General features: G+C 39.3%; 1 protein-coding gene across 1 annotated transcript; it reads left to right on the top strand.

Annotated features, from left to right (window-relative positions):
* Nucleotides 1-22,597: 22,597 nt before the first annotated feature.
* Nucleotides 22,598-50,354, top strand: LOC146622552 (uncharacterized). Its single transcript, XM_085364884.1, has 16 exons — nucleotides 22,598-22,668; nucleotides 28,734-29,030; nucleotides 29,268-29,413; nucleotides 29,518-29,800; nucleotides 30,039-30,172; nucleotides 35,625-35,636; nucleotides 46,705-46,987; nucleotides 47,091-47,236; nucleotides 47,341-47,623; nucleotides 47,861-48,031; nucleotides 48,070-48,393; nucleotides 48,632-48,781; nucleotides 48,823-49,164; nucleotides 49,403-49,548; nucleotides 49,653-49,935; nucleotides 50,174-50,354. Exons 1-16 carry the CDS (start codon nucleotides 22,598-22,600, stop codon nucleotides 50,352-50,354), a joined length of 3,252 nt encoding a protein of 1,083 aa, XP_085221010.1.
* The last annotated feature ends 21,735 nt before the right edge of the window (nucleotides 50,355-72,089 follow it).

The following is a 72,089-nucleotide window of genomic DNA, read 5'->3' as shown; positions in this document are numbered from 1 at the left end:
TTGTGAGACTGGTAAACTTATGATACGTACGATGGTCTTTACTTTCTACACGGTGCATTTCAAGGTCCTGCACCCATCCGTCGGTAAACTGTACCTGGGCTTGTTGCAGTGACCAGAAGTTACTAAACTTCATGAGTGTATGCACTCACTCCAAGAAGCGTATAATTATAAATATGCATATAAATATGCTACGATGAGATAGCTGACTTCATCTAACTAGCAAATGTTTTCCAGGCTACGTTGGTGATGCAGTTTTTTTTTTAAATGATATTTAAAAAAAAAATCATTTATTTATGTATGATATTTTTGTCATGCGATTTTAAAGCCAGTCCTACAACCGCATCCAAGAATAACATGCAGCTTATCTCAGAACTGTCGGTGAAAATTATTCTTGGAGCTAGGTTTAATTGAGCTGCATTTTAAAGAGGTGCAATTTCACAATTTGTGTATATTTTCTAAGTTCACTATTTTGTCATGTGTTGAGAAAAACACAGATTTAAAAATTACATGGTCTAATATTTACATTTAGCATATAACTGCAACATGCTTTTTTTCGTTTTTTTTTTAAAGACTCGAAAGGACTTGAAATTCAAAATTTCAGACTTGTGACTTTACTTGGACTTTTACACCAGTGACTTGAGACTCGACTCTGACTTGCCTGACATTACTTGAGACTTGACTTGAGACTTGAGGATAAAGACTTGAGACTTACTTGAGACTTGCAAAACAATGACTTGGTCCCACCTCTGGCATATTCTGACTGAGAGATTTCTGAAAAAATTTTAACGTGCATCTCTGTTATCACTTCCAACATAAATGAAGACAGAAAACTAAACAGCAGTGACGTTTGAAGGATTACTGAAGTTGGGCTAGCTGGTATATAATGATGTGCTACGTGATCGCTAGCGACACAGCTATATTAGCATAGCATAAACAGTGAAGCTCAAGGATGAACGGTAACACTTTTCCACTTGATAATTAGTTAACGTGAAGGTTCCTGATGGTTAGAGACAAATGCAATCACATGGCAGGATGCTGTAAACTGACCAAACTTCAGTCAGGAGAACAAATGAGATAATCCATCCACAATGCGAGGTTCGTCATTAATATACTGCAACAACATGGGAATAGAGCAGCTGTGACAGAATACAGCATTAATGAATCAATGGTACAGAAGTGGAGGAAGCAAGAAGAATGAGTTTAATAAAGTTTGATTTATTTGACTGCTTTGTTTCGCTTAATGTGCCTTATAATCCCAGGCACCTTATGATCTGAAAAATAAGTATTTGACTTTTTTATTTGGGACACTGTAGTTTAATGTTGCAAAGGACCTCTTTTTAACTTTAGTCGATATTATACAAGGTATAAGATTTTAGCTAATTTCAGATGACTTGAATGGCAGTAAGCTGAAAGGCTATTATGAACTGTTTGTCCAGTGATGCTAAAACATTGTTGCTTTCCCTGGGTTTAGTGTCCTTCTGAAGAGCACACATAAATATAATGTAGCCATGGGGATTTGGGCTAGAATTGAGCCAGCGTATGTGTATATGAGTGCGTGACTCTGTATGTGTTAGCTTAGTCTATGTGCATTTTTGACCCCGGGGAGCCTGGTTCAGACCAAATTACCTGTCAGGGGTTGACATCACCTACCCCCCAACCAATCATACACAGAGGACAACTGGGCTCTGCTCCAAGGCTTCAGAGATCTGTCACCTCAACTAGCTTTGCATTCTCTCCCCATCTTTCTTTCTTTCTTTCTTTCTTTCTTTCTTTCTTTCTTTCTTTCTTTCCTTCTTTCTTTCTTTCTTTCTTTCTTATACTCCTATCTCCAGCTCCTACACAAAATTAAAAATGAATATGGTATCCATATCCAATCTGGAATCAAATCACAGGCAGAATGTACCAAATCTGCATTTGGGATGCTACTTTTGAACTCCCTGATTATATTATTGCTTTGCCAAATTAGGTACAACTCATTATTTATGGCTAACTGTTATTTATTCTCTTCACATGTGAGTTGTTTTTGTAAGATTCTGATATTGAAGTTTTCTGCATTTTCACTCCCAGGGTGCCGTTATAGCAACATTGTTTAACTACAGCTAATACAGTGCTTCTTTAGCAAGAGACAGTAAACGAAGGTCAGCAACTTAGAAATGAAATTTCAAACTGAAGCAGATAAGCAGATAATTTCTATACACAGTAAATACACGGTGCTCACCAGAGAGTGAGAGCATAATAGTCTGAACTAACCTGTCAGATTGGGCTGCAGTTGTCAAAATAGCAGTTGGAGGCATTGGAATGAAGGTCACTGATTTCGAAGTAGACTTCCTACAGGGATTGACCTGACTGACTACTGACTGCACAAAGAAAATGTGATGTGTATAATGTATTTTTAACACCATGGACCAAAGCTAGACATAACTAGTACTGATTATTATAGTGAAAAAAAAGTTTTGCTTAAATGTAACTATCAGGCAATGTTTAGATAATCGATTTTCTGTTTATAATAGCCAATATTTAGAAATGACTCTGTGTAATATATGCCCAAGACTCCAGAGCAAATATTTATTAGTAAAAAAAAAAAATCTAACAATTATTACACCAAGCAGTACTATCAGAAAGGGATTTGTGTCATCCCAAATGAATTCTTCAAACAGCTGCAACCACACAGAACTGCTGTCATAAATATTTACTCTTGTATGGCCCATCTCCTCAACTGACATTAATCAGTCAGTCTGGAATTACAGGGAGAGACAGAAACTAGGCTAAACTTGAAAAATAACTAGCTATATAACAATGTTTTAATCATTCTGCCACGTACCATGAAAGAACAGATCAATGTAAAAGTGGGATTACTAAGAGTGTAATTATTATTATTATTATTATTATTATTGTTGTTGTTGTTGTTGTTGTTGTTGTTGTTGTTATATTGATTGATTGATTGATTGATCATACTTTATTCATACTTTATATCATTATTATTATTATTATTATTATTATTATTATTATTATTATTATTATTATTATTATTATATTACTGATTTTATATTGTATTTATTCAACCATTTATTCATTAATGTGATACAAGTTAAATAGTAGGCAGAAACTTGCATAGCTTTCAAAAGAAGTGTTTCTGTTGGTGTCCCCACAACTGGAAAACAATTCAAGAATCCACCCTGGAAACCTGACCTGAGCTGTATCCCACATTTAAACGATATTAAAATAAAGCTGGAGCCTTCATAACATAAAACAGACTATATCTTTGCCCTTGATGCAAGAGCACAATAACATATTTAATCTTATATCAGCTTGTTATTATTAAACAAGTTTCCATTTAGTCATGTTTGTTTGAGTCAGAATGTCAATGAAATATGCAATAGTTTGTAGACATAAGAAGCTCCACTTCAATGAAAACAGCATCCCCAAAAAACCTTAATGAAGTCCAAAATGTATAAAACGAGTTCAAAAATTGTAAAAGGTTCAAACTTTGAACTTTTCTTTGCATCACTACTGATACTGTTTGATAAATCAACTCCTACATGTACACAGAAACATATCATCTGCTTTATTAAACTGCTTTTTCGTGTGTAATGAAACTCCTGTTCCATGCTAAAGAGCTTCTTTCAGGACCTGCAAACTACAGCCAGTTTTGCAATACATCAAATTTTCTACTGTTTTACACTCTAGCCATGCACCACAGGCCCAACAACATGTAAATCTTTCCTTATGTAACTGATTTTTGACTGCTGACGAGGCCTAAAATAAGTTATCTCAGTGGAGCATTTAAGGCTATGATGACCTGATTGTCTACTGATCATCTGGGTGTTTTGACTCAAGATACAATAGATGACAAGGACAACCTAGCTGCTGAACATTTTTTCTGAACAGCAGCAAACTAATCATAGCTTTTTGCTCTAGAGAGCGCATTTCCAATAAGTCAACAGGAGGTAAGTGCAAAACTATTTAGTTTTTGTATGTTTTTGATTTTTTGCAGTCTTAAAGAGCCTGTGTTATTTTTATTATCATGTAGTTTTATTATTTATTTTATTAATTGTATTTTTTGTCAACATGTAAGTCCTGGAAAAGAACTCAAAAGGGAAAAGGAAAATGCTCATCCACCAAAGGATTCATTACATTGTCAACTCAAACCCAATTTGCAAGGAAGTACAGCAGGTTTTAAAGTTATTTAGTGATGCTGTCAGGCAATTTATTCCGACTTTGTCCGATATACATGAAGATTTCTCTGTCTTGAGCTCCATAGGATTTGTTGTAAAGAACATATGTGGGAAGATATGGGAAGATCCACCCTTTCAAGCAGAGTAGAATGTAAGCACTGTCTAAGATTGACTAGCTGTCACCAGACATTGATTTCCTCTCGCCTACTTACTTGCTTCATAGAAATAAACTAAGGGTAAATCCCATGGTACCACATACTTCCTGCATGGTCAGATTGATGCACTTATGCAGTATATTTTTCTTTTTTCATCTTGAGATGTAAAAACCATGTTTCACTAAGTAACTTTGGAACATACGCCCAATGTGTGTGTGTGTGTTTAGGAGGGTTCTCACTAGTATAAACAAACAGCTGCACGGCAGGTAATAAGAGAACAGTTAAAAGTTTAATATTAAAATGTCGTCAAGACAAGGTACACGCTTCTGAATTAAGGTGTTGTGGTATTTATGGGCTGATTGGTGATCATTATTGTTATGATTGCAGCAGTTAATCGGCTCTCTAAAAGAATAATGAGATGATGCTTGTTAGCAAACCAAACACCTGCAAGGGCAGACGTTGTGCATGTGTGTGTAGGTGTGATGTGTGTATGATTGGATATGGTCCAAATGGAGTACTAATAGCTGCACTTGTTGCCACCTTAATAAGAGAACCTGGCATACACAACTCTCCATTCATCACTCTCAACACAGAGTTGAAAAACATTTCTGTGTTGTAGTCACTGCTTCTCCAGTGTGTTTTCTGGCTTTATTTTTTCTGTAATTTGCAGTTTGTCCCTTTTGCAATACTCACTGTACCCCCCCCCCCCCCCCCCCCCCCCCCCACACACACACACACACACGCACACACAAGACCGTTCAACTATCTTAGTGAGGACCTTCTTTGACATAATTGTCTCTCTAGCCCCTTACCCTAACCCTAACCATTGAAAATGACTCCCTAAATAACCCTTACCCTAAACCTAACCATAACCCAATTGTAACCCTGACACTAAAACCACATTTTGAGCCTCAAAAAGGCCTTCAAATTTGCGAGGACCGGTTGGTTCTCACAAGTATAGTACAATGCAGATATCGGTCCTCACAAAGATAGCTAAACAGGAACACATACACACACACATCACCTTTTTTTCTTCATTCTTCATTAAGTCCAAGAGTCTAGTAAACAAAACTACATGATTAGACAAACAGGCAAACAAACAAAGGCCCTATCAAATTCTGAGTTTCTTTTACAACCCTGCAAATAATTAATTTAAGAGTTGTAAAATGAAAATCATATCTAGCCAGTCTTTCCAGTTTTCTATCAAGTCAGACTTTTAAATAAATGTTGTTAAAGATTAATTAAATTGGCACTATTGTTGTGCCCTTGTGCATTAACATATATAAGACTGAGGAAATATGAGTAGTACCTTTAGGCTTATGTTAACACAAACTTTGAAAGTGCGTAGAATGACAAAGTGTAATGTAGGAAGAGGAAGACAGAAACAGTAGATAAAGAGGAGAAGTGCAACAGAGTTTTCACTGTTGTTACAACTCAGCAGGGGAGCAATATTTTTTCCTGCTAGTGTGAATCCAGATAACGAATAACTATTACATAAAGTAGTCTGGGTTTTTGTATGTGTGTGTGTGTGTTTTCAGAATATGTGCATGTGCAATAAGGGTGATTTGTGGGTTTTGGTGAAGACATATTCATGCATTTAGAATCACAATGTCACATCAAATAGAAATCTATCATTCTCAGGATTTTAGCTGCAGATCCTCTGTCTTTGGACACATTACATTGTGTCCAATATATCCTGATACACATAGGCCATTCTAGTTATTCTCAACTTATAGACAAAACCTATAACAAATCCAAGCTTTGTCAGAAAAAAAAATCTAAGAAACATAATCAGGTATTAAATATGGAATCAGTGTGAGAAGGCTGCACAGTCAAATTGTTTTTGTGCAGGGAAAAAAAAAACGAAACAAAAAATAAAATCTTTTCTTTAATTTGGCGCTTCGCTAGTTCTGCAATAAACACCCAGTTTTTGTCTTACCTTACAAAAAATTTATAAAGATTTCTAGGAAGTATGGAATATATGAACAAGCCTGTCTTTAAAATATTAAAAGCTGTTTGTATGACAAACTTTGCAGAAATAGCAAAATGCCAAAGTTTAAAGAAAAGATTTTGTTTTGTTTTGTTTCATTCAGTGGTGGCATCTTTAGGTCCTTGGCACTTGGTGCCTGACACCTCACTTTCCCTGATAGTTTGGACTTTCACATCACACTTCGCCCTAGCTAATCCTGTCTGCCTGCCTGTGTCTCATACTTGTATTGACAGAAGTAGCTCTAGGCTTTTACAAACAATAATGTTGGCAATGAAAGCACTTCCACTGTAGTTTCTTGTGAAATAGTGCAGGTTTTGCTATCCAACTAAGTATCCAGTTTTAGGTGGTTTCCCTCATTCACTAAAAGACAAACCATTTCAATATAATCAGGTTACATTATCTGTAAGATGCTGGGTAGCTTTAAATCATCTGAATATCTTTTTAAGATATACACTAAGATGAACTATAATGCCCTGCCATTTGATTGGACTATTGCTGGCACATAGTTTCCTAAGGAAAGCCCCATGTCCACATTGCTTCCTAGTAAACATCAAACTAGATTAGGGGCAATGCAGAGGGACAGTGGAGGATGAATGGTTGGTTAGATATGCATCATGGGTTGAGGGAGGCAGACCCCTGCTGGTTGGCCTTGGCTGCCGTAACCTTTAATTACAGCTACACTGACAGGATTCCAGATGTCTCAACTAAAGATACACAATCTCATACTGGATTTTTCTTGCACTAAACTGATTTAAGGATGCTTTGGTTATATGGCATTTGCAATTTAATTGGCCATGTATTAAATGCTTTCTTTTAATACCTGATATTCATCTAGCTATTAGAAGATCTTATTTAAAGATTCAAAGTCAATACAAACTGAACCCATTTACTCGGTGTGATAAATTAAGACAAAACATGTTCTTGTAGTGATTTTAAAAGTTAGGTTGTACTGTGGGTTTTTTTGTCATCGTCCTGGGTCGTGTGACCCAGTGTTTTGAGTTTCCTTGTATTTTTATATAGTTTATTTTTAAGTTCATCTTGTCATGTTAAGCTCCTCCCATATGGAAAAGAAATAGAAAAAAAATTGCATAAGATGTGGCCTACTTCATATAGTGAATCATATAAGGCTTATATGATTTACTCATGAAAGTGGCCACTTTCTCATTACTTTCATATATTGTTTTAGTAAGTATCCAAAACATACAACTTTCATTTATATAGATATAAGGGATCTTATATCCGTTTTCACTCTTGTATGCTTTTCATACAAGTTTCACACAAGACAGATACAAACCTTATAAGATTTATACATATCTTTTCCATATGGGCTAGGCTGCTCAGTTGTAGTTTTTTGTTTATTAGATCCCTTTGTGTTATCACCCCCTGTGTTTAAGTCTCTCTTGTTGGTTCGTGTGTCTAAACCTGTCATGTTTCATGTTTGCGCGTTTCATTTTGTCAAGCTTGTGTCATGTCGGCGTCTCGTTATGTTTTCTGTTTTGTTTTGAAAGTCATGATGTTCATTTGGGTCAGCTGTTTCCTCATGTGCTTCCACTTCCCCTGATCACCTCCTGTGTGTATTTAGTCTGCCATGTTCATAGTGTGTTCATAGTATTCATAGCAAAGTGTTCTTAGTGTTCTTAGTCCTTGTCTTCCTAGTTATCACAGTTGAGTCACAGTTTTCTTAGTGTTCAGTTTTTCCAGTTTTCCCAGTTTAGGTTCTAGTTTAATTTCGCCACTGTCCTTGCTGCTTTGTTTTTGTCTCCGTCTATTAGCCATAATAACAGCTCACCATTTGTTTCAAGTTCAATACCGTCTCCTCGCCTGTGTCTGTTCCTGGGTCCTCATCAGTTACCGAACATGGTTGCAAACTGTGACAGTTTTTGAATCCCATAATTTTCTTGTTGTACATATAAAACATTTCTCTAACCTTCTCTAATGAAGTTAGAAAAGGTTAGCTAGCTTTTTCTTAATTTGATTGTTTTCAAATTTGCACATTTTTTTGGACAAGGTAATGTGTTTAGCAACAATATCTAAGATGCATAAGTTTTAAGCTAAAATTAATCGTAACATATACGTTTTTGATCTTTTGCCCTGTGGAATTTTTCCCCCTCTGCAGGATTAATACAAAAACCTGGAACCTCTAAAAGCCCCTAATTTATATAAACATTTATGTTGCTTTTACATCAGCGGAATGTTCTAAGAAAAAGCTCAGAGTAATTGATGTTATTACCATGCATCTCCTGTCATTGCCTCACTAAATGCACAGGGACAGAGACTCACCTAAATGGCAGAGAGGAGCAGTGACCTCAGGAATGGTGGAAGTAAACACTGGAGCGTACTTTGCTAACGGTATGCATTTGAGTCAAATACAAATGTGAATAGGCACAGAGAAGGAATGCAGTAAAGAAGTGGGGAAAAAGGAACTAAGAGAAAGGCACAGGGGAGAAATAGAGAGGAAACGCTAATGAGATAAAAGAGAGCAATCATTTCTTCAAGTGATTGCATAGATGAGGGATAATTTATTATAAATGTGGGCTTAACTTCCTTTGACTTGGATGCATTAGCTTTGCCCCACAAGTGTTTCTCAATAGATCGCTAGAATTGCAATTTAGTCCCCCAGTATTATGCAAATGGAACTGCTGGCCAGCTCCTAATTCATAGATTGCACTCAATGGCCCCTCACCAAACCATTGTCCCATAATTAATGACTCATTCTCAGTTTTTCCCTCTATGGTTCTTGCTATTTACAGCTTAAACCTCAGAAAAAACCTAAGTAGAAAAAGAGTAAAGACAAAAACAAAATGGATTTACAGGAATCAAACTATCAAAATGAATAACCACTTTTAAATGTATAAATGGCACATAAAATGTATTAAATGATAAATGATAATGGACATAACATAAAATGTACTGATTGCTATAGAAATTAATAGTGTTAAAATGTCACTTATTTAAATGCAATGAACATCCCTGTTTATTAAACAAAACAATAATTTAGCACAAATTAAGTTTAATAAGTAAGCTAAGCAAAAGTAATTACACCATCTGTGGTTTATATGGTTAGAATGCTCAAGGGACAGTGAAGATTGTTATTTGACATGTAGTCATTATGGTGGTATTGCTTTCTATTTGTAATGGTATCTTAAATTACAAAAATCACACACACATAAAAATTATTTGGCATATTTTTAAAGCATGTATAAGGGTGACATACCGATATCCATTTTATAATAATACATGTAAAAGGGGATAAGGATGTCAGTCTTACCACAGGTTTTTACAGTTACCTTATTCCTAAAATGCCACCTTTCTACCTAAATACTTTACATTCATCAAGCCTGTGACAAAATTCAGGGATGTCTCCCATTCTTTGCGGATTGTCATGTTATATATATCTCATATACAGGTACTATATTGTTGAAGTAACAAATGGTCCAAGCAGTAATCAATTCTTCCCCTCTATGATAAGAAAATACCATATTGGACACATAGGCATACAAAAATAAAGGCTGTGTCTTTATTTACGCACACTTGACAGGAATGCAGATGGAAAGCCACGTCTAAAAGCACATCCACCCATCCACATATCTGCCAATTCATTTTTCAGTCCACCAATCTGCCCCATCCATATATCTATTCCAGTCTTTCTCGAAGTGTGGTACGTGTACCACTAGTGGCACGCGGGAAAGCTCCAATTTTTTTTAAATACCAGAAAAAACCAGAAAACGTGTCCCCAAGTGTGAGTCCTTTAAAAAGAGTAGCCTTTCCTTATCGCCAGCGGTCGCTGCCACTACGAAGTGCTAGTGGGCTTGTTTCCCTGCAAAGGCGGCACAGCGCTGTCACGCTGATGGTAAAAACACGGCCCTTTTCCGTCGTGCCACCATCCCAGCCACCATTGATGAGTTGGAGGCCCCAGGGAGGATTGGTAGGGGTGCGGGAGGCGGTGAATAGGGAACTATCCCCTGGATGGCGAAGCTCCTGGTAGCCAGGAGAATGCAATCCGCTTCTTCTGCAAGTGAGTGGTAATCCTTCGCGGCCAGCAGTGGGGAGTTGGCGACGCCAGCTCGTACCAGCAACTGTTGGAAGAAGACGTGAGTGAAGAGGAATCTGCCGTCATCCGTTCCTAGCAAGGACAGCATGCTCTCCATGAGCTCGAGTGCAGTACCATCACCCAGGCCCGAGAGGGAGAGGAATTTCTTGGCCATTCTGTGTCAGAGAGGGAGTAGCGCGACAGCAGCAGCACCTTGAGAGCGGTGTATTTCCCTTGGGTGGGAGGGTCCTGGAGGAGGGTCATCACATGCCGGGTGGAAAGTGTATCCAGCAAGGCCACCACATGATGGTATTTCGTGTTGTCAGCTGAAACGCCACGAAGGGCAAACTGAGTTTCGACGTGCACGAACCATGAAGGAGGGTCATGAAGCCAAAAATCCTACAGCTTAACCGCCACAGCAAAAATTTAAACGTACAGCTCTGCTATCACTTCCAACATAAATGAAGACAGAAAACTAAACAGCAGTGACATTTGTAGGGTTACTGAAGTTGGGCGAGCTGATCTGTAATGATGTGCTGTGTGGTGGCTAGCTACACAGCTATGGTTAGCATAATATAAACACTGAAGCTGGAAGATGAACAAATGTAACTGCATGGCAAGATGCTGTTAACGGACCAAACTTCAGTCAGGAGAACAACTGCAGTCATTAATATACTGCTTCATGGCTGTAGTTACATTGTAAGGTTTTAAAAACTGAGCTTTAAAATGTATAGTGATGATAAAAACCGAGAGAAGCCAACAGGGATCACTGACTTTTTTAGGGGCTTGTTCTGAGTAAATACAACAAAATATAAAGCATTAAAACATGTTAAAAATACAACAGGAGTAGTTTGGACCCAGAAGCAGGTTTCATCAGGTCATCACTTAAAGATTGGATATCCCAACTGTTGTGAATGTTTTAATGCAGTACAGTTGTTATTATTATCACATCTTGTTTATGACAGTTAAGATAAATAACATTCATATAAGAAATAAAATTGTCTCGTGTAAACTGTATGTGGTGTTAAATAGGCCTATACTGCTGTACTTTAATGTCGGTCATAAGGGTGGCACTTCAAGAGCCATATATTTTATGAGGTGGTACTCATTGAGAAAAGTTTGAGGATTGAACAGATCAGTGGTTCTCAATCAAAGTTACTTTTGAATTAGGGTCAAAGACCAGAGATCCAACCTAGTCAGTCCTGATCATGTAAAAGGTCCCTGAAACGAAAGTATCTTTTACACCCAACAATACTTGCAATACACTGAATCTACTTCAAAACAAGGTAGAAAAACTGAGATGTCAAATTGACTGTACCTTAAAAACACACCAGCAAACAGAAAAATGCTGCAAGAAGAGCATTTTTAAGTTTAGTCCAGTTTGGGTTGTCTGGTTTGTTATTAGGTCCCTTTTCATGCCCTGGTCTTCTCTCTGTGTCCTTTTTGTCTGGTTCTTGCCACTGTGTGTCCTCCCCAGCATCACCTCCTATGGGTGCCTTCCTGTGAAGAGCACACACAGGAACACTTGTCTTCATGTTGCCTAGTTGTCTGTTTCTCCATTTAATTCTCTGTGTGCTCTCTCATCCCGCTGTTTATGTTCTTTGGCTGTTTTAGTTTTCTTATCTATTCTGTAGGTTTCTGTTGTCTTGCATTTTGTATACTTCTTGTTTTACCTTGACAGTCACTTGTTCGGTTTGTACTATATTTCGCTGTGCTTCCCCTGTCTCTTCAGTTGATTGTGTTCAGCCGTGTACCCCAGGTGTTTCCTCTCTGCCCTGAATCCATCTGGTTTGGTGTTGTTCCTCATTCTTGGCTGTGTATTCTGTTTGTGAGTTTACTTCCTAGTTTTTCCCAGTTGTATTCATTCCTTCCAGTTAAGTTCTGCCTGCCCGAGTCTGCATTTTGGGTCCAATCTCTTTCCCTCTTTACGACAAAGTTAACAGTTTTGAATAGATAGATTTGAATAGTGGGGATAGGTTAATTGGATAATCCAAATTTCCACTAGGTCTGAATGTGCGAGTGAACGTGAGTGCGAATGGTTGTCTGTCCCTGTGTGTTGGCCCTGCGACAGACTGGCGACCTGTCCAGGGTGTACCCTGCCTCTCGCCCTATGACAGCTGGGATAGGCTCCAGCGCCCCCCGCGACCCTGAAAAGGATAAGCGGAAGCGAATGGATGGATGGAGGGAGATTTGAATAGATTAGTCAGAGATTTAGTCTGAGATTTCAGATTACACAATAGATATAAAATCAGTTTGTGTCTAGAGTAACACATTTTTCGATCTTCATAACTGAGATAACAAGTGACAGAACAACACCATACCCCCAAGTTTTATACCTAGTTGCTCATTTTCTGAAGCACTAATTCCTGAAGTCAATTCAACATTTTGGTTAAACCCTTGAAAGTCAGCAGTTTGATCACATCTCAATTGTTTGAACACCACTTTACTGTGGTGATGTTCATAGGCAAAATTAGAAAAACTTTGTTGTTCTTCAAATAACTATGTTACTGTCTATATATTTGTGTATATTTGTTTAGGGTAACCAGCAATCTTTCCATGAATAAGGTTGTGAAAGGAGCCTTTAGAAAAATGCAAGTAAGTTTTTTGGGTCTGCTAGTTTTCTTCTCCAGAAAATCTAGAGAAGGTGGTCAAGAATTCAGAAACGGGTCAAATCAGCTTTAAATCTCTTTGCAACACAGGGTAACACCTGGTGGGGAGTCTTTGATCCAATTGTGTAAAAGGCACTTCTGAGCAATTGAAATAAACTTCTGAAGATGTTTGTAGTCTCATGCAGGGATATACAATTCCCTTGAGAGAATGCCCAAGAGGAAATCAGCAAGTTCTTTTTCTTACATTTCGTCCTAAATATTCCCCCAATTTCCTTTGAATTAACTACTTTAAAAATAGATTGCACCCCAAAAAGTAGTGGAAATATTTTCCACTATCAGTGTGGCATTTAGGAGCGAGGAAATGTTACCATTTGTGCATAGTAAGATGGGATAATATATTTGAACATTTTATATAGATAATCGCACGCATCACAATCGCAAATACATATGCACAAGAATTAACCTATCAACAGTCAGTGTCAGAGGGCTGCAATATAGATGAGCATATCTGATCAAACTAGGAAAGGTTATGCAAATAGGATCACTGTAATTAAACCAAATTCATGCATAAAACATTGAGCTACCTTACTCTCTCTCTGTCTCTGTGTGTGTGTGTGTGTGTGTTTGCAGAAAGTCTGCCTCCCTGCTGCTTCATATCCTTGGGACAAAAAAATGGGTGGGGCCATTATTCCTGACACTGCATATAATATTGAGATGTTAGATAAAGCATACAATGCTTTATCTAACATCTAAAAAAAAAAAACCCTCAAAACACACAGGATGTGTACACATACTTGTTTAAATACTATCTAAAGGGAAAAGAGTTTCTATTTTTTTTCTCTTCTAAACCAACATTGACGATAAAAGCAGAGCTCAAGCACTTTCATGTAGATAAGTGACTCAGCAGCATGATTATTCTTCTGAAACATAAAAAAGGCTTGGAAGCAAAAGTAAATGCAAATATATTTAGACAGATAGATAGATAATTAAATAGATAATCTTAGACTACAGATCATCAAATTTCATACAAAAAATAAAACAGATTATTATTGTATGGCTGGGGCACTTGCTTACAGACTTCACTATTCTCTGGCTGTCTATGTGACTCACTGTAATTATGCTTATCCTCTGTTGGGGTGACGCCCACCCACAAAACTCCATTTGGCCCTGAAATCTTTCTGGATCCTGATTCAGTTGTCATGGAAACAAGGAGAACGCCAGGCACGTGGTTGTGCCTTTAAATCCAATTAATATGCAGTCTGACTTATCTGTTTTTCTTAGAATGGGGTGTATGTCTTGGGTGACAGGGTGAATGGGGTCTGGTAGTTGGTGTAAAAAGAAAAGTTGGACAGGGGAGATTAATTATTCTTTATTCTGATTTTGGGGTGTGAAAGTGAGAATGTGTGCTTAAATGGTGTAAGGACAACTGGAGGATCAATTCATGTTATTGTGAGTGATGGGTAAAGATATGAGAATGAAGGGACACAAGATAATTCACAGAGCTCTCACAATTTTCTATGATATATGTCTATCAACTAGCACTACACATTATCCTTTCTTATTAGACACAATGTAAGGGTCCTTCAGGTGCAAGAGAGGCCTTGATCTTACAAGGGGGGCCCTGACACCACGAGCGCGCAAAGATGAGGAAAGAGAAAGAAAAGTAGAAGAATAAAAAAATGAACATAAGGAGGAGTGATGCAAAAGAAATAGGAGTGGAGCCAGGTGACAGCCTTGTAGAAGCAGCCAGCTGGAGAGAGCCAAACACTGAAACCAATTAATTCCCTCCACATGTTTTGAGACAAAAGTCTGCACTTGACCCTGCTCAGAGCTGAGGAAAAAGCAGGAAGGGTGTAGACACCAAGGGGGGTGCAGGTTGTGGCGACAAACAGTGCACTATAGAAGTACGAGGATTAAGGAGCTAGAAGAGAGCAATTGAGAAGGGAGCTAGAAAAGAGTGACACAGACAGTGTATGTAAGGGGAGTGAGACAAGATGAGTGTAGGAAAATATACAGCATGTAGAAAGATTCATACAAAAAGGAATAGGGATTATGAGACAGCTTATTTCATATATATATATATATATATATATATAGATATGGATATATATATATATATATATATATATATATATATAGATATGGATATATATATATATATATATATAGATATGGATATATATATATATATATATATATATATATATAGATATGGATATATATATATATATATATATATATAGATATGGATATATATATATATATATATATATATATATATTTATTTATTTATTTTTTGTTCATTTGTTTTTTGTTTTGGAATATACTGATCCTTGGTTTGCATTTAGTGCACTTTTATGTTCATTTGTAAGTCTGTACAGCAATATGGTTTAAAGTAATTGTTTGTGCACGTCAACCTCGGAACTTAGACATATGTATTATCTCTTGGCTGCTAGACTGCAATTTACAATGGTGCTTTCATAAAGACACACCTTAACATCTTTATGAAAGCACAGACAGAGTCTTCACATTTTTTTAGAAGAGAGTAAATATAATAAGCTCAGCGATCATTTAGGAATGTACTGGACCATGACAAAAAGTCAACTGTAGTTTGCACAACACTATTTAGAAAAAGGGTGTACAAAGCCTTGGGTATGATCATGTTTTTTAATGATTACAAGATAAAACTTAAGACAAAACTGTTTTTAAACAGTGTGCATTTTACAGGATCTTGGTAGCTAATAAGCAAAAGTTGATATGACTTACTATAAATGTGTTGAATTTAAAAAAGTTAACAAATTTGTTTCATTTTCATTTTTGCATCTTTTTTTTGACCTTTAGGGTGAAACTGCTGCTCCAGTGTATAAAGTGACATTAGAAAAGGAAGGTATTTTTTCTGTTAATTATTGGTAAATAATGCACACCAGAAATCTACTCGAATTACACAGAAATATGCGATGCTTATTGGATTAACAAAGAATCTACTTAGCTGGACTTTTAATGTTTTAAGCAGTTAATTACATATTACACAGACTTTGCAAAACAATTAATGAAAGAGTTATATCTATATTACAAATAATGCCTGAACAGGCTCAGGCGGAAGCGATGTCTATTTATATGCCTGGCCTATATTCTTATTATTAAAGCTACCCTACCTTCCAAGTAGAAAAAAGAAATAACATCAACAAACAGTTAAAAAAGAATATTCTCACATGTAACATTCAAAAATATATTTGTTGAGCATTCTATTGAAGACCACAAATAAATATTTAACGCAAAGTAAACACTATATTTACTTAAAATAGGGATACTGAGAAAACTTGTGCACATATTTTTGTACTATGCAATACTGATTCATTATATATTGCCTTATTTTATGACAATATATAATGTGGTTTTATACTGTAATAAGATATTGCGTTGTGTTAGCATCTTAAATAGCTTTAAAAAAATGAAAATATATTTTTCAATGCTATTTATGTCATTTTTTGCATGACAACAAATGTCCCGGTGGATAAGAAGAAATAATTAGAGCATATGGATATGTCCACAAACAATTGCAAACCAAGCCAAAATGTTGGTGAAACCATAAAAAGTGTTATGTATATGACTCTGTCCCTTAAAGTAAACATTGTGGCTGCAGTGGTAAAGCCTATGGCGACTACTTGGATGCACAGTAAGAGTGTAGGGCACACCCACTGATGTCTGCTCTTCAACACAAATGACAAAGAGATTTGTGCATTCTACTGAAACTATGCCGTCCCTTTGTTACTTATCACATGTCAGTCATTGGTGACACAGTCTTTTAATCCCACTTAACCTTATCTAAATGTGGGTGGTACTTCTACAGAAAGCAAACAACGGTCACTGCCTCTAGGATTCCTGTCTTTTTAGGCTCATTATAGACTGTTTGTCAAATCATCATTTTTCATATTTTAAACTTGAAGTGTAAACACTAATGACGTGTCAAAATTTAAACTCTAATTCTGTCCTAAAGAACTGCTATTAAAAAGGACCAGACAATTCTAAAACAAAATAATGTTTGCAATAATTTTTTTCCTCCTCTTCTTCTTAAATTTGATTTCAGTTTTGAAATCCTGTGTGAAATGAAATAATATATATCTTATATTTGGAAAGGAGAAAGACCATAAAAACAGATCATTTGAAAATATAAGTGATCTTTTTGGACCCAAAGTCAAAGGGCATAAGGGCAGTTTCAGCTAGCAATGCTTTGTCTTCTCTTTGGCGCATTCAAAGCCAGGGAGAGAAAAAAGACAAAATGATTGGAAGAGAAAATCCTATCATTTGATTGTCTGACTACATCACTCCACCTCCACATGTTCAACACCCCATGATAGGAACATCTCTCTGGGACAATAGAGTGAAACAAGTACTTGAGCGGGGGAGGCAATCTGGAGCTAGAGATGTCATTAGGGAGGACCTGAGAGCAAGCAATTGAGCAGAGTGCTTCCCTGGAGAGTTGGTTCTTTCATTGATATTCCCTCTGAACATTCCTCGTCATCTTTCTTCCTTTCTTGCTTGCTTCTATCGAATATATGGTATCTTCTCAGGTTTAACAAATATATGAAGCTATTTTTATGCAAATTGTTTCTTTTTGAAAACTGAGTCTGCTTTGCTGGAATTCTCATCTGCACACTCGTGATACAGTTCTGTTAATTGTCCTTGTGGAGTCATCTAATCAAATTAATTATTTTGCATTTTGTACTTTCATACCTACTACAACAATAACAGTAAAAAAACCAAAACAAAACAAAAACTTCTTAAACAAATAATAATTTCAGATATTTCTTGTGGGACGCTCAGTCAACATGACACTTAGTTATACAACTCTCCAAATAGGGAGACTTATGCTTTAATTTCAGATATTTAGTTTTCTTCTTGGTACTTTTTTTTCTTCTTTTTTTTGAGAATATGCCTCTTCACTACATTAACATTGTACATTGAAAAATTTGGTGTCTTGATCAATCGACTATACTGTGTGTAACATATCTGTAATGAAATTGGTCTGAAGTGTCATGGCATAAACTCCAAAGGAAGCACCATGTTCCTGTCATTCAATTGAAGATTCGTCTAACCTTTTTCACAATCTATCAAATAGAGTCAGAATCAAATTTTTTGTTTGTTTGGTTTTATTATGATGAAAAATAAATCATGTGTAATAATATTTACAACCAAACCAAACAATTGTCAGCAATTTTACATACCATCTTCAACTGTGAAAGCAAATCCATCTTTCAAAAACACTGGGAGACGCTGTAAAATGTAAATAAATAAAATAATCTCATAAAACCCTTTCTATTTACTATAGAACATAGAAACATATCAAATGTTTAAACTGAAACTTTACTATTTCATGAAAAATATTACCTTATTTTGAATATTGCAGCAGTGAAAAGTCTAAAAAAACAATTCTACAAATTTCAGAATAATGCTCCTCAAAATTGAGAAGTCTTTGAATATCTCATTATCTGGAGTACATAATATTATTAAAAGATTCAGAGAATCTGGAGAAATCTCTGTGCACAAGGACATCAATACTGGATGCCCATGAGTTTCAGGCGCTAAGGTGAAAATGTATTTAAGGCATGATTCTGTCATGCCTTTTTAAATACATGGCATGCAGTGGGCTAAGAAACAATGCCTGAAATCACTGTCTATGAACACAGTTGGCTGTGCCATCTATAAATGTGGTAAAGCATGTTATGCAAAGAAGTCATATGTGAACATGGTCGAGAAACCTCCTCTTCTCTGGGTCATAGCTTATTTAAAATGGACTGAGGCAAATTGTAAAACTGTTCTGTGGTCAAACAAATTGAATTTTGTTTTTGGAAACATGGATTTGGTATCCAGACTAAAGAGGAGAGGGTCCATTCAGAGAGGAGATGCACCATCCAGCTTGTTATCAGCATTCGTTACGAAGTCAGCATCTCTGATGGTATGGTGGAACATTAGTGCCTTAAACTGACAGCTTACACATCTGGAAAGGCACTATCTATGATGTAAGGTGTATAAAGTTTTTAGAGCAACAAATGTACCTATCCAAAGTATATCTTTTTCAGTAAAGCATATCTCTTATGGTATTTTTCAGCAAGACAATGGTAAACTGCATATGGCATTACAACAGCAACGGCCTGCCTGCAGACTGCCTGGGCACATCGTGAAATAAAAGATATGGCAAAGAAGACACAGGACTATTGAGCAGCTAGAATTCTTTATCAGATAGGAATGGGACAATATTCTTATCCCTAAAGTCCAGTTACTAGTCTGCTCAGTTCATGGATTATTATTGTAGAATTCTTGCTGCTGTTTTTGATGATGATGATGATGACGTTGATGAACGGTTTATATAAAAATGTAAATATGAAACAGATACATCTCTTTAACATATCCTTCAATTGGATATATTGACATTTGACAAGACTGTGTATAACAGTAAGCAAACTTACAAAAAAATCCCAAACAATTATTATTTCAGCAGGATGGTCATCAAACGTTTCTCAACAAACCTCAGCATAGGAAAATAAATGGTAAATGGTCTGTATTTGTATAGCTCTTTGCTTGGTCCTAAGGACCCCAAAGCGCTTTACACTATACAGGGAGTGCAGAATTATTAGGCAAATGAGTATTTTGTCCACATCAACCTCTTCATGCATGTTGTCTTACTCCAAGCTGTATAGGCTCGAAAGCCTACTACCAATTAAGCATATTAGGTGATGTGCATCTCTGTAATGAGAAGGGGTGTGGTCTAATGACATCAACACCCTATATCAGGTGTGCATAATTATTAGGCAACGTCCTTTCCTTTGGCAAAATGGGTCAAAAGAAGGACTTGACAGGCTCAGAAAAGTCAAAAATAGTGAGATATCTTGCAGAGGGATGCAGCAGTCTCAAAATTGCAAAGCTTCTGAAGCGTGATCATCGACCAATCAAGCGTTTCATTCAAAATAGTCAACAGGGTCGCAAGAAGCGTGTGGAAAAACCAAGGTGCAAAATAACTGCCCATGAACTGAGAAAAGTCAAGCGTGCAGCTGTCAAGATGCCACTTGCCACCAGTTTGGCCATATTTCAGAGCTGCAACATCACTGGAGTGCCCAAAAGCACAAGGTGTGCAATACTCAGAGACATGGCCAAGGTAAGAAAGGCTGAAAGACGACCACCACTGAACAAGACACACAAGCTGAAACGTCAAGACTGGGCCAAGAAATATCTCAAGACTGATTTTTCTAAGGTTTTATGGACTGATGAAATGAGAGTGAGTCTTGATGGGCCAGATGGATGGGCCTGTGGCTGGATTGGTAAAGGGCAGAGAGCTCCAGTCCGACTCAGACGCCAGCAAGGTGGAGGTGGAGTACTGGTTTGGGCTGGTATCATCAAAGATGAGCTTGTGGGGCCTTTTCGGGTTGAGGATGGAGTCAAGCTCAACTCCCAGTCCTACTGCCAGTTTCTGGAAGACACCTTCTTCAAGCAGTGGTACAGGAAGAAGTCTGCATCCTTCAAGAAAAACATGATTTTCATGCAGGACAATGCTCCATCACACGCGTCCAAGTACTCCACAGCGTGGCTGGCAAGAAAGGGTATAAAAGAAGTAAAACTAATGACATGGCCTCCTTGTTCACCTGATCTGAACCCCATTGAGAACCTGTGGTCCATCATCAAATGTGAGATTTACAAGGAGGGAAAACAGTACACCTCTCTGAACAGTGTCTGGGAGGCTGTGGTTGCTGCTGCACGCAATGTTGATGGTGAACAGGTCTAAACACTGACAGAATCCATGGATGGCAGGCTTTTGAGTGTCCTTGCAAAGAAAGGCGGCTATATTGGTCGCTGATTTGTTTTTGTTTTGTTTTTGAATGTCAGAAATGTATATTTGTGAATGTGGAGATGTTATATTGGTTTCACTGGTAAAAATAAATGATTGAAATGGGTATATATTTGTCTTTTGTTAAGTTGCCTAATAATTATGCACAGTAATAGTCACCTGCACACACAGATATCCCCCTAAAATAGCTAAAACTAAAAACAAACTAACAACTACTTCCAAAAACATTCAGCTTTGATATTAATGAGTTTTTTGGGTTCATTGAGAACATGGTTGTTGTTCAATAATAAAATTATTCCTCAAAAAGACAACTTGCCTAATAATTCTGCACTCCCTGTACACAATCATCCACCCATTCACACACTCGTGATGGCAAGCTACAGTGTAGCCACAGCCACCCTGGGGTGCACTGACAGAGGCAAGGCTGCCGGACACTGGCACCACTAGGCCCTCTGACCACCACCAGTAGGCAACGGGTGAAGTGTCTTGCCCAAAGACACAACGACCGAGACTGTCGGAGCCGGGGCTCGAACCGGCAATCTTCCGATTACAAGACGAACGCCCAACTCTTGAGCCACGATCGCCACCACCAAAATAATAGATTTTCTTATACAGACTGGATCTATTTTCACTCCTGGACTTCTAGATGTGTTTTCATATTGCAGAATGATCCCTAATTATTCTGCATTTTTTTATTCTATGTATCTGCGAGTGCCCTGCCCAGGGTGTACACTCTCACCCTCTATAATTGCTGGGATAGGCTCCAGTCCCCCTGCATCCCTTCTGAAAGCTGATGGAAGGATGGAAAAAAAGTTGGGTTTACTACAGACGATTCAATTTTCTTTTTTTTTTTTTCTTTTTTCCTAAATGACATCAGAAACAGCAGTATGCGACATTACGTGATGGCAGAGCTTCAGTTCATCCTTTGTCATTTTTTTTTTTTTTTTTTTTTTTTTTTTTTTTAAATAAATAGGACAGGGGGAATGAATGAGAGAGAGAGGGGGAGAGAAAGAAAGAAAACCAAAGGGGAGAAGAGACGGTGAGAAGGGGGGGGAAGAGAGACAAAAAAAAAAAAAACTCCTGGGTCACCTGTATGGAGAAAAAAAAACAAACAAACAAACAAACAGAGGAGACAGCAAACAACAAAGAGCAACATAATAATAGAGAAAACAAAGCACCATCACAATAAACTAGCTAGTCATAGATATCAGTATTTACTAAGTAATAAACAATATTGTGCAGCACGCAAGATAGACAGCGCACAGTGTGCTTTGAGGCAGCAGCCAAGAAAGCTTTAGTCCGCGTCTGTGAATACCCATGTGTGCATACCTGTGTGGATCAGCATGCTTGCATTCCAAAGGTTTCTCCATGTAATGATCTGCTAGGGAGTGTGGGGGGGCCTCAGCCCCGTCCTCCAGGGTGTGAAGCGGGTATGGAGGAGATCAAAACTCCAGACATCCAGAGGCCCCCAGAACACAAAAGACCATGGAAGACCAACAGAGGGGCAGCCGCGCCACTGATTCAATTTTCAATTCAATTCAATTCAATTTTATTTATATAGCGCCAAATCACAACAAAAGTCACCTCAAGGCGCTTCATAAATACAGAGACAAACCCAACAATCATATGACCCCCTATGAGCAAGCACTTTGGCGACAGTGGGAAGGAAAAACTCCCTTTTAACAGGAAGAAACCTCCGGCAGAACCAGGCTCAGGGAGGGGCGGCCATCTGCTGCGACCGGTTGGGGTGATCATAGTTTAAAGATATAAGGCCTCCCAAACGTTTATGTGTAATGGGATGGAAGGATGGTACGTAAACATTGTGATTCCAGGAAGAAAAAAACATCTCACACTTTGTGAGGTAGAAGTTGATGATACTGTAAACAATCCATGACAGACCCAACCACATCTCAACGCTTTTCAGCACACTTTATTATGGTTGCTTGTTTACACGCTGCTGCAGCTTTTCAGCCGCCAACCGAACACACACCAACAAGAATATAGCTCAGGACCCAGTACAGACTTTTAAGCTGTTGAGGCGTGATTGTGGATGCTGCTCAGGTGTGTCCGTCCACCTACCCTGCAGACCAAGCCAGAAACGAGGTTTCTGTAAGGCAGAGTAAATTGATGTAATCGAGTAATGTTTAATAATAACAGTTCTTCCTGGTGCAGATGTGGATACTGTATTGTTCTTTCTTTGTGATTTTTCATGTTTTTTGCCAATTTTTAGTTTGTTGCTTGTCTGTTTAGGAGCAGACACGGTCTCTAAGGGCATGGGGGCTCTGGGGGTGATAACAGGAGGGGAGAAACTGCAGAGAGGCTTGTAAGACTGCAACTTTGCTTCCTGGCCTCAACTCTGGATAGTCACGTTTTAAGGGGTTTAATAAATTTGGCCAGATTTCTAGAAATGAGAGCTGCTCCATCCAAAGAGTTATGGATGCCATCTCTCCTAACAAGACTGGGTTTCCGCCAGAAAGTTTCCCAATTATCTATAAAGCCCACATTGTTTTCTGGACACCAATCAAATAGCCAGTAATCTCAAGAGACCATGTGGCTAAACATGGCACTCCTGGTCCGATTGGGAAGGGGATCAGAGAAAACTACAGAGTCTATCATTGTTTTGGCAAAGTTACACACCAATTCAATTTCAGTTTTAGTGATCTTCGATTGACGTAGCCAGGTGTCACTACTGCCAAACTGAATTATAATTTTACTGAATTTACCTTTATCCTTAGCCAGCAGTTTTCAATTTCCCTCAATGTCACCTGCTTTGACCCTTGGAGACAATTGACCATGGTTAGGGTTAGGGTGTCTCTGGCTTTACATGTCTGAAAACAGAATCACCGATTACCAGAGTTTGATCCCCAGCAGGTGTGTCACCACGTGGGGAAAATGTCTCAGACAGATAAGACTATGCTTCCTCCTTACCGTCACCTAGCCATATTGCTTTCCTGGCCGTTGGGGACAATTTGCCAGGGGAGAGCTAACGCTACTTTCGGGTTAGCTTAGTGGGGGCCTGGTTAGCTTCAGGTTTTTCAAGGGTCCGAAGCCGAGTCTCCAATTCAGTTCCAGAGCTGCCTTTGAGGCCAAGAGCCTTGTCACAGCTGGTTGCATTAGATAGTACCTGCAGCCCATTCTGTTTACTTACTCTAGGTAGTCCATCTCTTTCAATTGTGCCATCAGCTCCCAACACAATGTTTATATTGTCAAGGAAACCAGAAAAGTAGCTGTTACATGAGGGAAGCTAGACTATAGAAAAGGATCAACCGAGCAGCAGGAGTAGATAACTACTCCTTTGTATAAGAAGGAATAGGAGGAGCACTTCCCAAACCTTATAACATGACCTCCATCAGGCTACTTCTGCACATATTTCTGAACAACAGGTGAGAGACAGACTCTGTGAGGGTGGCATGAAGGCCTGCCATCAGTTAATGGGACCTGTTCACAGCCTAACACTGTGCTACTCAAACACAGAATTGGCAGAGACACTGTACTGTATGTATACTTTATGTTGTTTAAAATGTCATCTAGCATGACTTGTTTGGGAAACACAACAAATAATGGCACACATGGATGTGCCATGCTGCAGGAGCTGGAGTATCTCTGGAACCTCAGAGGGTGGAAGAAAAATCAGTCAGGAGGTAGAAGGAGCAATGATCTGTAGCCACCACCTGGTAAACCGTTCCATTTTGGGAGTTGCCTTGTTATTGCCTGTCCAATGCACATGTTGTCACTTTTTAATTCAATTCAATTTAGTTCAATTCAATTTAGATAGTGCCAAATTACAACAGCAATTACCTTAAGGCACTTTAAAGCACTATCGCAAGGTATAGATCCTTCAATATTACAGAGAAAAAAACCCAAATCAAAGGAACCTTCTTTTGAGTAAGTACTTGGTGGGAAGGAAAAATTCCCTTCTGACAAGAAGAAGTCTCCAGCAGTATCAGGTTGAGGTAATAGGGGAAAAAAATCACACTGTATAACTTATATCAATGTCAATCTGCCCAATTTGACAGAGCCAAAGAGTGAAAGCCATGGTCTGTCTGGTTAGGCACCAGATGCTTGCCATCCAGATTAAACACCTGGTTAGACAATATATTTCTAGTGAATTTATTTGGATTTAGAAGCATGAAATTAAAAGACTTTCCTACAGTGTGTGTTATCTGGCTTCATGTATCGATAAAGAAAAGAGGACCTCCCATTTATATGAACAAATTGGAGTCTATAAGGGATGGAGCTGTATAGTTCCTTTGATTTGTTAGTCTGTTTGCCTAATGATTCTGTTTATCGGTTCCATTTGCACTTGCACTATAACCAGCTGATTTCAGTTCATGTCATCGAGGACGAAAATAGAGGTGTTGTCTACAGCAGGAATATGTACAGTATTTGAATTTTTATTGCACAAAAGGACAAGTGCATTATGGTAAAATGGAAACTGCATCGAGGACAGACACAACAGCATTATACAGTGGGGCAAAAAAGTATTTAGTCAGCCACCGATTGTGCAAGTTCCCCCACTTAAAATGATGACAGAGGTCAGTAATTTGCACCAAAGGTACACTTCAACTGTGAGAGACAGAATGTGAAAAAAAAATCCATGAATCCACATGGTAGGATTTGTAAAGAATTTATTCGTAAATCAGGGTGGAAAATAAGTATTTGGTCACCTCAAACAAGGAAAATCTCTGGCTCTCACAGACCTGTAACGTCTTCTGTAAGAAGCTTTTCTGTCCCCCACTCGTTACCTGTATGAATGGCACCTGTTTGAACTCATCATCTGTATAAAAGACACCTGTCCACAGCCTCAAACAGTCAGACTCCAAACTCCGCCATGGCCAAGACCAAAGAGCTTTCGAAGGACACCAGGAAAAGTATTGTAGACCTGCACCAGACTGGGAAGAGGGAATCTACAATAGGCAAGCAGCTTGGTGTGAAAAAATCAACTGTGGGAGCAATCATCAGAAAATGGAAGACATACAAGACCACTGATAATCTCCCTCGATCTGGGGCTCCACGCAAGATCTCATCCCGTGGGGTCAAAATGATCATGAGAACGGTGAGCAAAGATCCCAGAACCACACGGGGGGACCTGGTGAATGACCTGCAGAGAGCTGGGACCAAAGTAACAAAGGTCACCATCAGTAACACACTACAACGGCAGGGAATCAAATCCCGCAGTGCCAGACGTGTTCCGCTGCTGAAGCCAGTGCATGTCCAGGCCCGTCTGAAGTTTGCCAGAGAGCACATGGATGATACAGCAGAGGATTGGGAGAATGTCATGTGGTCAGATGAAACCAAAGTAGAACTTTTTGGTATAAACTCAACTCGTCGTGTTTGGAGGAAGAAGAATACTGAGTTGCATCCCAAGAACACCATACCTACTGTGAAGCATGGGGGTGGAAACATCATGCTATGGGGCTGTTTTTCTGCCAAGGGGACAGGACGACTGATCCGTGTTAAGGACAGAATGAATGGGGCCATGTATCGTGAGATTTTGAGCCAAAACCTCCTTCCATCAGTGAGAACTTTGAAGATGAAAGGAGGCTGGGTCTTCCAACATGACAATGATCCAAAACACACCGCCCGGGCAACAAAGGAGTGGCTCCGTAAGAAGCATTTGAAAGTACTGGAGTGGCCTAGCCAGTCTCCAGACCTCAACCCCATAGAAAATCTGTGGCGGGAGTTGAAAGTCCGTGTTGCTCGGCGACAGCCCCAAAACATCACTGCTCTCGAGAAGATCTGCATGGAGGAATACCAAAATACCAGCTACTGTGTGTGCAAACCTGGTAAAGACCTATAGTAAACGTTTGACCTCTGTTATTGCCAACAAAGGTTATGTTACAAAGTATTGAGTTGTATTTTTGTTATTGACCAAATACTTATTTTCCACCCTGATTTACGAATAAATTCTTTACAAATCCTACCATGTGGATTCATGGATTTTTTTTTCACATTCTGTCTCTCACAGTTGAAGTGTACCTCTGGTGCAAATTACTGACCTCTGTCATCATTTTAGGTGGGGGAACTTGCACAATCGGTGGCTGACTAAATACTTTTTTGCCCCACTGTACTTCTAGGAGAACTCCAGCTCTTTGCAAACATCTGCACAGACACCATGCTAATACAAGGCATGTCATCAGATATGGCAGCCTGACAGAATGGTACAATAGTACAATCAGGCTGCCAGCTAATAGCATCACGATAAATAGCATATTTGCAATGGCAGACCTGAACTATGTCTGTTTCTTTTGCAGTTAGGATGTAGTTTGTAGCTAAAAGCCAAAGGAGCTGCACAAGAAATTAATGCATAAAGGCAGACAGAAAATATGTCATGTAATGGGAAAATAAGATTGTGGACAAAGAAATAATGCAAATCTGTAGTTACGTTAATGAACAACATGTATGTGGAGTGACAGTCACCTTCAAGGGAGGCAGACACCTGGTATTTGACATGGATTTGTATGAAACTAAGCAAAGTTACAAGAACAACATTTATTATTTGAACATGATTTTTCATTCTTTAAACAACTCATAGTCATGATCACAGTAAGCATATATAACAATGGGTGAGTATATGAAAATGCAGATCGAACCTACTTTGAGACACATACCTATGCTTTAAGGTAAGTCCTTGGTAGAATATGTTTCCAGTTTTTCATGTATTTTATATTATATATATATTTAATGTAGTACTGGTAAAGAACAAGAAAATTAAAAACCGAGACAAAAATCAGTTTTGCACAAATTTTATTCTTGTTGGGAATTTTTTCCCTTAAATCTTCTCCAAAAATTGTGTAAGTGTTCAAAACATTTAATCAATATCTTTTAAACTAGTTTATAGGCAAATAGTTATGGCAACAACTAGGAAATTCTGAATTATTACATGACATCCCATGATGTTTTCAGAATAGAGAAATACAGTAAGTGAGGTTGTCTGGTTGGGTCCGTGACAAAAAGTTCTGTTGTATGCACAGCACTGTTATGAAAAAGGGAGTCAACTGGTATTTGACAAGGGTGTATATGAAATTAAGCAAAGTTACAGGAATAACATTTATTATTTGAACATAAATTTTCATTCTTTAAACAACTGTCAGTCACATGATCACTGTGTAAACATATATAATAATGGCTCAGTTTGTGAAAATGCAGATTGAACCTACTATGAGACTCCTACCTACAACTAAAGGTAATTCCTTGGTAGAATAGGATGATATGAGTTTTTCCATGTATTTTGTAAAATATATCTATATAGATATATATAGATATATATTACCAGAAACAAAAAAAAAGAAAAAAAAGAAAAAAGAAAAAAAAACCAAAGGGAAAAAAAACAAAAAAAGTACTTAACTTAAACGTGACAGTAATATCATTAATAACCTTCAATTGTCAAACTAATATATTTTTGGAAATATTCTACCTTATCAAGGCTTAATTACTGTTATAATTTAAAAATTGACAATTGTATTTAAAAAATTACTCTAAAAGAAATTTCAAATTGCAAACCATTAAAAAAATATTGTACATCTGTCAAATCCTCTACTCCAGATTAAATATGATAAACTTTACCTGAAATAATGTTTTCTTTTCTCTATAGGATGTTGACTACGGCTGGAATATTTGTCTTGTTGTCTATTCTAGGAAAGCTGAGTGGAAATTTGGGTGAGATTAAAAAATGTATCTAAGAAATATAATAAGTAAACGTGAATTCATTACAATTCTAGGACTTGGTTAATTTAACAAACGAAAAGATAGTAAAAGTAAATAACTGATTTGAAGAATTCATATTTAATTATATATTTTAATTAGATCAGTGAAAAAGTGTTTTCAAAAAGATTATAAGAAAAATTCAATTAAAGAAGCTGACTGTAGATATTTTGGTGAAATGACTTACACCACTGTTAATTACATTTGGTAATTCTGTGCATCTTTCTATCTTTTAAATATCAAGGTGAAAATGTTGCCAGACTTGGACAAGTGAGTCAATCTTCAAAGTATGGGAATGCCAAACCCGAAAATGCCATTGATGGGAATCGTGCCAGCAACTTCAACCAGGGATCCTGTGCCTGTACAAACAACAACTTGAATCCATGGTGGAGACTTGACCTTTTGAAAACATATAAAATCAACACTGTGACTATCACCAACAGACAAGACTGTTGCCCTGAGAGGATCAATGGAGCTGAGATCCGCATTGGAAATTCACTTAATGACAATGGCAATGCGAATCCCAGGTAAATGAGCTATTCATCTTATACTTGATTCAAATTTTGTCATAACTGTCATATATGTGGCAATCATTAATTAAAATTGTAATAGATTTCTACTTCTACTTCTGTTTTTCTAGAGTTAAGTTCATCAGGCAATAAAGAGCAGCACCTTGATTATATGAAATTGACATTTATACAAACTTTTACTTTAGATTAATCTTATGTTACTTGTTAATCTGTTTCCTTGTCATTTGTTTTCAGGTGTGCTGTAATCTCATCCATCGCTCCTGGGGCATCACAAACCTTTGCATGCAATGGAATGGAAGGTCGCTACATAAACATCGTTATTCCTGGGAGAACAGAATACCTGACACTTTGTGAGGTGGAAGTTGATGGTACACTTTCAGGTAAATCTTGTCCAATTCTTCTCGTGTGTTCTGGGTTAAATGAACACATAATGGTTTTTGGAGTACTTCTTATCATATTAATGCTAATATTTGCAACTTTTCAGAGACTAATGTTGCCAGACTTGGACAAGTGGCTCAGTCTTCAACGTATGGGAATGCCAAACCCGAAAATGCCATTGATGGGAATCGTGCCAGCAACTACAACCAGGGATCCTGTGCCTGTACAAACAACAACTTGAATCCATGGTGGAGACTTGACCTTTTGAAAACATATAAAATCAACACTGTGACTATCACCAACAGACAAGACTGTTGCCCTGAAAGGATCAATGGAGCTGAGATCCGCATTGGAAATTCACTTAATGACAATGGCAATGCGAATCCCAGGTAAATGAGCTATTCATCTTATACTTGATTCAAATTTTGTCATAACCATCATATATGTGGCAATCATTAATTATAATTGTAATAGATTTCTACTTCTATCTCTGTTTTTTTTAGAGTTAAGTTCATCAGGCAATAAAGAGCAGCACCTTGATTATATGAAATTGACATTTATACAAACTTTTACTTTAGATTAATCTTATGTTACTTGTTAATCTTTTTTCTTGTCATTTGTTTTCAGATGTGCTGTAATCTCATCCATCGCTGCTGGGGCATCACAAACCTTTGCATGCAATGGAATGGAAGGTCGCTACATAAACATCGTTATTCCTGGGAGAACAGAATACCTGACACTTTGTGAGGTGGAAGTTGATGGTACACAACTCGATTCTTACAATGAATCTGAGTGTAGCTGGGTCTAAACAAAAGAATTTAGTCTTGTAGTATTCCTTAAGTTTTAAAGTAGGTGTGTGACAATAAGGGTCATTTAGTTAGATCAATCACTTTTTACTGAATGCTTCCATTCATATATGACTTCATAAATAAATTTTGCCTTTATCTGTTGTATCACATGTAATATTTTACAAAACATATTACACTTTCTGTTTCTTTTCCATGCACATGTTTAAACTCCAAATAAATATTGGTGCAGCACACGTTTGAAGAGTCATTCGTTTCCGTTCCAGAGACATAGTTGAAAGGTTAGAATCCTTTGCTCTACCCATCAGTCAATCAATCAATCCTTAGAGAACCACCATTCTGTCGTTCCCTAAAAGTGAACATTAACTTTGTTAAAAGTCCAAATACCCACAGGTACAAACATCTGACTGGCACTACCCCTCTAGGTATCCCACGCAGGATTCTCATTGCATCATTATATGCAACATGCAGCTTCTGGATGTTGCATTGCTTGTAAGATGACCACAAGGAAGCAGTATATAGTGCTGTGCAATACGTTTTAAGCCAGTGGTTCTCAACCAAGAGAGGCCAGCAGTGATCACTGACTGTTTTTTAGGTGCTTGTTCAGATTAAATAGAACAAAATACAAAGCATTAATGTACAAAGCGTGGATGTTTTAATCCAGTACAGTTGTTATTATTATCATCATTTGTCACATCCGCTTTATGACAGTTGAAATATATAACATTCATATAAGAAATAAAATTGTCTCCTGTAAACTGTATGTGGAGTTAAATAGACCTATACTACTGTACTTTAATGTCAGTTATGAGGGTGGTACTTCAAGAGCCATATATTTTATGAGGTGGTACTCATTGAGAAAAGTTTGAGAACCACTGCTTTAAGCAAAGCCACTGAACAGAAGCTGAACTTACATGCAGTGGTATTTTCCTGGATATAGCGCTTACAACATTGTCTATATAAATATATATATATATCTAATCGTCATCATTCATTTGATCAGTAATAAAGTGACCCACGTATTTCACCTTTTTACAAACCTCAAGAGTAGGGCTGGGTATCGTCACTGATCTCTAGAATGGATTCGATTCCGATTCACATGGATCGATTCGATCCATGATTCGATTCGTTTTGGTTTGATTTGAATCGAGGAAATTTTGCCTCAGACAGCCAGAAATATTATTTTATAATTCTGATTTTTATATCTATAAAAAGAGAGCTGACACTTGTGAGACTTTATCAAAGGTGTAAGCATCACAGCAGATGTCAAAGTAATTGAGGATAAAACAGAAAAACATGAAGGAGATTTTACTGGCCTGGCTTTTTAAATCAGATAACCTTAAAAATATTCTGCACTCAAACAAAACTGAAGAAAACCATAAATCAACATATAAACATTACCTGGTGCTGCTGAAGTGAAGCAGAGCAAAGTTACAGAGGTTTTATTAGAGACACAGCCAAGCATTTTGCAGTTTCGCATAATTTTAAAAAGTTTACATTTATTCAGTATTGAGACTTACTTGTCAGAAGTCAGTTAAATAAAAAAAGAAAAGAAAAAAAACCAGCGGCTGACAGCGCTGTAAACAATGGTAGACTGGTGGTTAACAAGCAAGCGAATAATGCAGAAAACAGATTTTTAGATGGAGTACACAGAGAGAGACAGAGAAAGAGCTGTACATGAAGTGTCATTTTATCGTGGTGGAAGCAACAGCAAAAGTAAGAGGGAATTCATGACAATGTTTATGTGAACCGAAATGGATCTTCATTTGCTGCTGGTTCAGTCAATATTGTTTGGAGAGTGATGAAACCTGGAGCTTCCGAATCTAGTGCAAAAAAGACGTAAACACAAAGCGCAGACCCGGCAAAACATCAGAATCTGTGAGCTGTCGGCTTTTAGCCCCAACAGCGTGTCCGTGTGAGAAAGCCAACATCTCACTGATTGTGATGCGTCACCGGGTCCGCACTTTGTGTTTATGTCTTTGTGCAGAATCCGTGTTCCTGCTCTCATTTACTGTTTTAGCTGTTTGGTGGTTGTTGGAATTTTGTGAGGTTTGACCTGGATTCTGTAGATTCTGGAGTTTTGGGGAAAATAATTTTATATTTACAAATTGATTCAGGATTTTAATGAATCGATATCGAGTTATTCATGCTCAAATCGATTTTGGTTGGTGAATTGGTAAATTGTCCAGATATCTGGCAGACTAGTTCAGAACTCAAATTCAGACTCGTCCTCTACAAACAAGAAGTCCTGACATAAAGCCAGATGGTCTGTCCTTCAAGCTCAGGTCCTTTACCAGAGGCCCAGGCGCTTGAGGGTCCTGCGAAGTTTCTTAGCTGTTCGTAGGACTGCGCTCCTGATGTTCGTGGGATCTGCTGGAGCCACTCAGCTAGTTGGGGAGTCACTGCACCTAGTGCTCCAATTACCACTTGGACCACTGTTACCTTCACACTCCAGATCTTCTTGAGCTCTTCTCTGAGCAGTGGCGTGTCTAGAAAATTTTTGTTGGGGGGGCCAGGTAGGGGCACAGATTTGGAGAAGGGTGGCAGATGTAATTGGCAGATAATGTTTAAAAAACATTCTACCAACCGTTAACCATAATTTAATAACCCTATAAACCTAATAACCGAATGCGCTTTTAACTCTTATTAGAATGAGATTTTAACCACTACGGTGCAAAGTTTTTAGATACTATGTTGATAGAGTACAAGAGATACAATCAGTGCTTTGTCACTGTTTACTCAGCATTCAAGGACAGCAATATTTGCATAGTATTTTTACTGACATATAGTGCACATATGTTTTGGGCAAAAACATTTTTGAATATTAAAATACAAACATCTCTAACAAACAAATTGACAAATTAGCCAATGCCAATGTAAAACTTTATCTGCCTATTAAAAAAAGAAGATAATCTTCTCACAAACTGGTGTTTGATTTTGAAACAGGAAAAAAGTGGGGAAACAACTGAAAAGACTAACATTTGAATAAAACCTGAAAGCAAGTAAATACTTTCTATGCTGCCTTATGGTAAGCTTTGGTAATATTGATAAAGAACAACACTGGCTGATGATGAAATACAGTCAGCTGGCATGGTAACACTGCCAGTATTAACTGGGACAGAAAATCGGGCATTTTGACTAGAGACCGGCCCACCAGGTATTAAAGCCATAAAGCCTTTGAATGAAAACAAACGCTGTTGTGACAGTGATGTACACTGTCTTGTTGGTATATGTATGATTTCTATACATTTTAAGTCAGATAAAAACTTTGGTTGTAAGATTTAGATAATTATTTAATAAAAGCTAGATATTTTAAATGAGAATAAGAAAGTAAATGGTAAATGGCCTGCATTTGTATAGCGCTTTTCTAGTCCCCAAGGACCCCAAAGCGCTTCATACTACATTCAGTCATTCACACACACATTCACACACTGGTGATGGCAAACTACATTGTAGCCACAGCTGCCCTGGGGTGCACTGACAGAGGCGAGGCTGCCAGACACTGGCGCCACCGGGCCCTCTGACCACCACCAGTAGGCAAACATGGGGTTAGTATCTTGCCCAAGGATATTTGGCATGCAGGCAGGAGGCAGCCTGGGATCGAACCACCGACCTTCTGATTAGTGGCTGACCTGAACTACAGCCAGGTGGTAGAGCAGGTATTTCTTTGTGCCCCCCCCTTTCCCTGTTAATGCCCTACCTGGCCCCCTGGGCGGATCTAGGAACGTTTTGCCCCCTGGCAAAACTTTCCTAGACCCGCCCCTACACAGTTACCAGCTGTCAGCTGCTTAGAAAAGGATGCTGGTGTTATTCGTCTCTCAGAAACAGTTCATAACTTCCATTCAACTCATTCATGTGACCTAAAAGGTAAACCTGTTTCTCCATCACCTGTTCAGCTCTGATGATTCAGTAAGGACATCTCCTGGTTTCATGTTTCCCTCTCACCACATATCCAAACCGATATCAAGACCAGCAGTTTTACAGCTGTGGCTCCAGCAAACATCAGCTGATACTAGAAATTAATATTAAATAAATTCTAACAACAGCTGATCAAGCTTAAACGTGCTGCTATTGTTTAGCGCGACATCTGCTGGTTTCCTCTTTCTGGCGCAAAGTGGGCGATAAACAAACAAGAGAGAAAAGCCGATCAGCTGATCATTGATCAGTTTCATGATTGAAGTAGCAACAGGAGAGGCAGGGGGAGAGAATGAGAGAAGAAGATGCAGCTGTGCAGCGTAACGACAGAATAACTCCAGCTTTGTGCCTTTTTTTCATTATAGCGAAAGTACGGGACAAACTGTGTCTCTTCTCAGCTCAATACGAAACGCATAATATTTTCTCTGAATGAGGGACCATTCCACTTTTTTAAGGAGCCGTTGGCAACTCTACTAACTAAACTTATGAATAAAATAAAGTTCACTATCAGTAACATCATAGCACCCACCCAGCTGTATAGAAACTCCGTCATGCTAGCTAGTAGCAGTACGAGTTATTGTAACTGACTGTAAAAAGTCAGCACAACGAAAATAAACTCCACCTGAACTTGGTTTATATCTGACCCAGATAGACTGCAGGCCATAACTTCTTACCTGAAGTTCAGTTCACCTGACACTCGGACTGGCGGCTGCCTCGGGGCTCTCCTCCTGCCTCCCCTTCCCTCATCCACCTGCTGGCCTCTGTGGAAGCCCCGCCATAGCCACCACCAAACAACTGAGTTATTTTTACACATCGACCTGCATCTGGCCAATCCACCACCTCTCATTGTTCATGCCGTTACAAAAAAAAATAAAAAATAAGTCACTGGGCATATGCCCGGTATGCCCGATGGCCAGTCCAGCTATGTTAACCTGGGGTGGCCAGTCTGGTTGGGGGGGTGGCCTGTGCCCCCCCAGGCCACCCCGCTGGAAACGCCACTGTCTCTGAGCCCTTGGTATGTCTCCAGCTTCTCGTGTTCCTTCATCCTGATGTTGCTGTCATTCAGTATTGCTACATCTATCACTGTTGCCATCTTCCTCTGCTTGTCTTTCACTACTATATCTGGTTGGTTAGCCATCACCATTTTATCCGTCTGTATCTGGAAGTCAATTTTAACCACCCTAGGGGGCGTCTCCCATTTTGACCTTGGGATTTCCAGGCCATACTCAGCACAGATATTTCTGTATACTATGGCGTTCCATGTATGCCCTGCCTGCTAATATCTTGCACTCTGCTGTTATGTGTTGGATTGTCTCAGGGGCATCTTTACACAGCCTCTATGGATCTTGTGTTCAAAGCTTGTTTCTGTGCTGACATGATTAATGGCAGGACTACAGGTTGAATGACTGACTGAGCAGCAGCCTGAATGGCTGAGTGTAGTGATGGTTGTGGTGGAAGAGAAGCAGGTGGTAGTGTGGATGATGGAGCTAAGGGCGACTGAGTGGTAGTAATGGCGGTTGGGGAGAAGGCTGGACTGTGCTCTGGGGAGAAGGCTGAATGACTGACTGAGGAGCATCCTGAGCAGCTGAGTGTAGTGATGGTTGTGGGAGCAGATGTAGGACAGCTGGTGGTGTAGGTTCCCCTGAGCCTGCAATGCGGATGAAGGGTGCAGGCACCTGCTGGACACCAGTCGCTCCCACCTGAAGAGTAGGTACAGGTGCAGAGATCGGCTGGGTCCTGGCGGGCCTCACCTCAGGGGTTGGCACAGGTTTCGGCAGGGACTGGGCGGCTGCTGTCCCCACCCGAGGAGCTGATACGGGTGCAGGGACCAGCAGAGCCTCAGCCAATCCGGAAACCGGAACAGGGAACAGCTGGGTGCCAGCCCCCCTCACCTGGGGAACTGAGGCAGGTGCAGGGGAGTGCTGAGCCACAGCTATCCCTAGAGCACAAGGGGCCTGGGAGGCGGGCCTAGAAAGAACAGACTGCAAGAGATTAATTCCCTGCCCTGAGTGAGCGGATGAGAAACAGCACTCTGACTTCGCAGATTTAAGTGTGCTAAAGCTGTAGCTTACAGGCACTAAAGCACCACCTTCAGGGTTTACAACCTCTAGAGAAGTGTGATCTGCTGATGCACCAACAGTCTTTGAGCTTCTTTCTTCGGAACTAACCATGCTTATACTGTCAGAGGAGGGGTTAATAGCCAATGTAAACATAGTCCCGTGCACCGGAAAGGCAGATGAAACAAAGTCTTTTACCTCCGGATCGCTGGAAATAGTCTCGTTGTAGCAGCTGCTGTTGCGCTACTGAGAGCCCCGTCTGCTGCTGCTGTGGCGTGGAATCTCAGTTTGACGAGGCGACCTCCACGGTTACCCCGTCTCCTGCGTCGCTTCCGCACATCCAGTGGCAGTGGTAAGGAACGCCAGTGTGGTGGTGTTACTTCCAAATCGGGAGGCAGAAAGCCTTGGTTGTCATTTCCAAACCGAACTAAAGCTTGGGTAGATAAGCCTATTTCCAATAATGTCTGGCGATCATAAAACAATGTAGGGCTGACATGTTGCACAAAATTGACTAAAAGCAATAAAAAAATAAATAAATAAATAAAAGAGAGCAATAGATGGCGTGCCAAACACACAGGTGCCATGTTGGCCACCTGACCTAAGCCTAATCGAGATGGAGAGCAGAGTGAAGGCATGCAATGCAAATAAATAAACATGTTCAGTATAATATATCTATTTTTTTGTAATGTTGTTTAATTTATATAGCAAATGTAACACAGTAAGGGGAATTGTTGAAAAGAATATATCAATGGGCCAATAGGCTCGACTATACGAGCACACGGGTGAGTTTAAATGAGACACAGAGACAAGAATGTAACTCAAAAGAACCAGCCAACTTTAGTGAAATAAACCATAAGGTTGAGAAGCACAGGTTAAAGACACTTTACAATGGTAGAAAGGAAGCTTACAAAAATTAAAAGAAAAGTAAAACACATAAACTACTAAAGCAATGACTTGGCCAAGTGTTACTTTTGGTTTTCAATGTCCGGGTTTCAATGCTCGGGTTTCAATGTTCGGGTGCACCCTAGTAACATGACTCCTTAACTCTTATAGAAACAGTTACACAAATCCAATGTACATTCAAATGAAAATCTCACACTCTTTTCACATGTGGAGAATGTTCTACACAACAGCTCATTATTTAAAGTCCCAAATAAAAAATGTCCAAGGGGTAGTGTCCAAAAAATTCCCAGGGTGTGAAAGAAAATAGGGGTGAGAGAATGTCAGTCAGTGGTCTTATGTATAACCAGCTGTGCGTGAAAGTGTGAGTGTGTATAGGAATTTCTTTTACTTATGTATTAACACTTATTTTATTATTATTATTATTATTTATTATTATTTTATTGTATAATGCCTTGGTGCCACTGGATTTTAACATGTCTGACACACATACCGCAAGACAAATGGTGGGGGTCTAGTAAGGAAGTTGGGGGGAAGCAGACACTCCACACGAAGAGTCTTTTGTCTCTTCAAGGACTTCAAGGAGGTAGCCAGTAGAGCAGGGCGATATGGCCAAAAATATTTATCACGATATATATTTGAAAATTTGCGATAACGATATAACCGACGATATAATTGATGCAAGACAAAATACAACTCCACAACATTACTAGCGCAAAAAGACAACCTTCCATTTATTTTCACTTAAACAAGAAGCTGGTTTTTATGTACATTAAAGCTTTATAAAAATGTAACAGTGCAAATGCAAATTCCTTGCTGAAAGTTTAACCAAAAGGCATTTCCAGTAGAAATGGGCTGACATATCCTGAGCATAACCATGTATAATATCCACTGAAGTTAAAAAGAGGTGCTTTGCAACATTAAACTGCAGTGTGCAGTACGCATTTTTCGGACCATAAGGTGCACGGGATTATAAGGCACATTAAGCGAAACAAAGCAGTCAGATAAATCAAACTTTATTAAACTCATTCTTCTTGCTTCCTCCACTTCTGTACCATTGATTCATTAATGTTGAATTCTCTGGCAGCTGCTCTATTCCCATGTTGTTGCAGTATATTAATGACTAACCTCGTATTGTGGATGGATTATCTCAGTTGTTCTCCTGACTGAAGTTTGGTCCGTTTACAGTATCCTGCCATGCGATTGCATTTGTCTCTAACCATGAAGAACCTTCACGTTAACTTTTATAAGTGGAAAAGTGTTAGTGTTCGTCCTCCAGCTTCACTGTTTATGTTATGCTAACATAGCTGTGTCGCTAGCGATCACGTAGCACATCATTATATACCAGCTAGCCCAATTTCAGTAACCCTACAAACGTCACTGCTGTTTAGTTTCCTGTCTTCATTTATGTTGGAAGTGATAGCAGAGCTGTACGTTTGATTTTTTTCAGAAATCTCTCAGTCAGAACATGCTATATCATGCTTAGGTACTAGCGAAACTAGCGAGCTAACTTCCGCTAGCTTCCTGCTAACTTCTAACTCCGTTAAATGTAATACATTTTGTTTTCATGGATGCCTGGAAGTTAAACTTTATAGTTACACCTGGTAAAGCAGCAATGCTGATCGTTTTATTAAAGATGAAAGAATTTAGACAGTTTTTAACTCTAAGTGATGCTGCAGTGTTGTTTGACCTGAAACATACGGAGTTTAGGACCCAGATTACTCCCAGATTTAAGAGCATCTTAGTCCGACAAATACGACAATAACGACGGCCGCTTGCATGTTCTGCAAAAAAATGTGCTTTGTTGTGTATCTGACGGACAAACACCAAACCAGTTCCACATCACTGAAGTTGCACCATTTTTACAAACCAATTCTGGTTCATCTGTTTCACTCAACAATCGGCCATGTGCGTATGAAAACAAAGGCACTGCGCATGCGCGTTTTACTCCCATTCTATCGCGATATTTCATTTTCCTATCGTTGCCTAACATTATACCGGTATTACCGTGAACGGTATAATATGGCCCAGCCCTAGTAGCCAGGGAGTGTGAACTAGGGCTGGGCGATATATCGAGTTTTTTAAAAATATCGATATATTTTCATACGAGATATAAGATGTGACAATATCGTTTATATCAATATAGTCTATGTTACGTTATAATTATACTTGTGGAGCCGCAGGTTTGCCTCTCTTTCGTCCACTTTTGACTCTACGCAACGTTACTCGGCCTCGCCTCTCCTTCACTGAACACAACTCCCCCTCCCCCATAGCTTCACCTGCAGGCAATGACAAGATGAAAGCGGAAAATCTCCGTTAGCGAGTTACCGTGCGTGGGGCTGGATGGCGTCAACGTGTTAGCGAGCAAACCGCGCTAGCGAGCTAACCGCGCTAACGACATGCAGCCCGGAGGGGCACGGCCTAAAATCCTTTCATTTTTTCAAAAATCGACAGTGCGCCTTATGTATGAATTCTGGTTGTGCTTACTGACCGCGAACCGATTTTATGTGGTACACAGCGCTCAGCAATCTGTCAAAAAATGTTTTAATATGACTTTGCTAAGCTACGGAGCTGCACCGCTTGATGGATTGTCGGAGGATTACGGCTACCGAGGAGGAGCCTCGCGGAGTGATACGTACTGTGTGTGTATAAGGACCACAAATGGCACCTGTTCAGAGACGTGGTGCAGCTGTGAAATCTGTCTCTTTGTTATTATGCTCAGCGTCTATTAGTTTACATTTTGACTGCACAATTGTGAGCTTTTTGTTATGCACAAAAACAACATTGTTTTCTTTTATTTATGGACCATGATTATTTAATAAATGCTGATAATTTATTTTTGAGTAATTTCTTCATGTACATCTACGCTGTATGTAAATAAAAGTGCCCGTGTGACATCTGGGACACAGCGTGACTAAGAACTCTCTTTTTGTTCTTAACTTATGGCTTAAAAAAAAAAAAAGAAAATCGAGATATATATCTTATATCGCCATCCAGCTAAAAAATATCGAGATATGAATTTTGGGTCATATCGCCCAGCCCTAGTGTGAACCTTAAGGTGTGAAACAGCTGTGTACTGCCTTTTGTTCCTGAAGAAGGTATTTAACTGACAGCCATGCTAGGCTCAGTGAGACTCTGCTGACCCTGCCCTGCGGTCATGCAGGCTCTCCACAAGCTTGGTGTTCTGTTCTTTGTGTGTTTGGATTAAAGAATGTTAGCTACCACTCACCGCTTGTCTGCAGGCTTTATTTAAATGGAAAACTTCCACAACAGAGTGATACAGTCCTACCACACAGCAAGGTGCAGCAGATCATCAAGTGGAAAAGAAGTGAATCTCAGTTTCTCTACGTCCAGGTGGGAAGGCTCGCCATCTATTTCAAACCCTGACCTGTCAACAGACAGGGTCAGAAGAGCAATTCAAATATTAATTATGCTGTTCAAGCTATAATTCACAATTTAGGATTTTGTTGAAATCACATTCAACATCAATTTGCAATTAAAATACTCAAATTTGCAAAAATAAAACATCTCTCTTACACAAACTATGCATTAAACCAAGTAAAGTCAGTGCATATACGACAGTTATTAATCAAACAATTCAGATAAATTCAGTTTCTCAACAATAAAATGCAAAACAGACTTAACTGAGACATACAATATGTGCTCACCGATCTCAGTGCATCACGGCCGAATACAATGGTATGCGGGGCTCTAAATAACGTAACAGGACATGTTGTTTTTCTCTTTAATAACTGCAATACGACGTGAAGGAAAATAAACATAAGTTGCGCTTCAAGTGTTACCTTACTTCTGGAAGCAGATTGAGATGAACTTTCAGGCAGTTGATAACAACTAGAGCTAATGAAGGCTAACAGTTTAGCTCCACACGGTACTTTCTAAAATCGCCAGAAAACTGCAGCATTCGCCTGTTTACTCACTGTGGCTTCTTTTAACATGAAAGGTAGCTGATAACCAGCGAACTTGGTTGCAACTTATATCTAATACTTTTTCCTGCTCAAAAGCTTCAGTCTCTCTTTTCTCCTGCCAGCATGCAACTACCTCCACACATAGCAGCGAACACAGAGCACATGGGTGGGACATACAGCGGCAGGCTGCTCTGCCATTGGTCAAAGCATACTGGGACCTGTGCATTTCGATTGGTTGGGCAGGCTGTCCATCTCTCCTCATATCAGTCCTTAAAGTGGTACCCTCATTGTATGTGGGTTACAAACAACATGTATGTGGAGTGACAGTCACCTTCAAGGGAGGCAGACAACTGGTATTTGACATGGGTTTGTATGAAACTAAGCAAAGTTACAAGAACAACATTTATTATTTGAACATGATCACAGTAAGCATATATAACAATGGCTGAGTATATGAAAATGCAGATCAAACCTACTTTGAGACACATATCTATGCTTTAAGGTAAGTCCGTGGGAGAATATGTTTCCATCTTTCCACGTATTTTATACTGGATATATATTTTTAACCCCCTCCCCCCAACAAAACCCCCAAAACAAAACAACAACAACAACAAAAAGCAAAAAAAGCAGTACAACTTAAATGTGACAGCAATAACATAAAGTTAGGCAAGACTGAGGCTGAAAAGGTCAAAGTTGCAGTAAGTGAAGGTAAGGTGTCTATGAAGTGTCCGGTCCGTGATCTTCCCCACTTTCCTCAGGCACCAGTTCTTGTAGACATCCTGGAGGGGGCTAAGCTCACCTCCAATTATCCGTTCAGAACACCGCACCACTCTCTGAAGAGCTTTGCGGTTGAAGGTCCTGAGGATGCGGGGGCTCATGCCAAATCTCTTCAGTCTCCTGAGAAAGAAGAGGTGCTGCTGCGCATTCTTCACTGTTTTGTTCATGTGAACAGACCATGTGAGATCCTCTGCCAGATGTACACCTAGGAAATGGAAGCTGCTCACTCTCTCCACAGCAACGCCGTTGATGGTGATGGGGGTGTGTGCTTCTCTACAACTCTGGAAGTCCACTATCAACTCCTTTGTCTGTGTGACTTTGAGGGTGAAATGGTTCTCCAGGCACCACTGTGTCAGGGCGCTGACCTCCTCCCTGTAGGCTGTCTCATCACCTTTGGTGATAAGACCCTCCACTGTTGTGTCATCCGCCAACTTCACAATGGTGTTGGAGTTGCTAGTGGCCGTGCAGTCGTAGGTGTAGAGTGAGTATAGGAGAGGGCTCAGTGCACACCCCTGTGGAGCACCAGTATGTGTGTGGCATCTGTCAGACAGCTGCAGAGAGAGCTGCTCAATCCTAGGTTCTGCAGTTGTCTGTCCAGCTTCGAGGGAACGATGGTATTGAATGCTGAGCTGTAATCTACAAACAGCATCCTTTTCTCCATGTGCGAGAGGGCAGTATGTAGTGTCAGGGCTATGGCATCATCAGTGGACCTGTTGGGGTGGTATTCAAATTTTAGAGGGTCCAGTGAGTTGGGTAGTCCAGAGCAGATGAAGTCCCTGACCAGCCTCTCAAAGTATTGCTCACGAAGGGGGTCAGGGCTACTGGTCGGGGTAATTTTTTCATAGTTAGATGCCTGGCTGACAACTGTATAAAACAAAAAACTACACACAATATTCGAAGCACATAGTGCACACTGTGGGAATTTACGACTGTGCGTAAATCCCCCCTAATAATGGTATGATCTGAACTCAGGCACTAAGTGGGGTGGGGCAGTTGCTGACTACGAGTGCGCTGTTGGAGAAACGGAGCCAGGCAGACAGAGGAGAACTGAAGTTTGACCAGGTACCAAAGCAAATCATTCATACTGTACAAATAATGTAAATATGAAGGTGTATCACAAAAGATATCAAACTGATCACTTGACCCATTATTACGTTAGGCTACTTGCTCTTCAAGTGAATCAACAAATGGCGAAATGAAAAGCTGAAGAACAACAATGCTGTTTTTTTAGAGAGTCTTAGCGTACATGTTTGTTTATTTCATATTTTCAGTTGTTACTAGGGGTGTGGGAAAAAATCGATACTGTGTAGTATCATGATATTTTGTTTTCTAATAATGTATCGATACAGGGACAGCAGAAATCGATATTTTGTTACAAAAAAAGTTTTTGTGGAATGGAACATGCTCTGACTTCAGAGCATGTTGATCCTTTTTCTGAGCAAAAGATTAACTTTTTTTTGGCAGCAATAAACATGACAGTTTACTTATTTTAATTTAAGACATTTTTTTTTATTTTAATTAAGTTTAAAACTTTTTTATTTAATGTAAAATTATATTTTGTTTTAATTTACTTTCAAATTCTTCAGTTGCTGAAGGGGCTGCATAGTTTTCAAAAATTGCATAGTTCAGAATAGCTATAATTGTACCAGATGGTTGCATTCAGTTAAGTTGGACTAGACTGTAATACAAACCGTTCAGTTTGTCAACATTAAAACTGACTGAAATGAGAGAAAGACTGAGTGTGAGACTTTGATATTAGATAAAATGAATATTGATAAAGTTTACCTTTATGTACAGAATTCGAATATCGCAAAATATTTTAAAAAATTGTAATAATATCGTATCGTGCGTTAAGTATTGTGATAATATCGTATCGTGGGATGTATGGCGATTCCCACTTCTAGTTGTTACCCTCCACAGCTAAATAAATCGGTTTCAGTAATGTACTGATATACAAGAATGGACATAAGGGGCTTCTTTCAAAGAAAAAACTCTGGTAGTATTTTATATATTATGCTTTGTTCAGTATATTTCTATGCAAAACAAGAGGAACTTCAATACACAGCAGTATATTCACAGTTTAAACCAGATATTTACATACACTTTATGGAAAACACAAGAACATTTTTTTTACTGTTAAACATCAATTTAGAGTAAACTTGTTTTGTTTTGGATAAATAAATATTGAAATATCTTTTGAATTAGTTAAATGTCAGAATAAAGAGAGACAGAGCTGTGTATTTTTATCACTTTGATCAAATTTAGGAGTCCATGTACATTAAGTTTATTGTTAATTAATAAGAAAACTCCAGACAATTCTATTCTGAGCTGAAGAAGCTTCTGATAGGTTAGTAGAGTCCATCTGAGTAAATTGGTGGCACAACTGTGGATGCATATAAGGCAAAACACAGAGCCTGTTTCTTTGAAATGGGAAAATCAAGAGATGTCAACCAAAACACCAGGAAAATAATTGTGGAGCTCCATAAGTGTGGCTCAGTTTTGAATACAATTTGGTGCCATTTACAATTAAGAAATACAGACAATTTATCTCTTTACTCTTAAAGTTAACAAATATGTTTTTTATATTTATCAATCTAAAAAAATAAACATTTAGTCTGATTTGATGTTACAATTAAAAAAGTGTTTGTGTTTTGATCTGAAGAGTTTGTAAATATCTGGTTTCAACTGTATATTTGATGATTGTCAGCACTAAGATCCGGTCTTTTATCAGTTCCCAGAGTCAGAACCAGACACGGAGAAGCTGCATTCAGCTTTTATGCTCCTTATATCTGGAACAAACTCCCAGAAAGCCTCAGATCAGCTGAAACACTCAGTTTATTTAAATCCAGGTTGAAGACTCACCTGTTCTCAGCTGCATTTGAATAAAGCACCAAATCCACACTTTAAGCTTAAATTTCAAAACTTACATTTAACTACTGATTTTATCTACTGTTCTGATTTTATCTGTTTTGATTTTATATACTGTTGTTTGTTTGTTTGTTTGTTTGTTAATTAGTTAGTTAGTTTATTTGCTTGTTTTAATCAATTTTAAATCATGTTTTTATTTGTTCTTGTTTCTAATGTCTCTGTAAAGCACTTTGAATCACCTTGTTGTTGAATTGTGCTATACAAATAAACTTGCCTTGCCTTGCCTTGCCTTGCCTAAGAGGGAGAGAAAGGAACAGAGAGAGAGAGGAGAATGAGGACAGAACAGAGATGGAACAAGAGCAGGTGAGACACACATGTTAGTCAAATGGTTGTTTACCAAAAGTATCACCGTATCATAGGTACTCATGTATCTCGTACCTAGTGTTTCTTTTTAGGTTTGCTATTTTTCAAATTCTACATTTATTAAGTTATGCAGGCTTTTTTGCACAACAAGGCTAAATAATTATATAAACTTTTCTCAATCTAAATAGTGGACTTTGGTAGAATTAAAAAATAAGTGTAGTGCAGGTCTATGATGATTTTTAGTGCTACTATCATCTAGTTCTGATTCCGTCTTGGTTAAGTCCTAAGTAGTCCTGATTTTGAACTGTTGTAGTCCTGTTTTAATTCTGGATCAGTTCTGGGTCTGGTTGAATTGGGGTTTAGTCCTCGTGTCTTGATACAGCCCTGACCTTGTTCTGCCTTGCTCCTTAATTAAAAAACTACTTTTAGGTGTCCTGCACATGTGATATATATTTTTCCCTATATGAAGTCATTCTTTCTTGAACAAAACTCAAAACAGAGCCAATTAATCTTTCAGTCATTTCTACCCCCCCCCCCCCCCCCCCCCCCCCCCCAAAAAAAAAAAAATCCCACATGCATACCACCATTTAGGGCTAAGCCCCGGGTGTTTCAAATGTCTGGCTCCGCCTCTGGCAACAACTAGGAAATTCTGAATTATTACATGACATCCCATGATGTTTTCAGAATAGAGAAATACAGTAAGTGAGGTTGTCTGGTTGGGTCCGTGACAAAAAGTTCTGTTGTATGCACAGCACTGTTATGAAAAAGGGAGTCACCTGGTATTTGACAAGGGTGTATATGAAACTAAGCAAAGTTACAAAAATAACATTTATTATTTGAACATGATGTCACATGATCACATGATCACTGTAAGAATATATAATAATGGCTCAGTTTGTGAAAATGCAGATTGAACCTCCTATGAGACTCCTAACTACAACTGAAGGTAATTCCTTGGTAGAATAGGATGCTTTTCCATGTATTTTGTAAAATATATCTATATAGATATATATATATTACCAGAAAAAAGAAAAAAAAGAAAACAAAAAGAAAACAAAAAACCAAAGGAAAAAAACCAAAAAAGTACTTAACTTAAATGTGACAGTAATATCATTAATAACCTTCAACTGTCAAACTAATATATTTTTGGAAATATTCTACCTTATCAAGTCTTAATTACTGTTATAATTTAAAAATTGACAATTGTATTTAAAAAATTACTCTAGAAGGAATTGCAAATTGCAAACCATTAACAAAAATTGTAAAATCCTCTACTCCAGATTAAATATGATAAACTTTATCTGAAATAATGTTTTCTTTTGTCTATAGGATGTTGACTACGGCTGGAATATTTGTCTTGTTGTCTATTCTAGGAAAGCTGAGTGGAAATTTGGGTGAGATTAAAAAATGTATCTAAGAAATATAATAAGTAAACGTGAATTCATTACAATTCTAGGACTTGGTTAATTTAACAAACGAAAAGATATTAAGTAAATAACTGATTTGAAGAATTCACATTTAATTATATATTTTAATTAGATCAGTGAAAAAGTGTTTTCAAAAAGATTATAAGAAAAATTCAATTAAAGAAGCTGACTGTAGATATTTTAGTGAAATGACTTACACCACTGGTAATTACATTTGGTAATTCTGTGCATCTTTCTATCTTTTAAATATTAAGGTCAAAATGTTGCCAGACTTGGACAAGTGGCTCAGTCTTCAACGTATGGGAATGCCAAACCCGAAAATGCCATTGATGGGAATCGTGCCAGCAACTTCAACCAGGGATCCTGTGCCTGTACAAACAACAACTTGAATCCATGGTGGAGACTTGACCTTTTGAAAACATATAAAATCAACACTGTGACTATCACCAACAGACAAGACTGTTGCCCTGAGAGGATCAATGGAGCTGAGATCCGCATTGGAAATTCACTTAATGACAATGGCAATGCGAATCGCAGGTAAATGAGCTATTCATCTTATACGTGATTCAAATTTTGTCATAACAGTCATATATGTGGGAATCATTACCTGTTAATCTGTTTCCTTGTCATTTGTTTTCAGATGTGCTGTAATCTCATCTATCGCTGCTGGGGCATCACAAACCTTTGCATGCAATGGAATGGAAGGTCGCTACATAAACATCATTATTCCTGGGAGAACAGAATACCTGACACTTTGTGAGGTGGAAGTTGATGGTACACTTTCAGGTAAATCTTGTCCAATTCTTCTTGTGTGTTCTGGGTTAAATGAACACATAATGGGTTTTGGAGTTCTTCTTATCACATTAATGCTAATATTTGCAACTTTTCAGAGACTAATGTTGCCAGACTTGGACAAGTGAGTCAATCTTCAAAGTATGGGAATGCCAAACCCGAAAATGCCATTGATGGGAATCGTGCCAGCAACTTCAACCAGGGATCCTGTGCCTGTACAAACAACAACTTGAATCCATGGTGGAGACTTGACCTTTTGAAAACATATAAAATCAACACTGTGACTATCACCAACAGACAAGACTGTTGCCCTGAGAGGATCAATGGAGCTGAGATCCGCATTGGAAATTCACTTAATGACAATGGCAATGCGAATCCCAGGTAAATGAGCTATTCATCTTATACTTGATTCAAATTTTGTCATAACCGTCATATATGTGGCAATCATTAATTAAAATTGTAATAGATTTCTACTTCTACTTCTGTTTTTCTAGAGTTAAGTTAATTAGGCAATAAAGAGCAGCACCTTGATTATATGAAATTGACATTTATACAAACTTTTACTTTAGATTAATCTTATGTTACTTGTTAATCTGTTTCCTTGTCATTTGTTTTCAGGTGTGCTGTAATCTCATCCATCGCTCCTGGGGCATCACAAACCTTTGCATGCAATGGAATGGAAGGTCGCTACATAAACATCGTTATTCCTGGGAGAACAGAATACCTGACACTTTGTGAGGTGGAAGTTGATGGTACACTTTCAGGTAAATCTTGTCCAATTCTTCTCGTGTGTTCTGGGTTAAATGAACACATAATGGTATTTGGAGTACTTCTTATCATATTAATGCTAATATTTGCAACTTTTCAGAGACTAATGTTGCCAGACTTGGACAAGTGGCTCAGTCTTCAACGTATGGGAATGCCAAACCCGAAAATGCCATTGATGGGAATCGTGCCAGCAACTACAACCAGGGATCCTGTGCCTGTACAAACAACAACTTGAATCCATGGTGGAGACTTGACCTTTTGAAAACATATAAAATCAACACTGTGACTATCACCAACAGACAAGACTGTTGCCCTGAGAGGATCAATGGAGCTGAGATCCGCATTGGAAATTCACTTAATGACAATGGCAATGCGAATCCCAGGTAAATGAGCTATTCATCTTATACTTGATTCAAATTTTGTCATAACCATCATATATGTGGCAATCATTAATTATAATTATAATAGATTTCTACTTCTATCTCTGTTTTTTTTAGAGTTAAGTTCATCAGGCAATAAAGAGCAGCACCTTGATTATATGAAATTGACATTTATACAAACTTTTACTTTAGATTAATCTTATGTTACTTGTTAATCTTTTTTCTTGTCATTTGTTTTCAGATGTGCTGTAATCTCATCTATCGCTGCTGGGGCATCACAAACCTTTGCATGCAATGGAATGGAAGGTCGCTACATAAACATCATTATTCCTGGGAGAACAGAATACCTGACACTTTGTGAGGTGGAAGTTGATGGTACACTTTCAGGTAAATCTTGTCCAATTCTTCTTGTGTGTTCTGGGTTAAATGAACACATAATGGTTTTTGGAGTACTTCTTATCATATTAATGCTAATATTTGCAACTTTTCAGAGACTAATGTTGCCAGACTTGGACAAGTGGCTCAGTCTTCAACGTATGGGAATGCCAAACCCGAAAATGCCATTGATGGGAATCATGCCAGCAACTACAACCAGGGATCCTGTGCCTGTACAAACAACAACTTGAATCCATGGTGGAGACTTGACCTTTTGAAAACATATAAAATCAACACTGTGACTATCACCAACAGACAAGACTGTTGCCCTGAGAGGATCAATGGAGCTGAGATCCGCATTGGAAATTCACTTAATGACAATGGCAATGCGAATCCCAGGTAAATGAGCTATTCATCTTATACTTGATTCAAATTTTGTCATAACCATCATATATGTGGCAATCATTAATTATAATTATAATAGATTTCTACTTCTATCTCTGTTTTTTTTAGAGTTAAGTTCATCAGGCAATAAAGAGCAGCACCTTGATTATATGAAATTGACATTTATACAAACTTTTACTTTAGATTAATCTTATGTTACTTGTTAATCTTTTTTCTTGTCATTTGTTTTCAGATGTGCTGTAATCTCATCTATCGCTGCTGGGGCATCACAAACCTTTGCATGCAATGGAATGGAAGGTCGCTACATAAACATCATTATTCCTGGGAGAACAGAATACCTGACACTTTGTGAGGTGGAAGTTGATGGTACACTTTCAGGTAAATCTTGTCCAATTCTTCTTGTGTGTTCTGGGTTAAATGAACACATAATGGTTTTTGGAGTACTTCTTATCATATTAATGCTAATATTTGCAACTTTTCAGAGACTAATGTTGCCAGACTTGGACAAGTGGCTCAGTCTTCAACGTATGGGAATGCCAAACCCGAAAATGCCATTGATGGGAATCATGCCAGCAACTACAACCAGGGATCCTGTGCCTGTACAAACAACAACTTGAATCCATGGTGGAGACTTGACCTTTTGAAAACATATAAAATCAACACTGTGACTATCACCAACAGACAAGACTGTTGCCCTGAGAGGATCAATGGAGCTGAGATCCGCATTGGAAATTCACTTAATGACAATGGCAATGCGAATCCCAGGTAAATGAGCTATTCATCTTATACTTGATTCAAATTTTGTCATAACCATCATATATGTGGCAATCATTAATTATAATTGTAATAGATTTCTACTTCTATCTCTGTTTTTTTTAGAGTTAAGTTCATCAGGCAATAAAGAGCAGCACCTTGATTATATGAAATTGACATTTATACAAACTTTTACTTTAGATTAATCTTATGTTACTTGTTAATCTTTTTTCTTGTCATTCGTTTTCAGATGTGCTGTAATCTCATCCATCGCTGCTGGGGCATCACAAACCTTTGCATGCAATGGAATGGAAGGTCGCTACATAAACATCGTTATTCCTGGGAGAACAGAATACCTGACACTTTGTGAGGTGGAAGTTGATGGTACACAACTCGATTCTTACAATGAATCTGAGTGTAGCTGGGTCTAAACAAAAGAATTTAGTCTTGTAGTATTCCTTAAGTTTTAAAGTAGGTGTGTGACAATAAGGGTCATTTAGTTAGATCAATCACTTTTTACTGAATGCTTCCATTCATATATGACTTCATAAATAAATTTTGCCTTTATCTGTTGTATCACATGTAATATTTTACAAAACATATTACACTTTCTGTTTCTTTTCCATGCACATGTTTAAACTCCAAATAAATATTGGTGCAGCACACGTTTGAAGAGTCATTCGTTTCCGTTCCAGAGACATAGTTGAAAGGTTAGAATCCTTTGCTCTACCCATCAGTCAATCAATCAATCCTTAGAGAACCACCATTCTGTCGTTCCCTAAAAGTGAACATTAACTTTGTTAAAAGTCCAAATACCCACAGGTACAAACATCTGACTGGCACTACCCCTCTAGGTATCCCACGCAGGATTCTCATTGCATCATTATATGCAACATGCAGCTTCTGGATGTTGCATTGCTTGTAAGATGACCACAAGGAAGCAGTATATAGTGCTGTGCAATACGTTTTAAGCCAGTGGTTCTCAACCAAGAGAGGCCAGCAGTGATCACTGACTGTTTTTTAGGTGCTTGTTCAGATTAAATAGAACAAAATACAAAGCATTAATGTACAAAGCGTGGATGTTTTAATCCAGTACAGTTGTTATTATTATCATCATTTGTCACATCCGCTTTATGACAGCTGAAATATATAACATTCATATAAGAAATAAAATTGTCTCCTGTAAACTGTATGTGGAGTTAAATAGACCTATACTACTGTACTTTAATGTCAGTTATGAGGGTGGTACTTCAAGAGCCATATATTTTATGAGGTGGTACTCATTGAGAAAAGTTTGAGAACCACTGCTTTAAGCAAAGCCACTGAACAGAAGCTGAACTTACATGCAGTGGTATTTTCCTGGATATAGCGCTTACAACATTGTCTATATAAATATATATATATATCTAATCGTCATCATTCATTTGATCAGTAATAAAGTGACCCACGTATTTCACCTTTTTACAAACCTCAAGAGTAGGGCTGGGTATCGTCACTGATCTCTAGAATGGATTCGATTCCGATTCACATGGATCGATTCGATCCATGATTCGATTCGTTTTGGTTTGATTTGAATCGAGGAAATTTTGCCTCAGACAGCCAGAAATATTATTTTATAATTCTGATTTTTATATCTATAAAAAGAGAGCTGACACTTGTGAGACTTTATCAAAGGTGTAAGCATCACAGCAGATGTCAAAGTAACTGAGGATAAAACAGAAATCAACATATAAACATTACCTGGTGCTGCTGAAGTGAAGCAGAGCAAAGTTATAGAGGTTTTATTAGAGACACAGCCAAGCATTTTGCAGTTTCGCATAATTTTAAAAAGTTTACATTTATTCAGTATTGAGACTTACTTGTCGGAAGTCAGTTAAATAAAAAAAGAAAAAAGAAAAAAAAACCAGCGGCTGGTATAACACACAGTGAAATGTAGCCTGACACGCTCCTCGACATGTGCAAAAATTGGGGGGGGGGTAGAGGAAGAACATTATATATATATATATATATATATATATATATATATATATATATATATATATATATATTAGGGGTGCAACGATACACAAAATTCACGGTTCGGTTCGGTTCGATACTTTGGTGTCACGGTTCGATATTTTTTCGATACAAAAAAAATGTTCATGCATTTTTAATTTGTCATTTATTAAAATTATAAATATATATTTTAACTCAAAAGTACAGTTTTTAAATTTAACCCTAACCCTTGTGCGTGTTTTTTATTTTGACAGCGAATGCGCACCTGCGGACCACTTATGTGCAGCCCTGGTTATTTAGCTCGTCATATTGCAGCCACAGAAATTCTTTTGTCCATGAAACCATAAAGCTGCACTTTCTTTTTGCCTTATAGTCTGATTTGTCATAACTTCTCCGTTTTGTGGCAAGCTTTTATTTGGCTGTCACTTCTTCACCCTGACCTGTCTTATTTGGCTCAGCAGAACTGAAATGCTTTTACACACGCACTCACATAAGCTCAGCGATTCTCTGCGCGATCAACCTCTCACATGTTTAAGCTTGCTGCGGGAGATTTCACTTGTCATGTTTGCATAGTAAGCTAACGATTAATAAGACGATGTCAGAGGAATTGGTGCACAAATTATCATCACTCACAGATCAGTGCTGTCGCTCTCTATACACAGTTCGCACGATTGCAAAGTGAAAGCAAAAAAACAAGTGCAAATTCAAACGCGATTTCAATATGTCACATATTGACAGTGGCTCACCGATGCCAATGACATAATTACCCAGCTACATTTCTGAAAGAATGCAAAAGCATTGACATATATTTTTCCTACAATAGCCCGACGGGCAGGGCAGAGATAGATTTTGGTAGCCCGACTGAAAAAAATCGCTAGCTCCGGGACGTCGGGCTAGCGATATTGCAAGCCCTGTATCTGATTGAGGAATCACTCATCTTTGGAAAAGAGAGTTTATTACAGAGAAATGGCTCTTTCCAAAATAAAAGCTATACTATCCGCTTCTTCTGGGCTATATTCTCAGCAGCATAAGGAGAATCATGTGCTAACAGCTGTCTAAATGACTCGGCTAAAGTTAGTAGCATGCTTGCTTTTTTGTCTGCTTCCACTTGTCTTTGCACTAGGATGATGTCGGCGTAAATGTGCAGTCATATTCGTTGTGTTCCCACTAGTGCTTTCAGGTTAATCTCGTTGAAATGACCTTAACGCCACAACACGGCAAAACTCCGTTAACGAGCTACCGCCGATCGCTCCGTGCATGGGGCTAGACGGCCAACACGTTAACGAGCTAACTGCGGTAACACACTAGTTCACACCAATGTAATAGAGCATTGCATGGCACATCCAACATACTGTTTTACTTTAGTCCATGACTCGCTTACCTTCAGGGTCATACGTCACATGAAAACCAAAATAATTCCAAACGCCAGATCTGAATGAGGTTCAATTTGCCTGTTGAAAGGAGAGCTTAACTTCTGTCTCGCTAGCTTGCCCTGCGCTCTTCCTTCTGACTATGCTGTCTGTGTGGAGCGCTCAGGGGATCTGCGCTCGACAGTGCAGCCTAGGCGGAGTAGTCGAACACAGATTCACTGAGCGCTCAACACAGACAGCATCGTCAGAAGGAAAATTGATAAAATAAATTACAAATGTTGCATTGTTCGATACATATGCGTACCGAACCGAAAGCACTGTATCGAACGGTTCAATATCGATACGAATATCGTTGCACCCCTAATATATATATATATATATATATATATATATATATATATAGCATATACACTGGGTGAATGTGCAGTAGTAGCAGCAAGCAGGTGAATTCTGTACATTAATATGAATAGACATCTGACTATTTTGCAGGATAGACAATATAAACATATTTAAAATTAAAGGAATTTGAAATGTACATTGTGCCTTGGTTTAGAGTGTCTGGAAGAGAGTCCTGTCTCAGTCAATTATAGATGATGTGAGAGGGCGGGTGTGTGTATTTAGGGCACGGATGGCTTGGGGATAGAAGCTCCTCTTGAGTCTCTCTGTCCTTGCCCGGAAGATGCGGAACCTTCTACCAGATTGCAGAAGTTGGAACAGTTTGTTGCCAGGATGGGACGGGTCCTTCAGTATCTGCGCTGCTCTAGTCCGGCATCTCCTGGTGTAGGTGTCCTGAAGCGGGGGGAGAGCAATCCTGCAGCAGCGTTCTGCTGTATGGATCACTCTCTGGAGAGCTTTTTGGTCCTTCACACAGCTGTTCCCGAACCACGATGTCATGTTCTGTGTGAGGATGCTCTCCACAGCCCCTGTATAGAAAATCCTGAGGATCTTTGGAGAGACCCTGAACTTCCTCAGTTGTCGTAGGTGATACAGGCGCTGCCTAGCCTTTTTGGTCTGGACCTGAATGTGGGCAGCCCATGTCAGGTCTGAGGAGATGTGGACACCAAGATACTTGAAGGACTGCACCCTCTCCACTGGAGCTCCATTGATGATAATGGGCTTGTAGTCTCTGTGCTGACCCCTTCTGAAGTCCACCACCAGCTCCTTGGTCTTGCTGACGTTCAGCTGGAGGTGGTTGTCCTGGCACCACGATGCCAGATTCTTCACTTCATCCATGTAGGCCGCCTCATCGTTGTTGGAGATGGCACCCAACACCACTGTGTCGTCAGCAAACTTCACAATGGTGTTGGAGCCATGGGTGGCCACACAGTCTGAAGTGTAGAGGGAGTAGAGCATTGGCGAGAGGACACATCCCTGAGGTGCTCCTGTGTTGATGGTGATGCTGTTGGAGAAGCACCTGCCCACCCTCACCACCTGAGTTCTGCCAGTGAGGAAGTCCAACACCCATGCACACAGATGGCTGTTAAGTCCCAGATCCCTCAGCTTTGTGAACAGTCTGCAGGGCACTATTGTGTTAAACGCTGAACTGTAATCAACAAACAGCATTCGCACATAGTTACCCTGTTTCTTGTCCACGTGGCTGAGAGTGGTGTGTAGGACGTGGGCGATGGCATCCTCTGTGGATCTGTTGGATCTGTAGGCGAACTGCAGCGGATCTGTGGTGTCTGGGATGGAGGAGGAGATGATGTTCTTCAGCAGCCTCTCAAACACCTTCATTACTACCGAGGTCAGTGCAACTGGCCGGTAATCGTTCAGGGATGAGGGTTTGCTGTTCTTGGGCACAGGGATGATGGTGGATCTTTTGAAGCATGTGGGGACCACAGACTTCGCCAGGGACTCGTTGAAGATGTAAGTGAACACACCTGCTAGCTGGTCAGCACAGCAGCGCAGCAGACGGCCGGTGATGCCGTCTGGCCCCGCCGCTTTCCTTGTGTTCACTCTCCTCAGTGCCGTTCGGACGTCATGCTCCGCGATGCTGGTCACCGGTCTCTCGCTGATGACGTCACTGTCCTCGGTAGTCAGGCGGTAGATAGCATTAGCCGCCTGGCTAACCTCGAAACGGGCGTAGAACCGATTCAGCTCGTTCGTGAATGCAGAGTCGGCGTTGATCGGCGCAGTGTCCCTGGCTTTGTAGTCCATGCCACATACTCCGTGTGTCGCCCTGGTGGAAGCGGGACTCCACACGTTCCCGGTACCGGCGTTTGGCATCTCTCACCGCGCGCCGCACGCCGTATGAGGCCGCTTTGTAGGCGCTCATATCGCCAGTGGCGAGACCCGCGTTGTAGGAGGCGGTCCTGGCGTTTACTGCAGTGCGGATCGATCTGTCCATCCACGGTTTCTGGTTTGGGAATGTGGTGACTTGTCGGAAGTCAGTTAAATAAAAAAAGAAAAAAGAAAAAAAACCAGCGGCTGACAGCGCTGTAAACAATGGTAGACTGGTGGTTAATAAGCAAGCGAATAATGCAGAAAACAGAGATTTTTAGATGGAGTACACAGAGAGACAGAGAAAGAGCTGTACGTGAAGTGTCATTTTATCGTGGTGGAAGCAACAGCAAAAGTAAGAGGGAATTCATGACAATGTTTATGTGAACCGAAATGTGAAGCGCAGTTTGGATCTTCTTTTGCTGCTGGTTCAGTCAATATTGTTTGGAGAGTCTTGAAACCTGGAGCTTCCGAATCTAGTGCAAAAAAGACGTAAACACAAAGCGCAGACCCGGCAACACATCAGAATCTGTGAGCTGTCGGCTTTTAGCCCCGACAGCGTATCCGTGTGAGAAAGCCAACATCTCACTGATGGTGATGCGTCACCGGGTCCGCACTTTGTGTTTATGTCTTTGGTGGTTGTTGGAATTTTGTGAGGTTTGACCTGGTTTCTGTAGATTCTGGAGTTTTGGGCAAAATAATTTTATATTTAAAAATTGATTCAGGATTTTAATGAATCGATATCGAGTTATTCATGCTCAAATCGATTTTGGTTGGTGAATTGGTAAATTATCCAGATATCTGGCAGACTAGTTCAGAACTCAAATTCAGACTCTTCCTCTACAAACAAGAAGTCCTGACATAAAGCCAGATGGTCTGTCCTTCAAGCTCAGGTCCTTTACCAGAGGCCCAGGCGCTTGAGGGTCCTGCGAAGTTTCTCAGCTGTTCGTAGGACTGCGCTCCTCTGATGTTCGTGGGATCTGCTGGAGCCACTCACCTAGTTTGGGAGTCACTGCACCTAGTGCTCCAATTACCACTGGGACCACTGTTACCTTCACACTCCAGATCTTCTTGAGCTCTTCTCTGAGCCCTTAGTATGTCTCCAGCTTCTCCTGTTCCTTCATCCTGATGTTGCTGTCATTCAGTATCGCTACATCTATCACTGCTGCCGTCTTCCTCTGCTTGTCTTTCACTACTATATCTGGTTGGTTAGCCATCACCATTTTATCCGTCTGTATCTGGAAGTCAATTTTAACCACCCTAGGGGGCGTCTCCCATTTTGACCTTGGGATTTCCAGGCAATACTCAGCACAGATATTTCTGTATACTATGGCATTCCATGTATGCCCTGCCTGTTAATATCTTGCACTCTGCTGTTATGTGTTGGATTGTCTCAGGGGCATCTTTACACAGCCTCTATGGATCTTGTGTTCAAAGCTTGTTTCTGTGCTGACATGATTAACACCTCTGTGCTGTCTTTCATTCCAGCTTTGTCCAGCCACTGGTAGGACTTCTGGATATCAGCCACTTCCTCTATCTGCCATTGTTGCATACTGTGCAGGGGCCTGTCCTTCCATGATCATTCCTCCTCTTGCTCCTCTTTCTTGGGTTTCTGTTGCCTGAGGTATTCACTGAGCATGTGGTCAGTTGGGGCCATCTTCCTGATGTATTTGTGGATGTTTGTTCTCTCATCCTGGACCGTAGTGCTGACACTCACCAGTTCCCGGCCTCCTTCCTTATCATACAGCCTCAGGGTGCTGGACTTGGGGTGAAACCCTCCATGCAGGGTCAGAAGCTTCCTGGTCTTGATGTCAGTCGCTTCTTTCTCTTTCTTTGGCCAGCTTATTATCCCAGCAGGGTACCTGATCATGGGCAGGGCATGGGTGTTGATACCCCAGATCATGTTCTCACTGTTCAGTTGATTTCTCAGGACTTGCCTGACCCTCTGCAGGTAATTAGTGGTTTTAGCTTTCCTAGCGGCCTCTTCATGGTTCCCATTTGGCTGTGGGATTCCCAGGTACTTGTAGCTGTCCTCTATGTCTCCAGTGTTGCCTTCTGGCAGTGCAATCCCTTCAGTTCTGACTACCTGTATATCTGTATATCCTGGTGGTGTGGATCAGTGAATTGATGTCTAGTTGACTCTTGGCATACAGCTTGATGTCATCCATGTAGAGGAGGTGGCTTGCACAGAATCCATAATCAGTCTTGTCAAAGATCTCACTGAGAGGCTTCAGGCCTATTCAGAACAGCAGTGGGGACAGAGCATCTCCTTGGTATATCCCACACTGGATGGTGATGCATGGCGCATGGGTTGGTGAGCTTGGTATTGCAGTCTCAGACAACAACTGCTATGTCTACCAGGAGATGGTGTTTCAAACCCTTAGCCTTCTCTCAGTGAGCTTCATGATGTTGTCACCTGAAATGGTTTTCACTTCACAGGTTTGCCTTGTCAGGGTTCATTTGCGGAATTTCTTGCCTTGTTAATGGGGCTGGGACCATCGGTTGTGTTGTGCAGAAGTCAGGTTGGTACACAGCTGACAGCCCTATTTGACAACTGTTAGAATTTATATTATGGCAAGAACCAATCAGCTAAGAGAAGTGAAACGACAGTCTATCATTACTTTAAAAACTGAAGGTCGGTTAGTCTGGAAATTTGCTAAAACTTTGAATGTGTCCCCAACTGTAGTTCCAAAAACCACCAAGCGCTACGATAAAACTGGCTCACATGAGGACCACCCCAGGAAAAGAAGACCAAGATTCACCTTTGCTGCTGAGGATAAATTCATCCGAGTCACCAGCCTCAGAAATTTCAAGTTAACAGCACCTCAGATTAGAGCCCCGATAAATGCCACACAGAGTTACAGTAGAGGGCACATCTCTACATCAATTGTCGAGAAGAGACTGCACTTTTGTGGTCAAATACCCGCCAAGAAACCACTACTAAAACCAAGCAACAAGCAGAAGAGATTTGTTTGGGCAAAAAAAAAAAAAAACCCCACAAGGAATGGACATTAGGCCAGTGGAAATCTGTACTTAGGTCTAATGAGTCCAAATTTGAGATCTTCGGTTCTACCCGCCGTGTTTTTGTGTGACGCAGAAAAGGTGAACGATGGTCTCTACATGTATGGTTCCCACCGTAAAGCATGGAGGAGGAGGTGATGGTGTGGAAGTGGTTGATGGTTGTACTGTTGGGGATTTTTTCAAAATTGAAGGCACACTGAACCAGCATGGCTACCACAGCATTCTGCACTGACATGCCATCCCATCCGGTTTGAGTTTAGTTTAGTTATTTTTCAACAGGACAGTGACCCCAAACACACCTCCAGGCTGTGTAAGAGCTGTTTGACCAAGAAGGAGAGTGATGGAGTGCTGCTCCAGATGGCCTGGCCTTCACAGTCACCTCATCATCATCATCATCATCATCATTTATTTATATTAGCACTTTAAAAACACACCTGGTAGACCAAAGTGCTGTACAATACAAATATGCATATAGTAATAAGATAGCAGAAACCAGACATAGCAATAAAATTAATTTTAAAAAAAAGAGAGAAATGTCAGTTACCCACAGAGTTAAACGCCAAGATCAACATCTGGAGTGTGAGAAAAACGATCCGATCATTAAAATTTAAAAAGTTTTTTGCCATCCATGCTTTAACATCAATAAGGCAGTCAAGCAGAGGTCCAGTTGGGAGACTATCAGAATGACTAAAAGGTAAATGAAGCTGGCAGCAGTCATCTGCATATAGATGGAATGGCACTTTATGTTTTCGGGAATTCGTGCCAAGAGGCAAAAGGTACAGTGTTAAGCAATAATGGCCCAAGAATAGATCCCTGTGGCGCACCCGAAAGCAGAGGGGCCACAGAGGATGAAGACGACTCCAACTTAACACAAAAGGTCCTATTTAAGAGATAGGACTTTAACCACAAAAGTGCCGAACCAGAAATTCCCACACAGTGCTGTAAGCGGGAGATCAGCAAATCGTGATCCATTGTGTCAAATGCAGCGGTCATGTCCAACCAGACCAGCACTGCATATTTACCACGGTCTGTCGCTATCAGGATGTCATTCATAACTTTTACGAGGGCTGTCTCGGTACTGTGAAATGGCTTAAAGCCGGACTGAAAGATTTCTGACAAATTAGAGTCATTCAAGTAGTCCATCAACTGAGTATAAACAATCCTTTCCAGAATCTTACTAAGAAAGGGAAGCTTAGAGATCGGTCTAAAATTTGATATGACTGAACTATCTAAGCCTAGTTTCTTAAGTAAAGGATGTATGACTGCATGCTTAAATTCCCTAGGTACTTGACCAGACAAAAGACTAGTATTAATAATGTTCAAAATTTTTGGTACGATGGTAGGAAATACCTTTTTAAGAAAATGGGGAGGAACAACGTCATTTGGAGAGCCACACAGTTTAGCATTCAACACAAGTTTCTCTAAATCAGATAAAACAATTGGTAGAAAAGCAGAGAACAGACTTGAGCAAGAACCATGCATGGTTGGGTCAGCAATAGATAGAGTCGGAGGTCTCAAACTAGCAACCTTGTCCACAAAATAATTAAGAAACTTATTCCACATAACCGCAGAAGAGTGCAAAAGAATATAGCCTTCCGTATTAAGTACAGAATTTATAGTGTTACATAGAACATGAGGGTTATGCAAGCTGGCAGCAATAAGTTGGGAAAAATAGGAGTGCTTGGCAGCCTTTACTGCTCTCTGATAGACTTTCCAGCTAGTCTTAAGAGCTTCCAGAGAGACATGCAGCCTATCTTTTTTCCACCGTCTTTCACATCTTCTACATTCTTTTCTAGCGGCTCTGGTAAAATCAGTTAGCCAAGGACTAGACTTTGGCTTATACTGTCTGATTCTAAAAGGAGCGACAACGTCGAGGACAGATTTACAAGCAGAATCCAAATAAGAAAGTAATCCATCTGAGGTGGACAACTCAGGAGGATAAGAAATAAGTTGGTCAAACAATATGGAAAACCGCTCGGCAGTATCTGAGCCAAAAGCATGATAGCATCGAGCAGGTACAGCTCGCTTAACAACAGGATTAAAAAGAACAATGTCACATAAAATAGGCATATGGTCAGAAAACACAACATCCTCGATGAGTAGGTTACGGACAGATAAACCATGTGATAAAACCAAGTCCAGTGTGTGACCACGTTCTTGAGTGGCACCTTTAGCAGACTGAACAAAATTAAAATAGTTCAGTCCAGAAAGTCCTTAGCCAGGGGCTTCCCGGGCAGCAGACGTGCATTTTAAAATCACCAAGCAAAAGGATCTGGTCATACCGTGATGCACAGTTAGCAAGAAACTCTGAGAACTCGGATAAAAACTCCTTATTATATTTTGGGGGCCGATAAACAATCAAACACAACACCGAAGACGAGTGGCCCAGTTTGCACAAACACAGTTCAAAACTGGTGTGGCGTGTCGATGGGGATAGCTGCTTAAAGTCAACATGTGCCTTAAAAACAAAAGCTAGCCCTCCTCCGCGACCAGAAACTCTCGGAACACTAAAGAAGGCACAGCCAGCCGGCAATAATTCAGAAAAGGCACTTAACTCACCGGGTGGAATCCAAGTTTTTAGCCAAGCAAAGAAAATCCAGCGCATGGGAAGAGAAAAATTCCTTCAAAATGAATGTCTTATTTGCCACTGGCCATCTGGTATTAATTAAACCCAACCTGAGAGGAATTGGCTTGGGAGCTTCCAAGGCGTTAACAACCAGATCCACAGGTCGGAGGTTTGTTCGGTCCACTCCACGCCAACGCAGATGTCGGAGAGGAGGGGATTTTGCAGAACCCTTCTCGAGAGATCCCACAAGAGGAACCAAGCAGGAGTCCACCGGGTCCAAAGCATGCAACAGCACCAAGAGTTGCGGGCCGGATTGACAAATGGAGCGAAGCTCATGAGGAAAACAAGAAATCTTGAGTCTCAGTTTGACGAGGCAACCTCCACGGTTACCCCGTCTCCTGCGTCGCTTCCGCACATCCAGTGGCAGTGGTAAGGAACGCCAGTGTGGTGGTGTTACTTCCAAATCGGGAGGCAGAAAGCCTTGGTTGTCATTTCCAAACCGAACTAAAGCTTGGGTAGATAAGCCTATTTCCAATAATGTCTGGCAATCATAAAACAATGTAGGGCTGACATGTTGCACAAAATTGACTAAAAGCAATAAAATAAAACAAATAAAAGAGAGCGATAGATGGCATGCCAAACACACAGGTGCCATGTTGGCCACCTGACCTAAGCCTAATCGAGATGGAGAGCAGAGTGAAGGCATGCATTGCATACAAATAAATAAACATGTTCAGTGTAATATATCTATTTTTCTGTAATATTGTTTAATTTATATAGCAAGACTCTTACCAGGTTGATAGTCTAAATGCTTTACTGCACACTAAGTATACAAAAAAGACTTATATTCACACAAACAGGCACAGAACCATCAGTACTAGGTCAAGGATGACAGCAGGCAGATGAAGAGGCACTTAGGAGACCTTTCTCTTGTCTTTATTCTGGGCGTTCCCTTTAAGAGCTCTATACTCAGTGAGCCTATTGATAGGAAATAAATGATGGCTTGCAGTTGTTGGAAAATGAATAATTTGGCTTGATTATAAGTATAAAAGTATTAATAAATACGTTACGGTATAAAATCAGAATCACAAGATTAGTGATGTTGAGTGTCCTTTTAATCAAGTTTAAATTTGAAAATTTAATAAAACATAAAGAAAGAAGAAACGTCATGCAGAAACAAGAGAAAAAGAAAACTGAAAGGCACAATGTGATCTGAATATATATAAAAAATAAAAAATGCCAGCACATACAGTGCAAAAAATTTAAATGAAAAAACTGAATCATTGTTTAATACCATCATAAAACCAACATCCAATTGCATGCAATGTACATAATATGCACCCAGTGGACAATGAGTATGCAATGAGTCAGAAGTGAATGCTTTATATCATCAGTGCTTAAAGGCAGGTTTGGAGATTCCTTGTCTGTTCAATATTGTTGATTCTGCTCTATGGAGGAGGCCTATCACCTCTAAAAGCCCCAGAGAGCCACTGGTTCAGCACAGATAATAAATATGCATGGCAATCAATACATATTTGGTGGTGGAGGACAGAAAAATAGAGGAAAACACAAGAAAAGAGCAGAGGGTCTGGAATGTTCATCTTCATTTATTCTTCCCTATGCGGCACATGTACACAGGCACACATCACTGCCTTTACAAGCACGCACACAGTCACAGGTTCTGGTATGGAGACACTATGCATGCACAGCAAGAGAGATGAGGAAAGGAATATGCCCTGATCAGCAAATTATCCATTCCTTTCTTTTCAACTGTCCCTGTGGGAATGTGCAGTGTGTAATGGCAAATGCACTCCTCTTATGATTTGCTGGTTCCTATAGTCATTCCATTGACTCCCACCTGAGACATAGGAACAAACTCCTCAATTTATGCTGAATAAGATTATTTATTAAGCTATTGAAATGCAAACTACACAATTTGGGTTAAAATGTATTACAAGTCTTAAACAAGGATGTTTTACCTGCCATATTATCTTCAGTTTCAGCAGTTTCAGGACTGTAATTATGGCAAAATTTCAAGCAACTTCCCACAACAGCTATATACAATGTATATTAGATACATATTTAAAATGTCTAACATGGAATGGCAATCCTCTTAAACTATGTATTTTCTTTCTTCATGCCTAATTAATAGCTAGTGAAGGACTGATTTATTTTCTTAGTCACTTATCCCATTAAGGTTTCCAAGGGAGCCTTTTCCAGCTGTCATACCACTGTACCCTACAGGTCATCACAGGAATAACATAACTTGCTTTTCCAGAGTGCAGATTAGTAGACTGTATGGTAATAAGATGATTTCATAGCTAAGTTGATGCTGGTATTGTTCAAAAGCATATTCCATAATGGAAGAAATAGGCTCAGAACAGAACATCTTCAGTACTTTCTCAGGGCTCTGACTGTAAAATATGGAAAGCAACTGATTCTTTAACTTCGAAATTATTCACCAAAATAATACAAATATATTTATTCTTCTGCACAAATGTGTGCAAAGAGATCTGTGAGCTGTGAAACTGCATTTTGTAGCCATCACTGTGAAATACTGTTGACCCAAAAGGAAACATCTTAGGCTCCTTCATCATTTTTTGGTGCAGACTTGGCTGCATTACAGTTCATCAAATGCCTCAACACATACTCAAAGTACACCCAAATGACCTCCATGTAACATTAACATTTGACAAAACACAGTATAAATGTATGTTGGTGATATTACAACTTATCTTTGTTTAGTAATTGGTGTCACTGGGTGGATATAATATAGCCCAAGGGGTCATTTGACACTGTAATGATAGCAGGTTGTCATAGCAGGTGGATGATTGTCACTCTTTGCTCTCAGTATTTCTTTCATAGTGGAGTAAATGGAACTTCAGACTGTCTCTTCTGAGAATGTTTTTCATGTAGGCAAAAAAAAGACAATTGCGTGTGCACTGTTTCATCGAAAAAGTGATGACACAAATGATCAGTAACTTTCACAACCGCATCCATACAAAATCAAAGGCAATGACCTACAGGCCAAAGATCACTGGTAAATGGAAGAAACTGCAATTTCTAAACCCAAAATTGTCACATAAGGTCTGAGCACAACCAGTACCCTGCTTGTCATTTTTTCAACATTTATGGGGTTTTGCACCATAAAATCATCCCCCACAGGCAGTCAGTTAGGAATTCTACTGTAACATCCCAAGGCATCTGAGGTAGAGGGGAAATAGAGCTATTGTGTGTGCCATCTTGTGCCAGTACACCCTGAAAGGGGCCTTTCAAAAAGAACGTGAAAACAGCAATCCTGGAAACTGTCTAAATGTATACAAGATGACCCTCATGAACAAAAGGTCAAATTTATAAAATAATATGTGTGTTCGAGTCTCTTTTTCCCACTTTTTTCTCTTCTTTCCCATTTTATATTATTCAGTTCTTGCCTCTTTCTTTCAGTTTGTATTTGTCTTTTCCCCTTTCTTTATTTTTCTTGAAGCCCTATTTTCCTCATTTTGGTCTCCTACTATCCACTCGTTTTCTCCTTCTCTGGCATCTTAATAAGCCCTAACATGCAGGCCATTATCAAGTACTCCATATAGACCAAACAGGTGCATCATTAATCTAAGCTTTTTTCACAGCTAGCTGGGTGTAATGGTAACTGGATAACACATTGTTTCCTATGTGAGCCAGGGCATCCATATTATCTAGCATCACTCCCTAATAAATTTTACCTGGAGATGTGGCATTTTGTCTCGTTGTGCCAAGGCATTGTGTTACTGGGTGTCCCTAGTGTATGAGAATGAATATAATACAGTGTTCTCTAATTAGCCCTTCCTCTCTCTTGCTAACACCCACACATTCTCTCTGTTTTCTGTCTTCAGGTTTTTATTTGCTTATAAATGTATAACACATTTGTTAAGATGTGGAAAATGTGCATTTTTGCAAAATGATACATTAAGGAAAACAGGATTCTGTGCAGTCTACAAATATTTATTATTTGGTAAATTAATAAACACAGACAAATAACAAATAATTTCCCAGGATTTTACGAAATATATCCATGTCAGGGTTCCTGGGTCGGTGACCCAGTGTTTTCAGTTTTGTTCATGTTCAGTTTATTTTGCCACTTCCATGTGCTCACTTCCTGCTTTTCCTGTGTCAGCTCGTCTTGTGTCATTAGCCAGATTATGTTCAGCTGTGTACTCACCGGTCTCTCATTATAATCCTCATCAGTCTGTGTATTTAAGCCCTCTGTTTCTACTCGTTCACTGTCGTGTCATTGATGTTATGTTGTCCTTCCCGTGTGTTCCCTCAGTTCAGTCAGCCGTTCAGTTGTCCAGCCAGTCAGTGTCCGTTCACCCTCTGTTCACCCACTCCCTATAATAAACCTTCACCTACCTGCCAGTCCTGCGTTTGGGTTCCTTCTTCCTCGCCTCCACACAACGCCCGACAATCCATCCTTTTCTGCAAGGCACTTTCAGCCAGCACCTGCTGTTTAAAATGTGCCACTGACATACAAATTATAGGACTTAATACTACAGAAAATTATATGACTTGAGTGGTATTATTAATTTTGTACTGTCCAAAATAAAACTTTAGCAATCAGATGCATCTGGCAAACTGTCACCAAATGCCTTCTCATGATGCCATGACACTGTATTAAGATTATTTACAACACATTTAATAAAACAGTAACAACTGCAAGAACAATTGTTTATATTTGAACAAGATCTACTTTCATCATCTGTTGACCTGAAGTATATTGTAGAGTAGAGTGCTGTTAAGGCAAATTCAACATTTCCTGTAAGGATTTCATTTTAAAAGCAACATAGCTCTTAATTTGACAGAAAACCTAGACAGTCTTACACTTTGGGACAAGCTGACACTGCATAACACTGTCTCAAAAAGTGTTGGAGAATTTGGACTCTTTAACAGAAAGCTGCAGAAGACTCCTCAGGCATAGCTGGAGATTCAGCTCTTGCAACAAACAACGATCCTTTACTTGAAATTTTTAATAAAGAAGTTAATGCCTGGATGTGTTTGCCCACAAAATCTTGGGAGTCTGGCACGGCACAGAATGCCCAGTGTGATTTTATCCAAAATACATTTGATATGGTATTTAAAAGAATTGCAACAGAATTAAACAGACTTAAATTCATAATATGTACTTAAAACACATACACAGTGGAATCACAGTAAAACAGTTGTGCTCTGTCAAAAAAAATGTATCTTACAATCTATCTTACAAAAAACAAAACTTAATCTGTTTATGAGCAGAGTGTTACTAATGTGTTAAACACTTTCCATGAATCATCTGTGTTTTGGTCAGGTAGGTACATAGAAAGCCACTGGCTCTAGCCTGGTTGTTGAATACTGAACCTCTGATCCATGTCAGTGATACCAAATATAAAGTGTGAAATCTTCTGTTTTTATGTAGTAAAAGCACAGCAGAATTTCTGAGAGTATCTACTTTGGGTAACTTGTATCTTCAGTCTTTACCTCGTTAGAGTTGTTAATTTGTCCCACAAAATATTCTAACCGAGCCTGTCATCTAACAGTATCATACCAGTGAATAAGTAATAATGATAATGATAGATTTTCTATCACTTATCTGCCTTCTCTGAATAAACTTATCTAAATTTCCACCATGCTCAAATTAAAGAACATTGCTGTATTTAAAAGCAAAAGGCACCCTATGCTTTCATTTATATGGGGTTTAATAAAACATTGGATGTATCCATGAGAGATCCAAGATGGCGTTGCTGTTTATTAATCTCTGTCAGATACACAGTTTTCTGAAGAAGTTTTTTCAACTGAGAATGAGGAAAACAATTAGCCATTTATCAAAGTTGCTGTATATGTACTACTGATTGACTGATGGTGAGACATAACTGTTCCGCTAGCAAAGTACACACGAGAAAAAGGTTCTATGGTATTTCCATGGCACACACACACACACACATGCACAACCTCAAGTCAACCATAATATTCCATTCCAGGCAATTATTTTATCTCATGAGCCAGAGCTTACTGTCTGTAAGGCCCTATACCACATACACGCACACACGCACGCACACGCACACACACACACACAATTTTTTGTACTTGGTCCAAATCCAGGGATAGCCCGAGGGTGGGCACCAGTTGGCTCCCACATTTGGCTGGTTCCACACCGTTAGTCAGATATCGGCTCCATTGTACAGGGGGAATTGTCTTTCAAATGATACCTAGCCCACAGTCTGTTTATGTCTTCACATCTTTGTGCACTCCATTCAAATGTGAAATGCATGCATATGTGCATATGTGTATGTAAAGGACTATGGCAGTGCAAGCATTTGCTTCTGTCATTATTTGATATGTTTTTTTTTTCTTCTAAACACAAGCAAGCTGTCCTGTCCAACTGGTCCATTACGCCTTCTAGTGAAAATGTGTGTACTCAAGCAGGCTTAATTTCCTGACTCTCACTTTTTCTCCTTTACCACATATTTTTGTAATTTGTCTGTCTATCTGTGCAAAGAAAATAAAAATGTGTGTTAATGTTTACCGCTTTGCAGCTACCAGCATCATTAGTGAAATCTAATGTGTTGTTAAAACATTGTTAGGCCCACAGCATGCTAACATCATCACATTTTACCTTGCTTGCCTGTCACTACAGTTTTTTTTAAACTGTTCTTTGAAATTCCCAAGCCAGATGCATCCTTGGTCTTGATCACACTTTATGCTCGTTATTATTTTTATTAATAATAATAATAACAATAATAATAAATACTCATTTTATAAATAAATAATGCTATTTTAGCCTCCTTTCTCAGATTATTATTTGACCTTGAATTATTTAAATTGGTATTTTAAAATCACTTGTCATGAGAAATGGTTTACTGCATGCTAAAATAATTCTGCAATTCATAATATTTCACATTTAATATTTACTTAGTGTAATGATATTTTTAAAACATTTTTTTTTAGCATCTCTTCTTTTAAATATATACGTTCACATTCTTTTTTAAATATTCTTTGGGCTATTTATTGCAAAATACTTTAAGAGGAAGGCACTTAATTGTCCCATTTAGAAAGCTTGACCTTGGAAGAATCTAATTAATTAGTGTGGTATGAAGGTTAATTAGTAACAAAGGATGTCCATGCATCATAAAGCCCCTTGTCTTAACCCACAGTGGCAGTCAGGCAGAAAAACAGTCATCAGTCATCCCCTCGGTGAGAGAACTCTGAAGTGATATTCATACCTTTAGTTCATTTCTGACCAGCTCTTGATCGCTGACCCTTTTTGCCATGAAAGGCAAAGGATCCACCTGCTGGGATTCTGTATTTGAATAAGCAATGAGTTAATGGGATGTCCCATTCTCTTTGATGAATGAGATTTGTGATGTAAAAGGTGAACGTTGCAGCCATCTTCACTGCCTCAAGCCATATGAATGCAAATTTTAACAGTAAGAGTTTGGCATTTCTAAATAACTAGGGGATAAAAAACTGAAACTGTTTGTGCTAGAGAGTTGCACTCTGTTTTATTGACATCTATTCAAGTCAGTAATTTCTTTGCTGTTATATGAACTGCAGCCAGGATTTTGTTAGCTCATTGGAGTAGATGTACTTAAAGTGCTGTTAATGTGCAGTGGTGATTCTAGTGTTTGTTGGGGTCCTGACTCTAACTGCTGGCCATGCAGAGCTGGACACACTAAACCCCTCTGCTAGCTAAGTTAACCAATGTAAAAAAAAACAAAGAAAGAAAGAAATGATGTGATTCTAGTGGAAGTTACATTGCTCAAGTGTCACTCCCCTACTGTTAAGGCTAGCAGCATTTAGATATTAACATATTTAATCCTTATCTACTCCACTCACCTTGGTCTTGCTTTATTTATCCTCTCCCCCCCCCCCCCCTTTTTTTTTTCCTTTCTCTTTTCTCTCCTCTCAAATTTTGCTGAGCTTCAATGTTGTCATTAGGTTTGGTTAAACACTATCATGCAGGGAGGTTAAGTCTCTCCTTTTTTAAAATGGCACTGCTGTAGTTTAAAGTCTGTCAGGCCTTAGGGGTCTCCCAGTGGCCTGGGGCCTATAAGCAGTTGTCTGCTGTGCCTGATGGCAAGCAATGCCTCTGTATATGCAGTATTATTTATCAACTTATTTAAAAAAGCATGGGGAAACATTGACATGGCATTCTCTGACTTATAGAGGAAGATAACCATTCACACCTCCACCTACAACCTATTTAGACTCAAAAAATTAACCCACATTGCATGTCTTGGACTACGGAAAGAAGTGAAGTAGCCACTTCCACACAGAAACACACCCAGGTGGTCTGAACCCAGAATCATTATGTTCACCACTGATGATGTGCTGCTAGTCTGTAGCTAGAATGTTACATGTAATTTGTCTAACCAATACTGCACAGTAAAACACCAACACGAAACCCCCCACACACACACACACACTAATAATAAAAATAAGACTATGCTGCCTCCATTATTAATGTTGTGAAACCTCCACTTATTATCTGGCAAGAAATGGTACAAAATATAATTGATCCCTGACCCTTGTGGGGGCTAAAGGCAAGATGTGTCACTAGGAAAATCATACTAATGTGAGTTCTGTGTTATGTGATAACTTGCAGGGTATTTTAAAATATTAGAAGCATTTCTTATTTTCAGACAGTTATCGTGTACATTTAAGTCTCTACTGCAAAGTTTATTATGTTAAAATGATTTATTTTATGATGTTCCATCCAAGGTCTTGTGTCATAAGTGAACCTCATGGGTGGTGGTTATTGAGGACTGTACTGATAGATGATAACTACATGTCACAGAGTAAGGAAACAATTGTGTTTAGAGGTTTTTAGGTTCAATGAGGTTCAAATACACACATCATTAAAATGTAAATGGGGCAAAGAAATCAATAAGAAAGTAGTTCATATGACTATGAATTTTTAATTTAAGTTAGCTTTCTATACAATCATTGAGATGACACTGAAATAGAAAATACATTCACAGTATACTTATGTTATACAAAATTATACTGAAGACTGTCTTTCAGGGTGGTAAATATTTATAGACATTGTCAACAACTCACAAGTTGATATGTTTACAATGGCCTCAATAACTTGAACAGTGCTAAATTTAAATTAAAAAAAATCATATGGAAGGAAGGTTCTGTGATTCCAAGTCCCTGGTTCTCTGAGTCTGAACATTAGGAACCTCATAACTCTGCCAGGAAACAAACACTCTCTCAGAGCTCCACTGGGTCGTCTTAAGCATAGGAATAGGCACATTAGAAATTTTGTTCAAGTTACCAGAAACAAAGACTCAAAGAGCGGTCCCACAGACACTACTACAGTTAGCCAACACTGAGGTGTAGACTGAAGGTCAGGTCCGAGCTTAAATAGCAGCCAGCTGATTGCCTTGCGATCCACAGGTGTTTGATTGATTCAGGTGTGGCCAGGAAAGGGTGGAGCTCCACACACACACACACACACACACACACACACACACACACACACTGTAACAGTTGCTATCGTAATGCAGTGTATCACCACATGGCGGCGCCTCCTGTCTCACGACTGGTGTCACCCCCTTTTTTGTTCTTCTTCGCACTCCTCCTGTAATGGATGCTCCCGTGTGTACGCGGACTAGTGTGCTCTTCAGTAATGTGTGGTAGAGGTAGCACTTATTTTTGATATTGTAAATAAATGAGTACTTTTTGGAAAGTCAGAAGCTGTTGCTCATTCGCTATCCACCTGCACACCTCCGCGGCTGGCTTCATCTCCACCGCACGTTACAACACACACACACACACACACACACACACACACACACACACACACACACACACACACACACACACACACACAGAGAGTAGTCAGCACGTAAACAGAATAAGAGAGAGAGGGAGAGAGAGGGAAAACAAAGGAGAGAGAGAAACGGTGGAGACACAAAGGAGGACTGGAGGACCATGACATGATTTCGTATTTTAATAATGTGAAATGTTCACATGCCACAATTTTAAAGCTAGTAACAAAATACTTTGCTACCCTTAAACCTACCCCTAAATTTTACACATACCAGGCATTTTCACTAGAAGCGAGCCTTTATTAATTTTTCTATTTCTTTTCCATTTAAATCTTAAGTTGAATCAGTCTTTCAGTTCCTGTGTAACAAGCACACATGCTGTTTTTGTGAAACAAATCTTGAAATGTAGTTTCTCTAGCACACAGACACACACACGCACACAGAGCAAAAAAGCAGAGTGAGTGAGAGAGAAAAAGAGCCTTTTCTTTCTTAACTCTCTCTCCTTGTTATGTTCAGTTAGGACTTAAGGGCAGCCATTTGTATGCTCTTATATTCCACAGGGAGCTGTCCTCAAAAGCCACTATCTCAAGCTTTTCATATGATTTTGCAATCAAAACCTTGGGAAATACTTGAGCAGAGGTGGCTCTCAGAGTGCTGAGATGTGCAGTTTTCCATCTATCTGTAGAGTGGTAATTGACAGGAAAGGTAGGTGAGAGGAAAGCAAAAGGAAGGGTGCTGCAGATCAGTCGCTGAGTCTGCACAGGGAGTCTGTGATTGGAGCAATTCCACTTAGGGAATTTGATATTGGAGGCCATATGGATGGATTGTCTGTCTGTCATGGCATCTATGCAGCACTTGCTGGATCTCTGATTGGAGAATTTCAAATAGCACCAAAGATTTAGAATGGTATGACAAGGACAATTTGTCAAGTATCACAACCGAGTGTTCCTTTTGTGTAGCTTGTACATTTGTCTCATATTTTCTGGGTATAAACAGAGGAAATAAAATACCCAGCCCATCCTCAAACTCTCAGCACTCCTGTAAAGTAATTTCAGAGACAACAAATGTGATTTAAATGTGTTTTTTCATTGTGTAAGAGTATCCAAGTGCTATTGTGATTGCACATACAGGTGCACACTTGCACATATTGTAGGCGTCAGTCCTTGTAAATACACAGTGTTTGGGCATATGCATGCACTTACACAAGACATG

This window comes from Diplotaxodon limnothrissa, linkage group LG11, assembly GCF_057381915.1.
Source record: "Diplotaxodon limnothrissa isolate DT_005_m linkage group LG11, D_limnothrissa_male_GT1.1, whole genome shotgun sequence".
Classification (NCBI taxonomy): Eukaryota; Metazoa; Chordata; class Actinopteri; order Cichliformes; family Cichlidae; genus Diplotaxodon; species Diplotaxodon limnothrissa.
Note: the sequence above shows the minus strand (reverse complement) of the source record. Positions and strands in the feature narration are given on the sequence as shown.

Excerpts from the sequence above, each read along its gene's own strand:
- LOC146622552 (XM_085364884.1), top strand. The coding sequence starts at position 22,598 with ATGGAAGGATGGTACGTAAACATTGTGATTCCAGGAAGAAAAAAACAT. Across the intron at positions 22,669-28,733 it reads ACACTTTGTGAGGTAGAAGT|TTTTAAATATCAAGGTGAAA; the intron begins TGATGATACTGT and ends CATCTTTCTATC. Across the intron at positions 48,394-48,631 it reads AATGGCAATGCGAATCCCAG|ATGTGCTGTAATCTCATCTA; the intron begins GTAAATGAGCTA and ends ATTTGTTTTCAG.